At 48.5% G+C, this 72,089-nt stretch overlaps 1 long non-coding RNA gene across 1 annotated transcript; it reads left to right on the top strand.

Annotated features, from left to right (window-relative positions):
• The first annotated feature begins 22,330 nt into the window (after positions 1-22,330).
• On the top strand, positions 22,331-50,538 carry LOC144479994 (uncharacterized). Its single transcript, XR_013495598.1, has 3 exons — positions 22,331-22,455; positions 22,612-22,699; positions 50,453-50,538. It is a non-coding gene; the product is annotated as an uncharacterized LOC144479994 (long non-coding RNA).
• The last annotated feature ends 21,551 nt before the right edge of the window (positions 50,539-72,089 follow it).

Below are 72,089 nucleotides of genomic sequence, written 5' to 3'. Positions count from 1 at the left end.
TCAACTGAGCGGAGATGCTGTGGGACCATGGACAACATTGTACCCCAGTGTGTGTGTCATTCAGTAGAGATAACATGAGAAAAATGACCTGGGGAGATGGGTGGGTGGAGGGAACAGCATTTGGAGATTAACTCCAGAATCAAGCCAATTCCTGGCATTGTTTCCATTTGATGTGACTGGCTGCTGAGCCATCTAACACAATGGCTGGGGTTTTACACCCTCACTTGTCCCAAAACCGAAAAATCCCGCCTGAGGTCCATGGTCCGCCCCTCGCCTGCTCCGATCATCCGAGTACCAAAGAAAAGCCAGGCAGCATGCCTTAATGACTAACATCCGATGGCTCTGACATCCATTATCATGAAGTGCTTCGAAAGATTAGTCATAGCGCAAAACAATTCCGGCCTCCCTGACCGCCTGGATCCACTACAATTCCACAGTGCCAGGGACCTGGGTTCAAATCCAACAGGTCCACAGCAGATGCCATCTCCCTGGCCCTGCACCCAACCGTGGAACACCTAGATAACAAAGACACCTGTGTCAGACTCCTATTTATTGACTACAGCTCGGCCTTCAACACCATTATTCCCACGAGACTCATCTCCAAACTCCATGGCCTGGGCCTCGGCTCCTCCCTCTGTGACTGGATCCTAGACTTCCTAATCCACAGACTGCAGTCAGTAAGAATAGACAACAACACCTCCTCCATGATCATCCTCAGCACCGATACCCCACAGGGCTGTGTCCTCAGCCCCCTACTATACTCCTTATTTACCTTTGACTGTGTGGCCAAATTCCCCTCCAATTTGATTTTCAAGTTTGCTGATGACACCACCGTAGTGGGTCGGATCTCAAACAATGACGAGACAGAGTACAGGAATGAGATAGAGAATCTGGTGAACTGGTGCAGCGACAATAATCTCTCCCTCAATGTCAACAAAATGAAGCAGATGTTCATCAACTTCAGGAAGCACAGTGGAGGACATTCCCCTGTCTACATCAATGGGAAAAAAGTAGAAATGCCGAGAGCTTCAAGTTTTTAGGTGTCCAGATCCCCAACAACCTGTCCTGGTCCCTCCATGCCAACACTATATTTAAGAAGGCCCACCAACACCTCTACTTTCTCAGGAGACAAAGGAAATTTGGCATGTCTGCGACAACTCTCACCGACTTCTGCAGATGCACCACAGAAACATTCTTTGTGGTTACATCACAGCTTGGTATGGCTCCTGCCCTGTCCAAGACTGTAAGAAACTACAAAAGGTCGTGAATGAAGCCCAGTCAATCACTCAAACCAGCCTCCCATCCATTGACACTGTGTACACTTCCCGCTGCCTCGGCAAAGCAGCCGGCATAATCAAGGACCCCATGCGCTCCAGACATTCTCTCTTCCACCTTCTTCCATCAGGAAAAAGATACAAAAGTCTGAGATCACATAACAACCGACTCAAATTCAGCTGCTTCCCTGCTGCCATCGGACTTCTGAATGGACCTACCTCGCATTAAGTTGTCTGCACCTTTAAGACTTGATTACCTGTAAAGATTTGCATTCCAACCATTATTTTGTAAATTGAGTTTGTGTCTTTATATGCCCTGTTTGTGAACAGAACTCCCACTCACCTGACAAAAGAGCAGCGCTCCGAAAGCGAGTGGCTTTTGCTACCAAATAAACCTATTGGATTTTAACCTGGTGTTGTGAGACTTCTTACTGTGACTGTATCACACACCGCTTTCTACATGGTGTCTAACATCAGCCAGAGTCAGCAGTCTGCACTCTCAACAAAAGAAAACAAGCCTTTTCCTCAGACACACATGGTTAAAATATGCAGACGCTGCTTCCAAGGAAAACATGCAGAAGCTTTCCAATCTCACGATGTTTTTGAAAGAGTGCTGCACTCCCTGGCTTTAATTTGGACTGGATAGTAGAGCTTTATGTGCAGGAATGCTCGCTTGTGGAGCCAGTCAGATTTGCCTCCCTGTGCTGACACATATTTACTTTCATAAAACTCAAGGTCCCCAACAACTCACGCAGTGGACCAATTAAACAAACTCAAGGAATGCTTAGAAGCTGAACTTGTATCAGGGTGTGACGTCCGATATCGGACAGACATCAAAGAGAGTTAGGAGTCACTGGGTTAGTTACAGAAACTTATCGGAACCACAATCTCAAGCTGTCTCCCAGTTAGCTGGGAGTTCTCAATTACTCATTCAGCTTTGTGACTCAATCCTTTTTAAAGGGGCTATATTTAATTCACTGGTTTTCCCCGCAATGTTCCCGCAGAAAATTCAGCAGCTTCACCCTGAACACATGATGATGCAGACCCGTGTGTTAAGGTCGTACCTACCTTGAGAACTAAAGTGGTACTGTTAACAGATACAGGGGTACCCAGCTGGAACTTGTTACATTTTAATATTTATGAAAACAGAACCAGGAATTGAGACTAATTGGATTGCAATATACAGAATCAGAATTGACTCAAAGGACTGAACAATCTCCTGTGGAGAATAATTCAATACTTCAAGTGAACTTGCTTCTCTATCTGACTAAATGTCCCAAATTTCTTGCATGTAGCACAGAGGAATTGTGTGTCACACCATCAATCATACTTGTCCATATTTAAAGTAGCTATTCACGTATGTCTGACTGATTTAAATAGTGACCATCAAACAACTCTGGAAGTGGGACTATGAATACAGATGCTTGTTTTCAGAAGGGATTAAAGAAAGTTAAATATAGTGAATGGGGTTGGATCAATGAGAGCATTTCTTTTCTTTGAATTAGTGAATTCATCAATGGACACTTAAGAATTTTTATTTAATCTCAGCATGGGTCCTGAGGTCTGCCATGGTAGATACCAGGTAAGTTGAGTTGGGAGATGTAAGAGAAAAGGATGGTGGGTAGGGGCAGTGATTGGCATGTTTGCACTAAGTTGGCATAAGGACTATAAAGGGCTATCTAAGGGTGGGTGTGGTTCATGAGGTGGCATCCACAGAATCCCTACAGGAGGCTATTTGGCCCATCAAGTCTCCAAAAGTGAATCTTACCCAAGCCCACAACTCCCTCCCCACCCCTTCCCCACCCCTTCCTGAACGCAACAGTCCATGTGGTGTAGGTACATCCATTGTGCTGCTAGGGAGGGAGTTCCAGGATTTTGATGAGGATGGTGAGTGGCTTGGAGAGGAACTTCCAGGTGGTGGTGTTCCCATGTGTCTGCTGCCCTTGTCCTTCTAGATGGTAGTGGTTGTGGGTTTGGAGGGTTGCCTAAGAAACCTTGGTGAGTTCCTGCTGTGCATCTTGTAGATGGGAGACACGGCTTCCACTGTACATCAGTGGTGGAGGGAATGAATGTTCATGGAAGGAGTGCCAAGCAAGAGGTCTGCATTGTCCTGAATGGTGTTGAATTTCTTGAGTGTTGTTGGAGCTGCACTCATTCAGGCAAGTGAACACTATTCTGCCACATTCCTGACTTGTGCCTTGTAGATGGTGGGCAGGCTTTGGGGAATCAGTTATTTGTCTCAGAATTTCCAGCCTCTGACCTGCTCCTGTAGCCACAGCATTTATATGGCTGATCCAGATAAGGTTCTGGTCAATGGTAACCCCCCCACAACATTGATGGTGGGCAACTCAATGATGCTTATATCATTGAATGTCATGGAAGACAGTGAAATTCTCTTGTTGGCAATGGTCATTTTTTGGCACTGCTAATATTCCTTGCTGCATTTTACCTCAAGCTGGAATGTTGTCCAGGACTTGCTGTATATGGACACAACTGCTTCACTATCTGAGGAGTTGCGAATGAAACTAGACACTTCTGCAATCGTCCATGAACATCCCACTTCTGACTTTATGCTGACGGCACAGTCATTGATGAAGTAGCTAAAAATTATTTGATGTTGGACATCCCAGAGAAAGCTCTGCAGCAATGTCCTTGAGCTGAGATGATTGGCTTCCGGCAACCATCTTCCTTTGTGCGGGGTAAAGGTTTGCCATTTTGTTGCTGTGAGATGGGATGTTGACAGACTTGGCCTTCCCGCTGTTTAAAAGGCGTATCCAAGGCTAGATGTCAAACAAACAATCTACAACTCCCAACTAAATATTGGCATCACACATGCGACCCCATGTCTGGGGATAACGATGCAAAGAGCAATTAATTTGTTCATTTTATCTTTTTGATGGATTAGAAACATAGAACATAGAAACATAGAAAAACTACAGCACAAACAGGCCCTTCGGCCCACAAGTTGTGCCGAACACATTCCTACCTTTTAGGCCTACCTATAACCCTCCATCCTATTAAGCTCCATGTACTCATCCAGGAGTCTCTTAAAAGACCCTATTGAGTTTGCCTCCACCACCACTGACGGCAGCCGATTCTACTCGCCCACCTCCCTCTGTGTGAAAAACTTACCCCTAATATCTCCCCTGTACCTACCCCCAGCAGCCTAAACCTGTGTCCTCTCATAGCAGACATTTCCACCCTGGGAAAAAGCCTCTGAGAGTCCACCCAATCTATGCCTCTCAACATCTTATACACCTCTATTAGGTCTCCTCTCATCATTCGGCTCTCCAAGGAGAAAAGACCGAGCTCCCTCAGCCTATCCTCATAAGGCATGCCACACAATCCAGGCAACATCCTTGTAAATCTCCTCTGCACCCTTTCAATCTTTTCCACATCCTTCCTATAATGAGGCGACCAGAACTGAGCACAGTACTCCAAGTGGGGTCTGACGAGGGTCTTATATAGTTGCATCATTATCCCTGGACTCCTAAACTCAATCCCTCGATTGATAAAGGCCAGCACATCATACGCCTTCTTAACCACCTCCTCCACCTGCGGGGCCGATTTCAGAGTCCTATGGACCTGGTCCTTCTGATCCTCTACAGTACTAAGAGTCTTTCCCTTTATATTGTACTCCTCCATCCCATTTGGCCTACCAAAATGGACCACGACACATTTATCTGGGTTGAAGTCCATCTGCCACTTGTCCGCACAGTCTTGCATCCTATCTATGTCCCTCTGTAACTTCTGACATCCCTCCAGACTATCCACAAGCCCACCAACCTTCGTGTCGTCGGCAAATTTACCAACCCATCCCTCCGCTTCCTCATCCAGGTCATTTATGAAAATGACAAACAGCAAGGGTCCCAGAACAGATCCCTGGGGCACACCACTGGTGACTGACCTCCATTTAGAAAAAGACCCCTCTATACACACTCTCTGCCACCTTTGGGCAAGCCAGTTCTGGATCCACCGGGCAGCAGCCCCTTGGATCCCATGCCCTCTCACTTTTTCTAGAAGCCTTGCATGGGGGACCTTATCGAACACCTTGTTAAAATCCATATAAACCACATCTACCGCCTTCCCTTCGTCAACGTGTTTAGTCACATTTTCGAAGAAATCCACCAGGTTCGTAAGGCACGATCTGCCCTTGACAAAGCCATGCTGAGTATTCTTGAGCACACTAAACCTCTCTAAATGCTCATAAATCCTGTCCCTCAGGATCTTCTCCATCAGTTTACCAACCACTGAGGTTAGACTCACCGGTCGGTAATTACCTGGGCTATCCCTATTCCCCTTCTTGAAAATAGGAACCACATCCGCAATCCTCCAATCCTCCGGCACCTCTCCCGTCTCCATCGACAACGCAAAGATCATCGCCAGAGGCTCTGCAATCTCTTCCCTCGCCTCCCACAGTAACCTGGGGTACATCCCATCCGGACCCGGCGACTTATCTATCTTGATGCCATTCAAAGATTCCAGCACAACCTCTTTCTTGAAGTCCACATACTCAATCTTTTCAGTCCACCGCACACCCGCAGTACATCCACCCAGGTCCTTCTCCTCTGTGAAAACCGAGGCAAAATACTCATTAAGCACCTCTGCCATTTCTATTGGTTCTGTACAGACTTTCCCGCCTTCACCTTTTATAGTCCCTATTCCGTCACGTCTCATCCTTTTACTCTTCACGTATTTATAGAACGCCTTAGGGTTCTCCTTAATCCTACCTGCCAGGGCCTTCTCGTGACCCCTTCTGGCTCTCCTAATTTCCTTCTTTAGTCCCTTCCTACAAGCCGTATACTCTTCTAAATCCCTATCTTTGCCAAGCTCTCTGAGCCTTTTGTACGCTTTCCTTTTCTTCTCGACTAGGTCCCGCACAGCTTTCGTGCACCTCGGTTCCTTTAACCGACCAACACCTCCCTGTCTGCTCGGAACGTTGTCCTGTAGAACTCTAGACAGACATTCCTTGAAAAACTGCCACCTCTCTTCAGTACATTTCCCCGAGAATACCTCCTTCCAATTTACTCCTCTAATTTGCTGTCTAATGTCTTCATATTTCCCCTTACTCCGTATAAACACTTTCCTAGCTTGCCTGATCCTCTCTTTTTCCAATGCAAGCCTAAAGGAGATAGAGTTATGATCGCTATCCCCAAGATGCTCTCCCACTGAGAGATCTGACACCTGTCCAGGTTCATTGGTCAGTATCAGATCAAGTACAGCCTCTCCTCTTGTAGGCTTGTCCACATGCTGTGTCAGGAAACCCTCCTGAACGCACCTAATGAACTCTTCCCCATCCAATCCCCTTACCCTCGGGATATTCTAATCTATGTTTGGGAAATTAAAGTCTCCCATCACAACAACTCTGCTATTACTGCATCTCTCCAGGACCTGTTCCCTTATCTGCTCCTCCACCTCCCTGTCACTATTGGGCGGCCTATAGAAAACTCCCAGCAAAGTGACCGGCCCCTTCCCACTCTGAACTTCCACCCACAGAGACTCCGTAGACAATCCCTCCACAGCATACACCTTCTCTACAGCTGTGACACTATCCCTGATCAGCAGTGCCACTCCACCCCCTCTCTTGCCTCCCTCCCTGTCCTTCCTGAAACATCTGAATCCCAGATGTGTGAAAATTATTGACCAGAATTCTTTGAACTCACAGGGCGGAATTTTCCTATCCTGCCCACCATGGAACTGTGGCGGGTGAGACAGAACCATGGAAAGATCCGTTTATCTCAGGTGGGATTTTCCGGTCTTGGGGTGAGTGTCGGAAAATCCCACCCATAACATTTTTCGACAGTGTGCTTGCAGTTTTGTACATCCACCAGGCAGGTCTCGTTATAAAATTTTTACAATACTGCATAAAGCTGAAATTAAAATCCATATTCTAAATTGGGATTTGATTCCACAATCCTGACTCAGGAGCAGCAATGGTACCATTGAGCCATGGCGAACAATCGCTAGTCAGTGATATTGGTGTTACTCACTAAGATTCTGGTGTAACGCTGTGACTATGTCAACATCTGAATAGTTTGTAGCACTGTCACAGTTGCTCACAACCCAGTAATTCTGAGGAGTCACTGAATCGCGTCAGTCATTACACTCCTGAAACCATACATTAGTCTACTAATTACATGTTAGTTTAGGACTGGGAAGATATGTAAATATTGCAAAATTATACTGGAACAGAGGTGGCTGAGATCCTTGAGGGTGTCGCACTTCGCGATTTGATCTGAGCATCAGTCCTGAACTCAATCATACCCCTGTGCTGAGCTGGTTGACATTAATGCAGAGAAATGCCTCCCAAACACTCGGACCCCATTCCCATGCTTAGAAATTGCTGCAGTTGCTGTCTCAAAGCTTGTGACACCCCCCCACCCCCCCGCCTCCCCACAATGGAACATCCTGTGAACCCCATACGGGGTCATGACCCCCAGTTTGGGTATCCCTGGTATTGATGTGCTTTTATACAACAATGCATGGTTTAAGTTACATCAAGTGACGTAATTAACCATTTGACTGCCAGTAGACCCATGAAATTCTGTGGTATGACTTTAAATTGATGTTGTAACAGTTCCTTTATATTACAATAATGTATTCTGGTTAGGGAGGCTGTATTTTGGTTATTATTCAAAATTGTGGTTCAGAGAAAAGTGGAAACAGATCAACAGCTAAGAGTGATTGACATTAGTCATGGAGAGCCATTACAGCACAGACAGAGGCCATTCAGCCCATTGAGCCCGTGTCAACGCTCTGTCTGAGCAATCCCATCACTCAGATTTCCCCACTAAAACAAAATACCGTGTATCCTGGAAATCTGAAATAAAAACAGAGAATAATCGAAAGCTTATCTGGCGGCATCTGTGGAGAGAGAAATAGAGTTAATGTTTCGAGTGCAATATGACACTGAACTGGGCCAGTTCTGAAGAAGAGTCATATTGGACTTGAAATGTTAACTCTGTTTCTCTCTCCACATCAGCTCCCAGACCTGCTGGGTTTTCCCAGTATTTTCTCTTTGTATTTACCATTTCTCCACTGTGCTGGCACAGTGATATTGTCACTGGACTAGTAATCCAGAGACCCAGGATAATACTCTGGGAAGCCAGGTTTAAATCCTACCATGGCAGCTGGTGGAATGTAAACTCAATAAAATATCTGGAATTAAAAGTCTGATGACGATCATGAAGCTATTGTCAATTGTCATAAATACCCATCTAGTTCACTAATATCCTTGAGGGAAGGAAATCTTCCAACCTTTCTCGGTCTGGCCGACATGTGACTCCAGAGCCACAGCAATGTGTTTGATTCTTACCTGCCCTCTGAAATGGCCCAGCAAGCCAGTCAGTTGTATTCAACTGCTATAAAGAAAACACAAAGGAGTGCAACCAGACGGACTACCCGGTATCAACCTAGGCAAAACCCAGTCCTGTTGACCCAGCAAAATAGTCCTGAATAACATCTGGGGGCTTGTGCTAAAATTGGGAGATCTGTCGCACAGACTGGTCAAGTAGCAGTCTGACATAGTCATACTCACAGAATCAGACCTTATTGATAATGTCCCAGCCAATGCACCTAACTCACACATTCAAAGATGTGCGGGTTGGGTGCATTGAGTGCATTGGCCATGCTAAATTGTCCCTTAGTGTCCCGGGATGTGTAGGTTAGAGGGATTAGCAGGCTAAATATGTGGGGTTGCGGGGATAGGGCCTGGATCGGATTGTTGTCAGTGCAGACTCAATGGACTGAATGGCCTCCTTCTGCACTGTAGGGTTTCTATGATTCTACACCACAATCATCATCCCTGGGTATGTCCTGTCCCACCAGCAGAGGTGGCAGCAAAGGATAAACAGTCAGGGCGGAGTTGCCCTGGGAGTCCTCAACATCAACTCTGAATCCCATGAAGTCTCATGGCACCAGGTCAAACATGGGCAAGGAAGTCTCCTGCTGATTACCACATGCCATCCCCCCCTCAATTGGTGAGTTTATTTAGTTCAATATCCCATCAATTTCCCTTTGAAATCATTGCCTCCACTGCCACCACTCCCATAGTTCCAGATCATTACTACTCAATGGATAAAACAATCTTGCTCAGATCCATACCACTACAACCCCCCACCTCCCCACCATCTCTTGCCTAAAATCTTAATTCTGTGTCTCCAGCCCCTTGGAAGATCAAAACGTTTCAGACAGTCCAAAGAGCATCTTTCACTGAGTTGATGACCCTCCAGCAGTAGCTGATGTTTGTCTCAGTGTGCGTCCCTGGAAACAGCCTGTAGAGCACAGAATCCCGTGTCCCTGGGAACAGCCTGTCGAGCACAGAGTCCTTGTGTGGTGGACTACAGTTGCGCCTTTGTCCTGCCTGGACCACCGTTGTTGTGTTTGTCACGCCTTGACACATCCCCTGTCGGCTCCTCCCCTTGTCACCTAGTATAAAGGTGGCTGTTCCCTCCCCCTTGTTCAGTTCGGGTCGGTTATCTGTTGGGATGTGCTCCTAGTTCTGTAATGAATAAAAGCCTACAGTTGTATTGGCACACAAGTAGTCTTTTGCCTAATTGATAGCGCTTCAATTTTATTCATTACCTTTGACCGATATGGAGCAGCTTTTGAAGCCCGACAGATTAACCTTGGACCCTCAAGAGGTCGGAGCTCCTGATAGTTTTGACCATTGGCTTGCGGGGATAGGGCCTGGATCGGATTGTTGTCAGTGCAGACTGTTTTGAAGCTTTCATCAGCGCCTCTGCGGTCGTCGACTCCGACGGCGATAAGCTCCACGTGCTCCGCGCCCGGGTAAGTGATGCAGTCTACGGTATCTTCCGGGATGCTACTACATACGTGGACGCTATAGAACTCTTAAAAGGGCAGTTTCGAAAGAGCCCTAACGTGGTCTACGCCAGACATCTCTTGACTACTCGCAAGCAGCAGCCAGGAGAATCGTGCGCCCAATTTCTGTGCGCCCTGCGGGTCCCAGCTCGAGCTTGCGACTGTAAGGCTGTTTCAGCAGCTCAGAACACGGAGGACCTGATCCGGGACGCCTACGTCGTGGGTTTGAGTCTACTTACATTCGGCAGCGCCTGCTTGAACAGGGTGGCCTGGATCTCCAGCAAGCGGCCATGATGGCTGAATCGCTAGAAGCGGCCTCCCGCAATCTCGGGGCCTACCCTGCACCCCGTTCCATCGACGGTTCCACCGCAGCGGCTGTTCCAGCAGGGCCCAGATGCTACTTCTACGGCCTAGCCAAGCACCCTCGGCGTCGCTGCCCGGCGAAGGGTGCGATCTGCTCCGGATGCGGTAAGCAAGGCCACTTCATCAAAGTCTGCCGGGCGAAGTCAGTCGCGAAGTCTCGTGGCGCCGCGTGTGTTCCGCGGGCGACGCCATCTTTGATGCAGTCAGTGGCTGCGCGGGAATCGCCATCTTTGATGCAGTCAGTGGCTGCGCGGAAATCGCCATGTTGGGTGCCGTCATCAAGGCGCGCCGAGCGGGAAACTTCATCCGCGACGTCATCAGACGCGGACGAATATGAATACTCACCGGGTTCAACGGTTGTATCGATTCGTCTGGACCAATCTCAGCCTCACCAACTCTCCAAGTCAATGATGGGGATTAAGGTAAATGACCATGCAGAAAACTGCCTGTTTGACTGCGGGAGCACAGAGAGTTTTATACACCCTCGCACAGTGCGTCGATATGCCCTTCCCGTGCGGCCCTGGAGACGGACAATCTCCATGGCTTCGGATTCCCACTCAGTGGAGGTCCTTGGGTGCTGCTTGGTGACGCTGACGGTACAGGGCAGAGTCTATGAGCGCTTTCGGCTCCTCGAGCTGCCGCGACTCTGCGCAGCTGTACTGCTGGGGTTAGATTTCCTCACCCATCATAGGAGTGTCACTTTGCAGTATGATGGCCCTTATTCCCCGCTCTCCGTCCGCAAGGCGCCGTCACTGCAGCGTCCCCCGCGCACCACCTGCAGTCTCTCGACCCTCAAGATTATCCCCCCCCCTCCTTTATTCGATAATCTCACCCCGGATTGTAGGCCTATAGCCACCAAAAGTAGGCGCTATAGTGCGGAAGACCGGGCCTTCGTTCGGTCCGAAGTACAACGTTTGCTCAAGGAATGGATCATTCAGGCCAGCACCAGCCCCTGGAGGGCGCAGGTGGTCGTAGTTAAATCGGGGGAGAAACACCGCATGGTGATTGACGACAGCCAGACCATAAACAGGTATACGCAACGAGATGCGTACCCTCTTCCCCGCATCTCTGATATGGTCAATCGCATCGTGCACTACAGGGTTTTCTCTACGATTGATTTAAAATTGGCTTACCACCAACTCCCTATCCGCTCGGAGGACCGTCCATATACGGCCTTTGAGGCGGATGGTCGCCTCTACCAGTTCCTCCGAGTCCCTTTTGGTGTCACCAATGGGGTCTCAGTTTTCCAGCGGGCCATGGATCAAATGGTGGACCAGCACGGGCTACGGGCCACTTTCCCGTATCTGGATAATGTCACCATCTGGGGCCATGACCTGCAGGACCATGATGCCAACTTACAAAAATTCCTCCGTACGGCCACTCTCCTGAATTTGACATATAATGAGGCGAAGTGTGTCTTTCGGACACGCCGCCTCGCTATCCTTGGGTACGTGGTGGAAAATGGTGTCCTTGGTCCCGATCCAGCCCGTATGCGTCCCCTTATGCAGCTTCCCCTCCCTACTACTCACAAAGCACTGAGGAGATGCCTGGGCTTCTTCTCCTACTATGCCCAGTGCGTTCCCCATTATGCGGATAAAGCCCGTCCGCTTCTCAAATCGACCTCTTTTCCCCTGGCGGAAGAGGCCCGTCTGGCCTTCAACGACATCAAAGCGGACATCACGAAGGCCGCGATGCATGCAGTGGATGAATCCATCCCATTCCAAGTGGAAAGTGATGTGTCTGACTTTGCCCTAGCTGCCACCCTTAACCAAAGGAGCCGTCCGGTGGCCTTTTTTTCCCGGACCCTACAAGGCCCTGAGATTCGACACTCCTTGGTTGAGAAGGAGGCCCAGGCCATCGTGGAAGCCGTCCGGCATTGGCGCCATTATCTTGCGGGCCAACGGTTCACTTTACTTACGGACCAGCGGTCCGTTGCCTCTCTGTTCAACACCAGGCAGAGGGGCAAGATCAAAATGATAAGACCTTGCGGTGGAGGATTGAGCTCTCCACCTATAGATATGATATCATGTATCGGCCTGGGAAGCTCAATGAGCCCCCAGACGCCCTGTCCCGTGGACCATGTGCCAGCGCCCAACTGGTTCAGCTACAGTCCCTCCATAACGATCTCTGTCACCCGGGTGTCACCAGATTTTTCCACTTTGTCAAAGTCCGTAACCTGCCCTACTCCCTCGAGGAAGTCCGGTCGGTTACCAGGCAATGCAGGGTCTGCGCAGAGTGCAAGCCGCAGTTCTATCGGCCAGGTGGGGCGCACCTTATAAAGGCCACTCGCGCGTTTGAGTTCCTCAGCATTGATTTTAAAGGCCCCCTCCCTTCCTCTAACCGCAATATTTATTTTCTGAATGTCATTGATGAATATTCGCGTTTCCCTTTTGCCTTCCCCTGCTCGGACATGACCTCGGCCACGGTGATTCGGACCCTGAACACGCTCTTCACCCTGTTCGGTTTTCCATCCTATGTTCATAGCGACCGTGGGTCCTCATTCATGAGCGACGAGCTGAGGCAGTACCTGCTCACCAAAGGCATTGCCTCCAGCCGCACCACTAGCTATAACCCCAGGGGTAATGGTCAAGTAGAGCGGGAGAACGCAACTGTCTGGAAGGCTGTTCTATTAGCGCTACAGTCTAGGGGCCTTCCAGTCAGCCGTTGGCAAGATGTCCTCCCGGATGCACTACATTCAATTAGGTCACTCTTGTGTACAACGACCAATACGACCCCTCACGAGCGGATGTTCATTTTCCCCAGAAAGTCTTCCTCGGGTACCTCGCTCCCAGGTTGGCTGATGTACCCTGGGCCCGTTCTGCTTCGGAAGCATGTCCGGACCCATAAGGCAGACCCCTTGGTCGGGAGGGTCCAATTGCTACATGCTAATCCTCAATACGCTTATGTGGCGTACCCTGATGGGCGGGAGGATACAGTCTCTGTCCGTGACTTGGCACCCGCGGGTGCCCCTGAGGCCACCATGTCCCTCCGCCCCACTGTCCCAGTCCCTTGTGTTGTGCGCCCAGAGCCCACTATGTCCCTCAACCCCCCAGCCCCAGTTCCCTCTGTTCTCCATACACCACCAGGGCCACAGCTCACTTCTCTCACCCCTATGTACAGCTCGCTTGAGTCGCCGGTGCCGTCGCCACGCAGTACCCGACTACTGGACGGGATGACGGATGGGTGTGCCTCACACCACCTGGTGCCTCCTCTCGACGCTCAGTGCCTGGAGCCTGGGCTGACACCGCTCCCTGCTCGGACGACTCTGCAACCGGCACTACGACGATCGCGACGGCGGATCAAGCCACCAGATCGTCTGAACTTGTGATATTGTTTCCGCTTCACCCCGTTTTTTTTTTAAAGGAGGGGTGAATGTGATGGACTTCAGTTGCTCCTTTGTCTTGTCTGGACCACCGTTGTTGTGTTTGTCACGCCTGGACACATCCCCTGCCGGCTCCTCCCCTTGTCACCTCGTATAAAGGTGGCTGTTTCCTCCCCCTTGTTCAGTTCGGGTCGGTTATCTGTTGGGGTGTGCTCCTAGTTCTGTAATGAATAAAAGCCTACAGTTGTATTGGCACACAAGTAGTCTTTTGCCTAATTGATAGCACTTCACCCTGTCCCTGAGAACAGTCTGTAGAGCACAGAGTCCGGTGTCCCTGGGAACAGCCCGCAGAGCACAGAGTCCGGTGTCCCTGGGAACAGCCCGCAGAGCACAGAGTCCGGTGTCCCTGGGAACAGCCCACAGAGCACAGAGTCCGGTATCCCTGGGAACAGCCCACAGAGCACAGAGTCCGGTGTCCCTGGGAACAGCCCACAGAGCACAGAGTCCGGTGTCCCTGGGAACAGCCCACAGAGCACAGAGTCCGGTGTCCCTGGGAACAGCCCACAGAGCACAGAGTCCGGTGTCCCTGGGAACAGCCCACAGAGCACAGAGTCCGGTGTCCCTGGGAACAGCCCACAGAGCACAGAGTCCGGTATCCCTGGGAACAGCCCGCAGAGCACAGAGTCCTGCGTCATGGAGCTGCTTGGGATGAACCTGGACAAATACCACTGTATCTCTCTCCAGACCTTCTTTTCAAAGGCACATTCCACAAGGAAGTGGACTGTGGTCTCTTCCCCACCACAATCACCTCGAGAGCAATGTGCAAATGGAGTGAGACTCTGGGAGTGTCGGAAGGCTCTATCAGGGAGGGCCTTTTTCACCACCAGCCAAGCTAGGTCTTGGTGCTTGTTTGAAAGTTCCGGTGATGGGGCATTCTGCCAAATGATTTTGATAGTCTGCTCAGGGGACCACCCGACAGGATCCACTATCTCCTTTTCCCGTTGGTGGCTCTAGGACATTCCGTGCAGACCACTACCTGATGGACTTGTGGTCAAAGGGGTTTTTCTGCATAACCTGTATCACAAAGTTCAGATGGTACAGCACAGTCCGACTATCCGAGCATTCCATGGCAATGTGGCCAAACCCATCCTTCGCAACACTGTGGACAAGTAGAACCTCATCACTTAGTGACACTTGGGGCAGGATTTTCCGGCCGCGCTCGCCCCAAGGCTGGAAAATCCCTTCCAAGGTCAACAGAGCTTTGCATGGTCTGTGTCCCGCCCGCTACGATTCCTGTGGCAGGCAGGACGGGAAAATTCCACCCTTGGAGTTTGTGTACTGAGGGTCTTCACACAGCTTGATGCAGCCACACAAAGGTGGCCATCAGGATTAGGGTGACGCTCGATGTGTTCTTTCCCTTTTTTTCAAGAGCTTTATGCATTAGCCATGCTAAATTGCCCCTTAGTGTCCTAAAATGTGTCGGTTAGGGGGATTAGCGGGGTTACGGGTATCGGATGGGGGAGAGGGCCTGGGTAAGATACCGTGTGGAGTTTACACATTCTCCCCATGTCTGTGTGGGTTTCCTCTGGGTGCTCCAGTTTCTCCCACAGTCCAAAGATGTGTGGGTTAGGGGGATTGGCCGTGCCAAATTAACTCTAGTGTCAGGGGGACTAGCAGGGTATATATGTGGGGTTACGGGGATAGGGCCTGGGTGGGATTGTGGTCGGTGCAGACTCGATGGGCCGAATGGCCTCCTTCTGCACAGTGGGGATTCGATGAAGCCGCATCTATGTGGGAGAGTTACAAGTTCAGCAAATTAGTGAGCTGAGCAAAGCTCCCAGTATCGAATGAGGGACATGTGAGAGTGAGAGGGGGAGTTATTTTTATCTTCTCAATCAACAATATTCCCTTTTCCAAACCGGGTTTCTACTGAAGCCCAATGTGTACATTAAGGTTGTTGCTTGCGATGTTCAGCACTGTAGTGAGCTCTCCTACACCAACACAGCTCGATGGGGAACAAAAATATACAAAGAAATGGCATAGTAGCTGTTAAAATAGAAACGGTCCCAGTTTCAACACATTACTCTTCAGTTATTTGACTCCAGATAGACATTAACTGATTCATTCAAGCTCTGTGAGAATTCCATTTGACCAACTCATTTCCTGTTCATAAAATTCCATTGGATAAACAGCTCTCACTCTCTCCGATAGTGCAACATTGAATGGATACACACGCACTCCCATTGTAAAAGATTCCATCAGATCGAATCAAGATGACTATATTCAACAATTATTACATGGATGCCGAGCCACGTGCCCCAGCCTCCATTCCCCCTGTCGCGTGATTCACCTGTGAATTATATATTATGGTTCATAATCACATCTACAAACAGCAGGTTTCTTAACGAATAAATTGAATAGGCCATAAAGCATTTTGTATTAAAAATGAACATCACACTCACCCCCAATCTCCACCATCATTTATCCTGGTATTCTGTGTTAGAAGGTTAACAATTCAAGTCGCACTCCAGGGGTGGGATTTTCCAGGCACCCATACCCATAAACTCCCATCTGAAGTCAACAGACTTTTAAATGGTCTGCCAAATTTTCCATCCCGCCTGCAACAACACCCTCAGTGGGTGTCACTGGAAAATCTACCCCCGGGACGTCAATATGAAAATCGAGGTTGTTATTTCAGTGCAGTGCTGAGTGAATGCTGCACTGTTGAAGATGCTGTTAATTGGAGGCCCTCTCTGGTGGATATCATGACATTATTTTGACAAGAACAGGACAGATTTCCCATGAGCCCTGGCCAATAAGTATTCTTCAACCAAGATCACAAAAGCAGATTATCTGGACATTGCCACTTTGTTGCCGTGGGATCTTGCTGTGCAAAAGGTGGCTGCCATGCTGAGTACATTAAACAGCGACGACACATCAAAAGTACCTCATTGGTTATAAGGTGCTGAGCTCATGCAAGGTGCTATACAAATGCAGGCTTTTCTTTTTGCTCGACCACATGGAGTAAATTATAGAGAGGAGGAGACAACTCTCAGCCACTCGCTCCCTGGAGTGCCGAGCCCCAAGCCCACACACAGTGCCACAGCTGCATTAAAGGCTGGATTTGATGCTCTTCTGCTGATGAGGAGGGACCATGTTAAAACAAGCCTCGCCACCTGGCTCAGCCCCCACTACCAGCAAGCATGGCACTGGGCAGCCAACCCACCAGTGGGCCAGCTGTATTATGCCCACTTAACAGGCTTGTTTCACCATTGCCAGCATTTAACTTGGCAGTGGGAGAAACCATGCCAACCGTGCAACAGGTGGGGTCCCTCTATAATTGGTCCCCCGTGCCCATCGGAGGCCCCCCCATCCAAGATGTAACCTCACCCCAGGTTGTCTTCCCACCATGGCCTCTCAAGCTTTAGCCCAGACCTGCCTTGTGACACCTCGCACCCCCCTCCCCGCCCACAACTCGCCGAGCCCCCTAACACTTCTAAAGATCTGATCCATCACAGCATGTCACTCGTTGGAGTGTAGTACCGGAAATGGCCACTGTTCTCCTGGTGGGGCTACTGGTACATTGAGAGCTGCAAGAAAGGATGTCCCGAGGCATGGTACATTGGGGAAACTATGCAGACGCTGCGACAACGGATGAATGAACACATCTCGACAATCGCCAGGCAAGACTGTTCTCTTCCTGTTGGGGAGCACTTCAGCGGTCACGGGCATTCGGCCTCTGATATTCGGGTAAGCGTTCTCCAAGGCGGCCTTCGCGACACACGACAGCGCAGAGTCGCTGAGCAGAAACTGATAGCCAAGTTCCGCACACACGCGGACGGCCTCAACCGGGATATTGGGTTCATGTCACACTATTTGTAACGCCCACAGTTGCGTGGACCTGCAGAGTTTCACTGGCTGTCTTGTCTGGAGACAATACACATCTTTTTAGCCTGTCTTGATGCTCTCTCCACTCCCATTGTTTTGTTTCTTAAAGACTTGATTAGTTGTAAGTATTCGCATTCCAACCATTATTCATGTAAATTGAGTCTGTGTCTTTATAAACTCTGTTTGTGAACAGAATTCCCACTCACCTGAAGAAGGGGTTTAGAGCTTCGAAAGCTTGTGTGGCTTTTGCTACCAAATAAACCTGTTGGACTTTAACCTGGTGTTGTTAAACTTCTTACATTGAGAGCTGCCAGCCTCATGACAAACATAAGAGTGAGGAGCAGGAGTAGGCCACTCTGCCCCTCCAGCATGTTCCCCCATTCAATAAGATCATGGCTGATCCGATTGTAACCTCAACTCTACATTCTACATTCCCACCTACCGCCAAACCCTTTCATTCTCTTGCTTATCAAGAATCCATTCACCTCTGCCTTACAATTACTGCGGGATTTTCTGTGGAACCGGTGTGTTTCTCCAGCGCCAGGATCCTCTGGTCCCACCATTATCAACGGGGTTTCCCATTGAATCCCTTGTTGCTGGGAAACCTGTGGCAGGGATGTGCCGTCAGCCAGACCAGGAGATCCCGCTGGCATGAATAGCTGGAAAGTTCTGGCCTCTGTTTCCACTGCTCTTTTGAAGAAGAGGATTCCAAAGACGCACTGCCCTCTGAGAGAAAACATTTCTCCTCATCTCTGCCTTAAATTGCTGATTCCTTATGTTTAAATGGTGAACCATGGTATTAGGTTCGCCTACATCCTCTCCACATCCACCCTATCAACACACTACAAGTGGGCTTCACTGGAACATTGCAGCAAGCCAATGTTGGAAATGTGGGCATGAGAGCAAGATGGTGAGTTGAAATGGCAAGCGACTGGAAGGTCATAGAATCTCTACAGTGCAGATGTACAGCCCATCGAGTCTGCACCGACCACAATCCCACCCAGACCCTATCCCCATAACCTTATGTATTTACCCTGATAATCCGGATGCTGCCTGGTTTGGAGTGTCGGTCTTATGAGGAAAGGTTGAGGGAGCTGGGGCTGTTCTCTCTGGAGCGGAGGAGATTGAGGGGAGACTTAATAGAGGTTTATAAAATGATGAAGGGGATAGATCGAGTGAACGTTCAAAGACTATTTCCTCGGGTGGATGGAGCTATTACAAGGGGGCATAACTATAGGGTTCATGGTGGGAGATATAGGAAGGATATCAGAGGTAGGTTCTTCACGCAGAGAGTGGTTGGGGTGTGGAATGGACTGCCTGCAGTGATAGTGGAGTCAGACACTTTAGGAACATTTAAGCGGTTATTGGATAGGCACATGGAGCACACCAGGATGGTAGGGAGTGGGATAGCTTGATCTTGGTTTCAGATGAAGGTCGGCACAACATCGTGGGCCGAAGGGCCTGTTCTGTGTTGTACTGTTCTATGTTCTATGTTCTATAATCCCCCTGACTCTAGGGGGCAATTTAGCATGGCCAATCAACCTAACCCACACATCTTTGGAGTGTGGGAGGAAACCGGAGCACCCGGAGGAAACCCATGCAGGCACGGGGAGAATGTGCAGAATCCACACAGACAGTGACCCAAGCCGGGAATTGAACCCGGGACCTTGGCGCTGTGAGGCAGCAGCGCTAACCATTGTGCCACTGTGCCGCCCAGGTTAGGGTCATGCAAACAATAGTAAACTGAACATCTGTGGTGGTGAGGAAAGGTGAATCAAAGTTTTTCAGGATTTCTCTGTAACTGGGAAGAGGGCTCATTGAAAGGATAACCACAACATTGTAAGTATATTCTTGGTTGTGAGGAGACTTGTGAGCCTCGACACTGGACCACCTGTCACTCGTTAAAGCCTCAATATGGTGGCGAGGGGAGTGTGAATGAAGAAAGAAAGGCTTGTATTTATAGAGCTCCTTCTCACAACCACTGGGTAATTCAAATCTCTTCACAGTCACTGAGCTTTTGAAGCTGTAATGTGGGAAATGCAGCAGCCAAATTGCCCACAGGAAACTCCCACAAACAGCAATGTGAGAAGCACCAGAATAATCTGCTTTGTGATGTTGATTGAGGAATAAATATTAGCCAGGGCGCCGGGAGAACACTCCTACGTTTCTTCAAAATACTGCCATTTTATCTCCATCCGGACAGACAGGACCTCAGCTTAACATTTCATCTGAAAGGCAGTACCTCCAACAGTGCAGCACTCCAACAGCACCGCACTGGGGCAATGGTCTGGATTTCCGTATTTCAGTGGAAACTTGTGACTATGGGGTGAGGTTGTGACCAACCGAGACACAGCTGGCACACAAACTCAGAAGGAGAAACTTTATCTCATAGCTGCTCCCCCCCACCACCACCCCCGCCCCCCCCCCCCCCCCACTCCCCCCACCCCCACTCCCCCACACTCCCTGCAACTTTACCATTGCCATCCTGGATAAAGACAAACCTGAGGGGTATTTGTACATGCCTGAATATGAAAGTAACGGATCAAATGGGGATTTTGAGGATTCCAGACATTCACCAAACAGTGGTCCAGGAACAGAATCTCAGTGTGGATTGGATATTGAGTCCTGCACTGAGGAGTGATCAGCTTCCACTCTCAGTCAATAGCGCAGCCCAAAATAACCTTCCTCACCATTCCAACCGTTCCTTCACTGTCGCTGGATCAAAGTCCTGGAAGACCCTTCCTAACTGCACTCTGGATGTACCTACACCACATGGACTGCAGCAGTTCAGAAACAGTAAGTAGTCTCACAACACCAGGTTAATCCAACAGGTTTATTTAGTAGCACGAACTTTCGGAGCGCTGCCCCTTCACCTGATGAAGGGGCAATGCTCCGAAAGCTCGAGCTCCAAATAAACCAGTTGGACTTTAACCTGGTGTTGTGAGACTACTTACTGTGCCTACCCCAGTCCAAAGCCGGCAACTCCACATCATGGCAGTTCAGGAAGGCAGCTCACCACCACCTTCTCAAGGACAACTAGGGATGGGCAATAACTGCTGCACGAGCCAGTGACACCCACATCCCATGAACAAAGGTAAAAAAACAAATCACCAGTTTAATGGAGCTGGGTTTTCTGAGCACTGATCCCTATCAGTCAGCACAGAGCTGACAGAAATTACCAAGGGTCGATTCCAAGATGACCTCTGTGCCCTCCCCTTCTCTCCAGTGGGGCTGCAGGAATCAACTCCAAGGCTGGAACTTTACTGTCCCGCCCGCCACAAAGAACAGAGAAAAGTACAGCACAGGAACAGGCCCTTCGGCCCTCCAAGCCTGCGTCCATCATGATGCCTGTCTAAACTAAAACCGTATGCACTTACGGAGTCTGTGTTCTTCCATTCCCAACCTGTTCAGGTATTCGTCTAGTTGCCCCTCAAATGCTGCTATTGTACCTGCTCCCACTACCTCCCCGGGCAGCGCATTCCAGATATTCACCACCCTCTGTGTAAAACAACTTACCTCACACATCTCCTCTAAACTTTCCCCCACGCACCTTAAACCTATATCCCCTAGTACTTTTCTACCCTAGGAAAGAGCATCTGACTATCCGCTCTGTCCATGCCACTCACAATCTTGTAAACCTCTAATCAGGTCACCCCTCAACCTCCGTTGTTCCAGTGAGAACAAACCAAGTTTCTCCAACCTCTCCTCATAGCTAATGCCCTCCATACCAGGCAACATCCTGGTAAACCTCTTCTGCACCCTCTCCAAAGCCTCCACATCCTTCTGGTACTGTGGCGACCAGAATTGTACACAATATTCCTTAGTTAGGTCCTGTCAAGTTGCAGCATGACCTGCCAATGGAACGGTTTTGGGATGAGTGAAGCCATAAAATCCCACCCTTCAATCTCCCACCCAGACCCCGCAATCCAACACGGATGTGGCCAGTGGGATTCGTGGCTGCTTCATGAAGGTTTGATCCTGAGGAATGATCTGAGAGGGAGAATTAGGCAGGGCGGGGATTTGCGGCAATTTGTTCTTTCATTCTTTCACAGACAGATTGATAATCTTCATTTCCACTTCAAAGCCCTGACTTAGTCACTCTGGAATAAACAAGAACAATCACAGAAAATTGTATACTGACAGGGTGGGGTAGCTTCAGCAGAAGTAAGATAAAATGAGAAATTCCTTTTATCGTTCAGGATTGCGCAGTCAGTTTATGTTCAGTGGTGGCTGGAGAGGGCGGTGGGGTTGGGGGGGGGCGGGGAGGTTCATGTAATTAAAGGCTCCACAAATATTTTAAATATGTATTAAATTCTAAACATGATCGTGTGTTTATACAGAGTAATGAGAGGAGGCCAAGAAAGAGATGTTTACTTTTCTGCCTCTTTAGCGCTCCTCGCTCAGCTCAATCAGGTAATTCTTTAAAAGCCTTGTTTGTGTGCTGTTGGAAGGGCGAGAGATGGAGATTTGCTTTCAAATTGTTGGCTGAAATTAAAGAATGTCTCACTCTCCACCCATTTTTTGTTTACACTGAATTTTTTGGGCTGCAGATTTTTGTGCTGATGGACTTGTTGTGACCCCGTCTGCTCCTGCGATTGCTGCTTCCTTGACGTACAGGAAATGTGTATCTTTTTTTCGCCAGCGTGGCTGCCCCGGTGTCCCATTGTTGAGCGCTGGCAGAAAGTACCATCGCTCTCCAGATGCACAGCTTTCCCACAAACCTCCAGGACAAGGCATTCACTAAGGAGGCTGCTGCCTCCTATTTACGACTCACTGGCCCCACAGGTCAGTTAGCTGCTAGTTACGAAGGTGTCCCATCAGCAAGCGCACAGGGGAGTTGTTCTCACTGTATCGAGTCAAATCGTAAAAATGTTCGACTGCGCCAGATTTACAATGTTAATGAAAATGCTGAAGGGATTCTTTCCTCTCTCTTTCTTCCAGTATCCTTGATGAATGGAGCTACACTTATCGCTCACAGACACTCTGCCGCAACTTCGCAAAATATCGTTCTGGAACCAAACATCATGAGGTAGAGTTTCTGGTTTGGATGCAGTCGGTGATCTGGACATGGAGCACATTAAAGCTGTCACTGATTCACTATTAGTTTTTGCTACATTAAAGATTTGTAACCGTATTTTTGGATAAAGCAGCAAGGGGGTTTATCACAGAAAGGTCATGTTCACCAGTGTCCACTGGCCAAGGGTAATCTGATATTATATCATTTCGGCACATTAATTTACTTAGTTTATTGGTGGACAGCAGCCAACTTCTAGCTAACTAATAATAATGTCAGTGTTTTTAAAAGCTGCATCTTCAGGTTCTCCTTCAGGCACCTAAACATCTTCAAAGGCTGCAACTGCTCGTAGTCACGTGACCCGCGAATGATCGCCCCCCCTTAGAGGGGTTGTGTTATCACATTCCTCTCCCTTTAGTTCCCACAAAAGCACTCTAATATACAACTATGTACGACCTAGGCAGAACTTCCAGAAAAGGGGGTAAATTGGCAAAGTTCATAAAGTCTGTCCATCCCAAGGCTTTCAGTCTCTTGCAGAGAGTGGCATCTCTGTGACCAGTGCCTCCCTGATTGAGGTATCAGAGTCTGCAACAGTAAAAGGCAGGGTTTCAGATTCTGAAGATGATCCAGTGCCATCACCCTCTTCCTCTGCTTCTACTGACATCTGAGATTTCATTGGGAAACATTTGCTTCAATTATCTCTGACTTGGTTGTTGGCACACTTGAAACTACTACTGGGTCCTCATGTCTAGCGGTGGAGCTGCAGCTTCTTCTATGGTCTGTGAGCTTCCATACTTCCCGGTTCTGTAAGTCGATGACATGAAATACTGGGTCAGTCCTTGCAACAAGCCCCGAAGTTTCAGACAAAAAATAAGTCATCCATTCCAAATGACCTGTCTCCCTCAGCTGAGTAAGAAGTCTCACAGCACCAGGTTAAAATCCTATAGGTTTATTTGGAATCAGGTCAGCTGATGAAGGAGCAGCGCTCCAAAAGCTCGTGATTCCAAATAAACCTGTTGGACTTTAACCTGGTGTTGTGAGACTTCTTACTGTGCTTACCCCAGTCCCAACGCCGGCGTCTCCACATCATCCCTTAGTTGAGTCATGGCGCTTCTTGTGAGGCTCGCTCTCTGTCAAATTGGGAAAAACAAGTTCAGGGCGGGTTCTAAGACGCCGGTTCATCATCAACTCAGCTGACATAACCCCTGTCGTAGCGTGAGGGGTTATGTTGTGTGAGAGAGGACATTTGGCACTGCGGAGTGGCAGAGACCTGTCGGACTGCTTCCCCATTGAGGCTTTAAAGGTTTGTACTGCTCCCTCCAACAACCCGTTGGAAGCGGGGTGGTCAGAGACCGTTTGTATCTGCTGGATCCCATTCACCTTGACATAAAGGTTAAACTTTTTGGCTGTGAAAGTGGTGCCGTTATCAGAAACAATCACCTCAGAGATGCCGTGTATTGTAGCTTATGGCTGTTGAAGTCATGGAACACAAGACTTGGACACCATAGAATCAAAGAATCATGGAGTCCCAACAGAACAGAAGGAGGCCATTCAGCCCATCAATCCTGCACTGACAACAATCCCACCCAGACCGTATCCCTCTAAGCCCACATATTTACCCTGCTAGCCCCCTTGACACTCAGGGCAATTTAGCATGGTGAATGAACCTAACCCGCACATCTTTGGACTGTGGGAGGAAACCGGAGCACCCAAACGAAACCCACGCAGACATGAGAAAATGTGCAAACCACACAGACACTGACCCAAGCCAGGAATCGAACCCGGGTCACTGGCGCTGTGAGGCAGCAGTGCTAACCAGTCATTGAAAGCCCGCAGTGCAGAGTTAGAGGGATATGGTGTTTTCTGAGCAGCAAAACAATACACATAAGCTCAACACTGAAACAGTTCTTGTCCCTCCAACTCCTTGGCTTGCAGGGAGGGGGTTCCCTCCCTGGACTGACGCTCTACCACTCCATAGGTCAAGGTTCACGTGCTCCGTTTCGATAGGTCCTGAGCGGATCACATGACCTATGAATGATCACTTTTTAAAGGGTCATGCTAGCACACAGGCTAAATGTGTTTCTCACCAGTAATTATGCAACGTTCATTTGTGAACAATCTGTCCTGGTCCCTCCAAGCTGACGCTATAATTAAGAAAGCCCACCAACATTCTCAGAAGACTAAGGAAATTCAGCATGTTTGCTATGACTCTCACCAACTTTTACAGATGCACCACTGGTTGTATCACAGTTTGGTATGGCTCCTGCTCTGCCCAAGACCGCAAGACTACAAAGGATTGTGAACAAAGCCCAGTCCATCACACAAAACAGCCTCCCATCCATTGACTCCGTCTACACTTTCTGCTGCCTCGGAAAAGCAGCCAATATAATCAAGGATCCCACGCACCCCGGACATTCTCTCTCCCACCTTCTTCCATCATAGTGATAACGTGGTTACTTTAATTCTCAAATGGGATTTGGTTATTGAAAGTATCTCTTGTATAATAATTCACATTAATTCAAAATACGGGACTTTTGATTTGATTTGATTTGCTTTATTATTGTCACATGTATTGGGATACAGTGTAAAGTATTGTTTCTGATGCACTATACAGACAAGGCATTCCATTCATAGAGTACATAGGGGAGAAGGAAAGGAGAGGGTGCAGAATATAGTGTTACAGCCATAGCTAGGGTGTAGAGAGAGATCAGCTTAATATAAGGTAGGTTCACCCATGAATCTAATGGCAGCAGGGAAGAAGCTGTTCTTGAGTCGGTTGGTACGTAACCTCAGACATTTGTACTTTTTCCCCTGACGGAAGAAGGTGGGAGAGAGAATGTCCGGGGTGCGTGGGGTCCTTGATTATATTGGCTGCTTTTCCGAGGCAGCGGGAAGTGTAGACGGAGTCAATGGATGGGAGGCTGGTTTGCGTGATGGACTGGGCTTTGTTCACAACCCTTTGTAGTCTTGCGGTCTTGGGCAGAGCAGGAGCCATACCAAACTGTGATACAACCAGTGGTGCATCTGTAAAAGCTGGTGAGAGTCGTAGCAAACATGCTGAATTTCCTTAGTCTTCTGAGAATGTTGGTGGGCTTTCTTAATTATAACGTCAGCTTGGAGGGACCAGGACAGATTGTTGGTGGTCAGGACACCTGGAAACTTGAAACTCTCGACTATTTCCACTTCATCCCTGTTGATGTAAGCCACTCACCTGAGGAAGGAGCAGCGCTCTGAAAGCTCGTGATTCCAAATAAACCTGTTGGACTTTAACCCTGGTGTTGTGAGACTTCTTACTGTCCCTGTAGACAGGGACATGTCCTCCACAATGTCTCCTGAAGTCGATGATGATCTCTTTCATTTTGTTGACATTGAGGGAGAGATTATTGTCATCGCACCAGTTCACCAGAATCTCTATCTAATTCCTGTACTCTGTCTCATCATTGTTTGAGATCCGACCTACACCAATACAAATGATGGTGTCATTAGCAAACTTGAAAATCGAGTTGGAGGGGAATTTGGCCACACAGTGAGAGATGTATAAGGAGTATAGTAGGGGCTGAGGACGCAGCCTTGTGGGGCACTGGTGTTGAGGATAATCATAGAGGAGATGTCATTGCCTATCCTTAGTAATTGTGGTCTGTGGGTTAAGTCTAGGATCCAGTCGCAGAGGGAGGAGTCAAGCACTCGGCGATGGAGTTTGGAGATGAGTTTCGTAGGAATAATAGTGTTGAAGGCTGTGCTGTAGTCAATAAATAGGAGTCTGACGTAGGTGTCTTTGTTATCTAGGTGTTCCAGGGTTGAGTGTAGAGCCAGGGAGATAGCACCTGCTGTGGACCTGTTGCGGCGGTTGGTGAACTGTAGTGGATCCAGGCAACCCGGGAGGCTGGAATTGATTTGTGCCAGTTAGGGACCACAGATTGGAGTAAGGACAGACTAAAGATGTCTGCAAGTACCCCCCCGCAAATGGTCCGCACAGGATCTGAGTGCTCGTCCGGGTACCCCATTTGGGCCAGTCGCTTTCCGTGGCTTAACTGTCAAGAAGGCCGATCTGACATCGGCGATGGTGAAGTCGGATATGGGTTCAACTGATGCTTCTGGTACAGATGACCTCCCGCTGACCTCTTGCTCAAAACGGGCATACAAATGCATTGAGATCATCGGGGAAGGGTGCATTGTTACCAGTAATTCTACATGTCTTCATCTTGTAGCCTGTTATGTCTTGCAGATCTTGCCATAATCACTGGGTGTTTGTGTGGCTAGCCTGGGACGCGAGCTCGGTCCGGTATGGTCTCTTGGCGTCTTTGAAAGATTCTTCATAGATTCTACCTGGATTTCTTGTATAGGTCAGAGTCACCTGACTTGAACAGCTCAGACCTGGACTTCACTAAGCAGTGGACATCCCTGTTCATCCGGGACTTCCGTTTTTACAGTGGCTTTCATGACTCCAGGATGTCCCAAAGCCAGTGGAGTATTTTGGAATTCTAGGGCTGATCTCAGAGCCTAGAATCGGGCAACAGTGGGGTCAGGAAATGTCCTGGCTCAGCCCACTCTCCTCTGGAGAAAGTGTCAGCAGAGGCAGGATTTCCGTTCCGGGAGGGGTGCTACATAACAGGAGTTGAGCCCACTGCCCCCTCGCCCCACTCCCCCCCCCCCCACCCCGCCCCCACTCCCCCCCCCAGCCCCTGAGTTCAGAGGCAGCCACAGAGGCTGCTGGGTACTGAGGTGGACTGTTTCAAATGAAATTCATCCCAGATGAACAAAATAAAGAACAGCCCTCTAACCCTCACCTTCACACACTCTCAACCCTGTACACTCCACATGCCCCATCGATACCAACTGAAGCTACCTCATATCCCAACCATTCCCTATGATCCGTCTCATCATCCTTGTCAACTGATGCCTCTCCACCCAACCCCTAAGGCTCCTCATACCTTCAATGCCAACCAATGTCAGTCTCATGCTCACTCACCCATTGTATACTCTGTACAGAACTAATGAACCCGGCAATAACAATAGGAATTGTGGTAAAACACTATTCATTCATTCATACCTTCCAGCATCTGAAAAAACTCATTTTCCTACAAGCTATAAAATTGTCAATCATTCAAAAAAAATCAATATCAAAAAGTATCAACATAGAAACTGCAAGCATTTACACACCTTATCTTGTTTAAATACATTTTGTGAAATTGACAGATTAGTCAGGCAATCAAGCCTAGAATGGACAATGAGGCTTGGCTGAGATCCCATCTTCCATTAGACTGTTGAAACAACTGTACCCCAGGGAAGACATTGTTTGATTGATTGCTCTTGCTCTGTGATATATTTTGTCAATTGCCCCATTTAGTTACAGAAGCTATCAAGAGCTTGCATTTTCTGCTACTGAATGACACTTTTATCTGGCTGTAGTAAGAAGAGTTTTTTCAGAACATTGAAACTTATGATTTAATGGCTTTTGAAGGTTTTTCACACATCCAATTATTACTACAGGGTTCATTGGTTCTGTACGGAGTGTATAGTGGGTGAATGGGTATCGAAATGCCGGATTATCATGGGGAATATTGGGGCCATGGGCAGTGGCTGGAGGAGCACAGCTTGGCTGGCATGAAATGGTATGGGCAAAATCATTCCAATTCCCATTTTTAAAAGTTTCTTGCGGTCATGGGCAGATCAGGAGCCATACCAAGCTGTGCTACAATCAGAAAGAATGCTTTCTATGATGCTTCTGTAAAAGTTGGTGAGCGTCGTAGCTGGCATGCCAAATTTCCTTAATCTTCTGAGAAAATAGAGGTGTTGAACCAGCCTCCCATCCATTGACTCTGTCTACACTTCCTGCTGCCTCGGCAAAGCAGCCATCATAATTAAGGACCCCACGCACCCCGGACATTCTCTCTTCCACCGCCTTCCGTCGGGAAAAAGATACAAAAGTCTGAGGTCACGTACCAACCGACTCAAGAACAGCTTCTTGCCTGCTGCTGTCAGACTTTTGAATGGACCTACCTCACATTAAGTTGATCTTTCTCTACACCTTGGCCATGACTGTAACACTACATTCTGCACTCTCTCCTTTCTTTCTCTATGAACAGTATGCTTTGTCTGTATAGTGCGCAAGAAACAATGCTTTTCACTGTATACTAATACATGTGGCAATTATAAATCAAATCAAATCAAGTTCTCTCATCCAGACTATAGTTTATGACACCTCTGAGGGACCATAAACCATGAGACTTTTTACCACTGGCCCGACTCGATGTAAACTATGGGAGATGGGTAGATGTCAACCCCCTCAGTGAGGGAGCCAGCACCCTTATCCCCTCAATGACATAAATGGGGGGCAGTACTGGGAATAGGATCCGGAATCCTGACTGTTACTTTTGTATCTCAGTGGAATCTCCCTGACTGTGAAAATCCAGCCCATGGCCACTGTCTTGATGCAGGAAGCCAATCTGTATGCAGCAAGCTCCCAAATTCAGCAAAGGATGCACTGCAGGAACACATCATGATTTCCTTGACAACAGCTCCCTCTCTCATGATCTCCACCTCCGAGAAAGGCAAGAACATTAAGGTATGGGGATCGCTGTCTCCTGCAAGTTCACCATTTCCACACTCTGTCATTTAATGCTGAAAGATCCAAGGCACCGCATCCATTCTCAACACCTCAATATGGTGGCGAGGAAGATGGAAGCCCCTGACTGCCATATTGGTTGAGGTAATGAGTTGGTTGGTGCTCAGACCTGCACCCTCAAGCACTTTGCACACGCAAATACAGACATACATATGGACATATGAATTAGGATCTGGAGCAGGGCTAACACCAGCTTGAGGCCTCACTAGGAGATTTCCTTGCCCAGAGATAGCCGACTCACCAGCTGGACAGACCGAAACTAGGTCAACAGGGAATTCAGCAGAGGGTCCTTGCAGATCCCAACCAAGAAGACATGATTGTTAAATTTATTTATAAGAATGTGGGGCCAGGGGGAGCATGAGTCATTGTCCCATCCCCATACTGAAACCACACCACCGTCTCAGGAGAACCATGCTGCCCTAGGGCAGCAGGGAATGAATCAATTGGGTCAAAGTGTATTTCCTGCGTTATCATACATTCAAAACATTGACTTGATTTGATTTATTATTGTCACATGTATTAACATACAGTGAAAAGTATTGTTTCTTGCGCGCTATACAGACAAAGCATACCGTTCATAGAGAAGGAAAGGAGAGAGCGCAGAATGTAGTGCTACAGTCATAGCTAGGGTGTAGAGAAATATCAACTTAATGCGAGGTAAGTCCATTCAAAAGTCTGACAGCAGCAGGCAAGAAGCTGTTCTTGAGTTGGTTGGTACGTGACCTCAGACTTTTGTATCTTTTCCCCGACGGAAGAAGGTGGAAGAGAGAATGTCTGGGGTGCGTGGGATCCTTAATTATGTTGCCTGCTTTGACACAAATATACTCAATATTGTTTGCGAATTGACTGCAGGGTATCCACTCATTCAGTGTGATGTGAATGTTGGCCCCTGATCCTCAGATCAGTATTGGATTGGGATGAATTTCATTTGGGAATTCTCCCGTTCCTGGTGTAGATTCAGTGTAGAATCCACCAAAACCCTGGGAGAACGGTGTGGACCGTTAACCTGGAATTCCCACAGTGCCACTGCAAAGTGAGGATGGTCGGTCATGAGAACCCTCATAACAACAACAACTTATATTTATATATAGTGTCGTAAAATCTTTCACAAGTTGCTTCGCAGCAAAGACACGATGGACTCTTTCTGCACTGTTAACTTTCTCTGATTCTATGGTTCAAATTTGACACGGAGCCACGTAAGATGACATTCGGACGGGTAACCAAAGGAGACTGAGGAAGAATGTGAGGGAAAGAGATGCAGAGATTTAGGTGGGGAATTCCTGAACTGAGGGACACGGAAAAGCCTCTAATCATGAGTGCTTTGAATCGGGAATGAATGAGAGGCCAGAATTGGAGGTGCACAGACACCTAGGAGAGTTGGAAAAGAGATTACAGATGTGAGAAGGAGCACAGCCTCAGAGGGCTTTAGAAAGAAGCATGGCAGTTTTAGAATTTCAGTGTCCAGACCAGGAGCTACTCTGGGTCAGTGCGCACAGGGGTGATGGGTGAATAGCGATTGAGTGAGTTAGGACACAGGCAACAGAGTTTTGCATGAGCACGTGCCAATCTGTCACACTTTCTCAATGAATTATAGGGTGGCACGGTGGCACAGTGGTCAGCACTGCGCCAGGGACCTGGGTTCGATTCCGGCCTTGGGTCACTGTCTGTGTGGAGTTTGCATGTTCTCCGCGTGTCTCGTGTGGGTTTCCTCCAGGTGCTCTGGTTTTCTCCCACAGTCCAAAGATGTGCAGGTTAGGTGGATTGGTCATGCTAAATTGCCCCTTAATGTCTAAAGTTGTGTAGGTCAGGGGGATTAACCACAGCAAATAAATGGGGTGTTTGGGAATAGGACCGGGGTATGAGCCAGGGAGAGATGCTCTGTTGGAGAATCGGTGCTGGTTTGATGGGCTGAATAGCCTCCTTCTGCACTGTTGGGATTCTATGATTCCATGATTTCAGTGTCAGAGTTCATGGGCTGGCTCCAACTTGCTTCATAACTCACAACCAACCCCAAAATTCAACTGCCTCTTGATTAGCGCAAATGTAAACAGTTCCCAGCTCTGATCTGAAGATCAGTTTGACTCAATGGAATGAGGACTGAACATAAGAACATGCTGGATACAGATAGTTTAATGAAGAATTTTTGTAACATCAGTGGTATTAAGTAAAAATGTAAATAAAAGTGCAATTCTGAGTAATCTTGGCAGCAGCCAGAAGCAGTTTGTGTATTGGATGGATTCCCGTCAAAATCTCTGAAGGATTCAGCCCAACTCTGTTAGGCTGGGACTCGCTCAGATGGGAGTCATACACAAATCCTACCGGCTGGTTTTGCCCTCTCTTACATGTAGTATATTCAGAGAGCCTCAATCCCCCCGCCTCGGAATGTCCTCGCTGGGCCTCTCAGAACAGCAGTGAGGAAGGACTTGACTCAACTTGCTCCCAAGTCCTGGAAAAGGCCACATTGAAACCAGATCCTGACAGATTCCAAATGGCAGCTCTCTCTCCCCCTCCTCCTAACTCACTATTCCCAGAGGTGATTGGACCATCACACCGTTCCACTGCAGAGAGGGAGCAAGTGAATGTTCCATCAACACCTGGGCCAAGTGGCATCATCATCACAAAGCGACGGTTCTGACATGGAGGAGGACTGTAATACACAGAGAGAAATCTGTGTTTGTCTGGGTGTTTGTGTGTGAGGTAGTTTGTTCATGACAGTGTGAGTCACAGCATGATTGTTTGAGTGTGTTTGCACATGTGTGTGTGAGAGAGTATGTGTGTGTGTGTGCGTGCGTATGAGTGTGTGTATGTGTGTGTGCGTATGTGTATGTCTACAATCAGAGAGAATGGTTGGTTAAAGCATAAATAGGGAACATTTGGCTGGTCATGTCAGCAAGAACAACTCACCTCATCCCGTTCCCCCCACTTTTCCCTCCAGCCCTGCATATTTGTGCATTTATGTGTTTTTATGAGTCTGTTCTTTGTGTGCATGTTGGTGTGAGTAACTGTGACTGCAAGTATATCTGAGTGTGTGTGTGTTTGTGAATAACTGTTTGTGTGTGAGTGGATGTGTTGTGTATTTGAGGTGAATTGTCAGTGTGTTTGAGTGTGCATGTTACGTCCGTATCCAAGTGTGAGTGAATGTGATTCATAGAATCATGGAACCATAGAATCCCTACAGTACAGGAGGAGGCCATTCAGCCCATCGAATCTGCACTGACTCTCTGAAAGAGCATCTTACTCAGCTCCAATCCCACTCTATACCTGTAACCCCACGCATATGCAATGGCTAATCCACCTAAGCTGAACTTCTTGGGATACTTGAGCAGGGTGGCACAGTGGTTAGCACTGCTGCCCCACAGCACCAGGGATTCCCAGCTTGGATCACTGTCTGTGTGGAGTCTGCACGTTCTCTCTGTGTCTGTGTGGGTTTCCTCCGGGTGCTCTGTTTTCCTCCCACAGTCCAAAAGACATACTCGTTTGGTGCAGTGGCCATGCTAAATTCTCCCTCAGTGTAACCGAACAGGCGCCAGAGAGTGGTGACTAGGGGATTTTCATTGCAGTGTTAATGTAAGCCTACTTGATACACTAATAAATAAACTTTAACTTAAAACTTAAACTGAGACTTAAATTTAAATTAAGGGGCAATTTAGCATGGCCAATCCACCTAATCTGCACATCTTTGGACTGTGGGAGGAAACCGGAACACCCGAAGGAAACATACACAAATACGGGGAGAATGTGCAAACTCCACACAGACAGTGACCCGAGGTTGGAATTGAACCGGGTCCCTGACGCTGTGAAGCAGCAGTGGAATATGTCAGTAACTGAGCCCTCGGTCATTGTTGACACCTTCTCTGAAGCAAATGAGAAAGTGGGAATTCACTAAACACCTAGAAATCTAAGATCCTCTTGTAGCCAGTTCCTACAGCATAACATCTCCCGACATTGACTAAGATCAATAGCAAGATCCTAGAAACAGAGAATCATTTGCTCTACCTTGGGAGCTCCTCTTAGTGAGGGCAGACATAAAGGTCGAAATTCCTCATCGGTTCCAATGTGCCAACTCAGCCTACCATCACCTGGGAGAAAGAAAATTTGGGGACCAGGATCTCAAATCTGAGACTAAGATCATTGTTCATTGAGTAACAGTTAACCCCCCATTCCCACAGCTTCACAAGCTTGGACAACCTAACACAGGCACCTCCAAGCACTGGGGAAGTACCACCAATGGTGCCTCCAAATGTGCATGTACAGCAGTGCACTCTCCCAAGCCAACTTGCCCAGCATCAAGGTGCCAATCAATCAAACCAGCTCCAGTGGACTGAACACACTGGGCGGAATTTTCCAGCTGCGCTGGTCTAAAAGTTGGAAATTCCCACCCGACCATCAGTGGCATTTCACATTCTCTGCAACCCACCCGCTAAAATTCCAGTGGTGAGAAATGAAGAGGCAGCGCACAAACCCTCTGTTCAATCCTCAGTCTGACCCTCTACAGATCACACATTGATCTAATCAACCATGTCACAACCCATTGAACTGGAGTGGAAGCAAATCATTCTCGATTCAGAGGGACTGCTTAAGGAGAGGATTAAGTGTGTTTGAGTGTGTATGGTGAGGGGGGAGTGCAGGGCGGTGTGAGAGTTTGTGTGTGTGTATATGTATGTGTGACTGAGTAAATATGTGTGGAATAAGTGCATGTTTGTGTGTGCATGATTCTGTATGATTGTGATTGCTTCTTTAAATGGGAGTGTGTATATACATGAACATGCATGTTTTCTTTAAACAGTGTGCATGTCTTTCTGTGTTATGTGTTTGTGTGTCTTTGTATGTGGTTCTGAGTGTCGGTGTGAGTCTGTGAATGAGAACATGTGTGTGTGTGTGTTTGTGTGCGTGTGAGAGAGAGTGTGTGTATAAATGTGTGGATGTGTGTGTTTGTGAGTGTATGTGTGTGTGTATGTGTGAGTGTGTGAGTGTGTGTGTATGCATGTGTGTGCTTATTTGTTCCTGGGATCTGAGCATCACTGATAAGGGTAACATTTGTTGCCCATTCTAAATTGCCCTTAAGTGGGTGGTGGCGAGCTGCCTAGTTGAGCTGCTGCAGTCCATGTTGTGTAGATACTCCCAGTGTGCTGTTAGGCAGTAAGTTCCAGGATTCTAACCCAAGAACAGCGATACATTTCCAAGTCAGGGTGACATGGAACTTGGAGAACAACTTGTAGCTCATGGTGTTCCGATGCACCTGCTACACTTGCTCTTCTTTCTGGTAGAAGTTGCGGGTTTAGAAGGTGCTGTTTTGATGAGTTCTTGCAGTACATCTTGAAGATGGTACACACTGCTGCCACTGTTCGCTAGTGATGGTGGGAGTGAATATTTATGATGTTGGATGTGGTGCCAATCAAGCGGGGCTGCTTTGTCCTGGATGGTGTTGAACTTCTTGAGTGTTGTTGGAGCTGCAGCCATCCAGGCAAGTGGAGAGTATTCCATCACACTCCTGACTTGTGCCTTGTAGATGGTGGATAGGCTTTGGGGAGTCAGGAGGTAAGTTATTCGGTGTAGAATTCCCAGCCTCTGACCTGCTCTTGCAGCCATAGTACCTGGTCAATGGTAACCCTCAAGTCAGGATGGTGAGTGGCTTGGAGGGGAACTTGCAGCTGGTGGTGTTCCCATGTATCTGCTGGATGGGAATGTTTGCGGAGTCTCTTCTTCCTGTTAGGTGCTTGATTGCATTCCACCAATTATGACAGGATTGGGTATATATTAGAGCGGTGACCTAATGTATTTGCAATGGGATTGCTTAGCTCCGTCTATCGCATGCTGCTCCTGATTTTTCGTATGTCCTGTTACGTAGCTTCCCCATGTTGGCACCTAATTTTGAAGAATGCCTGGTGTGAGTTTGTGGTGAGTGGCAGGAACTTGGGTCGAGGCTCACATTTTGCAAATGATTTTGTCAGTGGCTATTTTGTAGAATTTTAACATAAATCCATTTGTCAGGTTTAATTTTTTAAAACATGAGTTATACAATAACCTGAGAGGATTCGGACAGTTCCAAATAATTCAATAAAATAATAGCATGATTTAAACATAATTTTTGCAAGCAGATTTCTTTGATATTGTAAATATTAATAATAGGGAAACCTCACAGAAGGTTGGAAAAGTGATGCTGGGAACATTGTCCATTCTGTTGGCCTGCTGAACTCACTGTTCGAGTTTCCCATGCTCAGTCTCTCTCTGTGTTTTTCAGAGAGTTCTAAGAAAGGGCACGTGGGTGTCCTTGGGCTTATATCGACAAGATGGGCTGAATGGCCTCCTCCTGGGCTGTAATTTTTCTATGGTTCTGTGGTGAACCATCGTTGGTTCCCACTGGATAGTGCTGAGCCAGGGGCTGGCCAGGACTACAAGGATGTACATATGTTACTGTTGGATTGTGCTATTGTTGCTGTCGGGGTTAGGGTGGGGTTGTTACACCTTTGTACTGTAGTGTTGTGGCACATCCCAGTCGGGCTCCGCCTCCTGGGAGAGGTATAAGAGTCCCTGCTCTGGCCGGGACCCCTTCAGTCTGGGATAGTGTATATAAGTTCTGGTAGCTTCGTTAACAGTAAATAAAAGCCTTTCATTTACTGAGCTTCAAGCCTCGTGTCTGAACAGCGCATCAATTTTATTTACTGTCGTTAAACTCTCGTCGAAAAAAAAAAGAGAGAGAGTATGGAGCAAACTCTGAAGCCGGAACGCCTTACGCTAGATCCACGTGCGGTGGGCGCTTCTAACACCTTCGACCACTGGCTGAAGTGTTTCGAAGACTACCTGGCAGCCTCCGCAGCGGTCACCACAGATGATGACAGACTCCGGGTCCTCCATGCGAGGGTAAGCGACACTGTCTACCTCGCGATCCGTGCGGCCACTAATTATCCTAAGGCCCTCGAGCTTCTAAAGAAGTGCTATACCAAACCACCTAACGAGATACATGCTCGTTACCTCCTAGCCACTCGACGACGGCAGTCTGGCGAAACGATGGAGGACTATGCGAATGCGCTCCTACAGCTAGCCAGGGGCTGTGACTGCAAAGCTGTGTCGGCTGAGCAGAGCATGTACGACCTCGCCCGAGATGCGTTTGTAGCCGGGGTCGGATCATCGTACATTCGACTTAAACTGTTGGAGAAGGGTAACCTTAATCTTACCCAGGCCATCGAGTTAGCAGAGATGCTCGAGTCGGCCTCCAAGAGCTTAGTTTTATATCCGGAGGACCATGTGGAGACAACGTGGCAGGAGCAATCGCATTTCCCTCCTCGTCCCTCGGGTTCGAAATGCTGTGTAATGGCGTGTTCCCATTCGGGCCAGACGACGGCTGCAGCCCCGAGCGGCCCGCGGTGCTATTTCTGTGGAGGAGCGAAGCATACTCGGCAAAAGTGTCCCGCTAAAGCTGTGTTGTGCACCGCATGCGGTAAAAAAGGGCATTATTCAAAAGTGTGCCGATCTAAACCCAGGAACGGCAGTGCGGCCTGCGATTCTTCAGAGCTCAGGTCTTCATCGTCGAAGTCGTCGCGGGGTTCGTCCACGTGCGAGACCAGGACGACGCCATTACGGTCGATGGAGTCGGAGGAGTATGACCACCAGGGGTCGCTGAGTTTGGCGCCCTCACCCACGTGCGATTCATGGGGGCAGCCATGTTGGTCGACACTGACCACGAACGACCAGCAGGGGTCCTCCTCATCGACCTCAGCTGCCTGCAGTGGCGCTCATAAACCAACGGTGGCGTCGATCATCCTGGACCAAGCCAAGTCTCATAGACTTGACAAATCTATGATGAATATACAGGTAAATAACCACGTGGTTTATTGTCTGTTTGACAGCGGGAGCACTGAGAGCTTTATCCACCCAGACACTGTGAAGCGGTGTGGACTCCAGATTCAACCTGCCAAACAGACAATCTCTATGGCATCAAGGTCCCAGTCTGTTGCCGTGCTAGGGAGTTGCGTGGTAACTTTAACGGTGCAAGGCACAGTTTACGAGCGTTTCAAGCTCCTTGTGTTGCCGTATCTTTGCGCGCCAATACTTCTCGGACTAAACTTCATGGTCCACTTGAGGAGTGTAATCCTACAGTACAGTGGGCCACTCCCTTCACTGGCAGTGGGAAAGCAGCAGCAGCCTCCAAATTGCCCAACGCGCCCCGCCTGTAGCCTCTTGACGCTGAAGATCACCACACCCTCCTTGTTCCAGAATCTTGTGCCAGGCTGCAAGCCCATCGCGACTAAAAGTAGGCGTTACAGCACTGAGGATCGGATCTTCATTAGATCTGAGGTTCAGCAGCTCCTCAAAGAAAGGATCATACAACCCAGTGCTAGTCCGTGGAGAGTGCAGGTCGTGGTGGTCAAGAGCGGGAACAAACCCCGGATGGTCATTGACTACAGTCAGACCATTAACCGATATACGCAGCTGGATGCGTATCCCCTCCCGCGCATATCTGATATGGTCAATCAGATTGCGCAGTACCGGGTGTTCTCCACCATAGACCTCAAGTCTGCCTACCACCAACTCCCCATTCGCCCAGAGGACCGACAATACACGGCTTTTGAGGCGGATGGTCGCTTGTATCACTTTCTCAGGGTTCCCTTTGGTGTCACCAATGGGGTCTCGGTCTTCCAGCGTGCTATGGACCGAATGGTGGACCAGAACGGGCTGCGGGCTACCTTCCCATACCTGGATAATGTCACCATCTGCGGCCATGACCAGCAGGACCACGACACAAACCTCCTGAACTTCTTACGCACTGCATCTCGCCTGAACTTGACCTACAACAGGGAGAAGTGTGTGTTTCGTACGCGCCGATTAGCCATCCTAGGGTACGTGGTGGAAAACGGGGTCATTGGCCCTGATCCAGACCGTATGCGCCCCCTTTCTGAACTTTCCTTACCTGCAAGTGCAAAAGCACTGAGAAGATGCTTAGGCTTCTTCTCTTATTATGCGCAGTGGGTTCCCAACTACGCGGACAAAGCCCGTCCGCTCATTAAGTCCACGACTTTTCCCTTAACACCAGAGGCCAGAGTGGCCTTTGATAAATTGAAAGCCGACATCACGAAAGCCACGATGCACGCTGTAGACGAGTCCATCTCCTTTCAGGTGGAGAGCGATGCATCTGATTTCGCCCTGGCCACCACACTTAACCAGGCGGGCAGGCCCGACGCATTTTTTTCCCGCACCCTTCAAGGCCCCGAAATTCGGCATTCAGCGGTAGAAAAGGAGGCCCAGGCCATTGTGGAGGCCGTCAGGCACTGGCGCCATTACTTGGCGGGAAAACGGTTCACCCTGATCACAGACCAGCGGTCCGTGGCGTTCATGTTTAACAACACGCAGAGGGGCAAGATCAAGAATGACAAGATCTTGCGGTGGAGAATTGAACTCTCCACCTATAACTACGACATCATGTATCGTCCAGGGAAACTCAATGAGCCCTCGGATGCCCTCTCGCGTGGAACATGCGCTAGTATACAGGAGGACCGTTTGCACGCCCTCCATAATGACCTGTGCCATCCTGGGGTCACTCGGCTCTACCACTTTATAAAAGCCCGCAACCTGCCTTACTCGGTGGAGGACGTCAGGTCAGTAACAAGGAGCTGTCGGGTTTGCGTGGAATGCAAACCGCACTTTTACCGACCTGACCGGGCACATTTAGTCAAGGCCACTCGTCCCTTCGAGAGACTGAGTGTCGATTTTAAGGGCCCCCTTCCCTCAACAGATCAGAATGTGTACTTCCTCAATATCATTGACGAGTACTCTCGGTTCCCTTTTGTTGTTCCCTGCTCTGATACATCCGCTGCCACGGTTATCAAGGCATTCCGTGATCTCTTTACCCTGTTCGGGTACCCCAGCTACATCCATAGCGACAGGGGCTCGTCGTTCATGAGCGATGACTTGAGGCAATTCCTTCTCTCATACGGGATTGCCTCTAGTAGGACCACGAGCTACAACCCTAGGGGTAATGGACAGGTGGAACGCGAGAATGCTACAGTCTGGAAGGCTGTCTTACTGGCGTTGAAGTCAAAAGGTCGTCCAGTCTCCCGTTGGCAAGAGGTGCTCCCTGATGCGCTCCATGCTATTTGCTCCCTCCTGTGTACGGCAACCAATGCTACTCCCCACGAGAGGATGTTCTCATTCCCTCGGAAGTCTTCCTCGGGGACCTCATTACCGTCTTGGTTGACGTACTCAGGACCCGTCCTCCTGCGGCGACATGTAAGCGCCCGCAAGTCCGACCCGTTGGTCGAACAGGTCCATCTCCTCCACGCCAACCCTCAGTATGCCTATGTGGCATACCCTGACGGGCGAGAGGACATGGTCTCGATCCGAGACCTGGCGCCAGCAGGGGACGTAGCAACCCCTGTCGCTCCCATACCCCCTGTAACAAACCCTTTATCTCTTGTTTCTTCCCCGGACGCGGCGCGGGCAGCATCGGGACCATTGCTTAACCATTTTACTCCCATGTACAGCTTGCCTGAGCCCAGAAGATGGTCGCCACCGCAGGGCGTGCCAGGATCACCTGGACTACCGTCACCTCAGGGTCAACCGGCCTGTGAGTCCGTGGAAGAACAGCTGGACGCCGCTTTGGGGAGAACGCCACCGCAAGTGCCTACTCCGGTGTCACCGCCGGTATTGAGGTCACAACAACGGTGCGGTCCCCCTGACCGTCTGAACTTATAGACTGCTGACACTTTATTCTGTTTTTTTGTACCCCGCCGGCCTTTGTTCTCAAAGGAGGGGTGAATGTGGTGAACCATCGTTGGTTCCCACTGGATAGTGCTGAGCCAGGGACTGGCCAGTACTACAAGGATGTACATATGTTACTGTTGGGTTGTGCTATTGTTGCTGTTGGGGTTAGGGTGGGGTTGTTACACCTTTGTATTGTAGTGTTGTGGCACATCCCAGTCGGGCTCCGCCTCCTGGGAGAGGTATAAGAGTCCCTGCTCTGGCCGGGACCCCTTCAGTCTGGGATAGTGTATATAAGTTCTGGTAGCTTCGTTAACAGTAAATACAAGCCTTTCATTTACTGCGCTTCAAGCCTCGTGTCTGAATAGCGCATCAGGTTCTAAATGGAACTTTTCATTTTTGCAGTAAATATGCAAATATGCCTGTTTATCCTCTGAGACTCCCAATTCCAAACTAAATACTCTCAGGTCTTCATTTTAGCAAAGCCCTTGTTATCCATCGTCCTCTCTTTTACAGAAAGCGGGACTAGTTCATCTCTCGTAGACAGAGACAAAAACAGAAAATGCTGGAAAATCTCAGCAGGTCTCACAGCATCTGTGGGGGAGAGAATTGAGCCAACGTTTCGAGTCTGGATGACCCTTCATCAGAGCTGAAGACAGGGAAAATTGGACATGATTTATACATCTTGTTTTCTCCCCCACGCCTCCCCCACCCCACTAGGGCTAACTACTGCATTCCTACACTCTACACCTCTGTTCTGCCATTTACACATTCTGATCTCTTAATGGATGCTCTTCGTGCCATTCTCAGCCTTTTTCATCACCATCTACATACTTTTTGTCTTTTTGTGTATGCCATTTCTATCAATTACAGCACCCTCCCCCTCCCCACGCCCGTCACAGTATAAATCTTGACCGATTTTCCTCTCCCCACAGATACTGTCAGACGTGCTGAGATTTTCTAGCATTTTCTGTTTTTGTTTCAGATTTCAGCATCCGCAGTATTTTGCTTTTGTCTCTCGTAAAGATGCGCAAAAATGATTGCTCATGAACTTGAGGGAGTGGACCAAGTGAAATTGCAGCATTTGCTGCACCCACAGGCCGGGCTGAGTGTACCACTGCAGCTGGCAAAAAGAACATTGTCACCAAATTTGACTGTCCTTGGTGATCTTGAGCCGAACACAGAGTGAGGTGAGGACCAGTCTGTGTGTGTGTTAGTTGGTGACAATGGGCATTCCTGAGCTGCCTATGATGTCACTATGACTGCGAGTTGGAAAGTGTCTGTGCAGACGGTTGTTGAGGTCAGCCGACACTGTCGCTTCAACGCCCTCCATCGTTCAACAGCGAAGACTTTCAATGCGATTCAGTGAGCAGCTGAGTAAATCCCTGGCTTCCCGGAAACTCTGAATGAGAAAAGACAAAATAATTAAAGGCGATAAGAAAGTAGGGAAAGAAAATGAGAGGAGGTGTAGAAGGGTTAGATGTGCTTGTTTGCTAATCCTGCCTAATGCTGGGTTTTGACTCCGGGTTTAATCTGAGTGACTGTCGATGTCCCTTGAGCCCTTAAAAATGTGATAATGTGTAATCAGCTCTTAGCTGGCTTTGAGTGGATTAGTGTCAGTCTCTCTGGAGCAGAGGAGAGAGAATGAGGGAGGGAGAGTGTGCCAGGAACGTGTGTGAATAATTACTCTCCACCTCAGCATGCTCTGGGAAACTGTCTCTGCAGAGACTCTGTACATTCACCATTGTGACTTGTGCAGCTTTATGACATTAAGTGAATGTTACCCCTGGATCTCTGGATCACCAATCCATTGACAATACCATTACACAACCGCCTTCCCCACAGGTGTCGCTTCCCCAATCAGGGCATATTGAGAAAGTTTTTCAAAAGACAGCTGGAATCCTGGACTTTATAAGGAGACCAAAAGAGAAAATGCTGGAAAATCTCAGCAGGTCTGGCAGCGTCTGTAAGGAGAGAAAAGAGCTGACGTTTTGAGTCCAGACGATCCTTTGTCAAAGCTAAAAGGCTTAGAAAGTGGGAGGGGGAGGGAGTGAAAGGGGGAGTGGATCAGTAAATTTGCTGATGACACCAAGATTGGTGGAGTAGTGGATGAGGTGGAGGGCTGTTGTAGGCTGCAAAGAGACATAGATAGGATGCAAAGCTGGGCTGAAAAATGGAAAATGGAGTTTAAACCCTGATAAATGTGAGGTGATTCATTTTGGTAGGACAAATTTAAATGTGGATTACAGGGTCAAAGGTAGGGTTCTGAAGACTGTGGAGGAACAGCGAGACCTTGGGGTCCATATCCACAGATCTCTAAAGGTTGCCACTCAAGTGGATAGAGTTGTGAAGAAGGCCTATAGTGTGTTAGCTTTTATTAACAGGGGGTTGGAGTTTAAGAGCCGTGGGGTTATGCTGCAACTGTACAGGACCTTGGTGAGACCACACTTGGAATATTGTGTGCAGTTCTGGTCACCTCACTATAAGAAGGATGTGGAAGCGCTGGAAAGAGTGCAGAGGAGATTTACCAGGATGCTGCCTGGTTTGGAGGGTAGGTCTTATGAGGAAAGGTTGAGGGAGCTAGGGCTGTTCTCTCTGGAGCGGAGGAGGCTGAGGGGAGACTTAATAGAGGTTTATAAAATGATGAAGGGGATAGATAGAGTGAACGTTCAAAGACTATTTCCTCGAGTGGATGGAGCTATTACAAGGGGGCATAACTATAGGGTTCGTGGTAGGAGATACAGGAAGGATATCAGAGGTAGGTTCTTTACGCAGAGAGTGGTTGGGGTGTGGAATGGACTGCCTGCAGTGATAGTGGAGTCAGACACTTTAGGAACATTTAAGCGGTTATTGGATAGGCACATGGAGCACACCAGGATGATAGGGAGTGGGATAGCTTGATCTTCAGATAAAGCTCGGCACAACATCGTGGGCCGAAGGGCCTGTTCTGTGCTGTACTGTTCTATGTTCTATGTTCTAGATGAGTCATAGCCACAGAAACCAGGGGAAAGGGTGCTAATGGCTGTCCATAGAGAGAATAAAGGGTGTGAATGGCCAAACAGCAGAGAAGTTGTAAGCTGTGACAGATGAAGATGTTGGGGGAGGCGGAAATGGGACAGAGGTAGAATGTAGAAAAGGGGGACTCTATCCTTGTTCTGGGAGGGGGTGAGGGTCGTTGCGCGGGAGATGGACCGCACGCTGTTGAGGGCCCCGTTGACAACTGTAAATGGGAATCCACGGTTGAGGAAAAAGGAGCACACATTAGAAGCACCACTTTGGAAAGTGGCATCAGCGGAACAAATGCGATGGAGGCAACGGAGCTGAGAGAAAGGGATGGAGTCCTTACAGGATGTGGGGTGTGAAGAGCTGTAGTCCAGATAGCTGTGGGAGTCAGTGGGCTTGTAATGGGTATTGGTAGATAGTCTAGTGCTGGAAATGGAGACAGAAAAATTAAGGGAGGGAAGGGAAGTGTCTGAGATGGACCAGGTGAAGGCGATGGAGAGGTGGAAACTGGAAGCGAAGGTGATGAATTTTTCAAGGTCTGGACGAGAGCATGAAACAGCACCAAAATAGTAATCGATGTACCGGTAAAGGAGTTGTGGGAGGGGACCTGGGTAGGCCTGGATCAAGGAATGTTCCACATACCCCATAAAAAGACAGGCACAGCGAGGACCCATGTGGTTATGCATTGCTACTCCTTTGATTTGGAGAAAGTGGGATGAGTTAAAGGAGAAGTTGTTGAGAGATAGAACGAGTTCAGCCAGGTGGAGGAGAGTGGTGGTGGATGGGAATTGTTCTGGCCTCTTTTCAAGAAAGAAGTGAAGAGCTCCCAGGCCATCCTGGTGTGGGATGGAGGTGTAGAGAGAGAAATTATAAGGAGAGGAATTATAAAGAGAGAATTTATAAGGAGTGTTCCCCAGTACCAAATCAAGGAAATCAGAATAAGACTTTATCAAATGTTGATTCAGCTTTAACTGGACCATTGGGTGGGATTTTCCGTCCGCGCTCACCCCAAAACCAAAAAATTCCACTCAAGGTCAATGGACCTTTCCATGGTCCGCCCCTCACCCGCTACGATTCCCGTAGCGGGCGGAACAGGAAAATTCACCCCATTCTGTTTAACATGAGAAAGGATACAAAACGTTAGAGAGGGTGCAGAGAAGATCTGGAAGAATTGTTCCAGATAGTTCTGCCATGAGGGTAGCTTGGAGAAGCTGAAGCTACTCACCTCAGAGGAGAATGGGTAGAGAGGAGACCTGAGGGAGGTGTTCAGGATGGGGAATAGTGGCAGGATGGTTCTGGACAGTGCAGTGAAAGAGAAACTGTTCCCATTGATGGAAGGATTGAGAACCAAAGGCCACCCATTTATGGTGCTTGTCAAAATAACCACGTGAAATAATTCTTTCCTCATCAAGTGGCGAGGGTGTGGAAAAGTACTGCCTGTGATTGTGGGAGGGACAGAATCAACTGTGACTTTCAAAATGTGATTAGATTAAATGGAAGAGGAGCCGCTTCGCGAGGATTATTACACTAGAGCCCAAAACCTGCCTGAGGTGACCACCCAGCACCAGCTAGACTTTCAGCCAATCTCTGCTTCCCAATTGTAAGAAGTCTCACAACACAAGGTTAAAGTCCAACAGGTTTATTTGGTAGCAAATACCATAAGCTTTCGGAGCGCTGCTCCTTCGTCAGATGGAGTGGAAATGTGCTCTCAAACAGTGCACAGAGACACAAAATCAAGTTACAGAATACTGATTAGAATGCGAATCCCTACAGCCAGCCAGGTCTTAAAGGTACAGACAATGTGAGTGGAGGGAGCATTAAACACAGGTTAAACAGATGTGTATTGTCTCCAGACAGAACAGCTAGTGAGATTCTGCAAGTCCAGGAGGCAAGCTGTGGGGGTTACTGATACACAGGGGCAGCACAATGGCACAGTGGTTAGCATTGCTGCCTCACAGCGCCAGGGACCCAGGTTCAATTTCGGCCTTGGGTCACTGTCTGTGTGGAGTTTGCACATTCTCCCTGTGTCTGTGTGGGTTTCCTCCGGGTGCTCCGGTTTCCTCCCACACTCCAAACATATGTAGGTTAGGTGGATTAGCCGTGCTAAATTGCCCCTTAGTGTCCTAATATGTGTGTATTAGGTGAATTAGCTATGGTAAATGCATGGGGTTATGCCACAGAGTGAGGTGGTGGTGGGCCTGGGTAAGATGCTCTTTCAGAGAGTCAGTGCAGACTTGATGGGCTGAATGGCCTCTTTCTGCACTGTGGGGATTCTATGGTTCCAGAGCTACAGGGAAAGGGTGGGGAGTGGGAACAGCAGGTTCAGCATGGACACAGGTGGGCTGAATGGCCTCTTTCTGTGCTGTAACCATTCTATCCTGATGTTGGTTATACTGCTCCCGATCCCTGAGATTCAATCAAAGACAGCCATAGCACCTCCCACGCTAATGTGATAGGACTAAACCAGCACAGATACAGCGAGCAAGCAGTAAGTACAGCACGTCAGTAAATAGCTGCGAGCCACTTATCGCAGTGTTACCCTGCGATTGATTCGGTTGCCAGGGTGCCACAGTGGCTGGACCAGGAAATTTGCAAGTGACTGGAAGTATTTTTGTAAATGAACAAATATATAACCCACCCCGGCGAAGAGATGGTTTGCATGCAGCTTAACGTGTTTGTGCTTTGAATTAAATGCATTGATATTTTTTACTGATTTCAATCTCTCGATCCGCACCAAAACCCTCTCACCCATTCAAATCCTCCTCTGACAATCAGACTCAATGGAAATCTGTTGGAAAGAGAGAGCAGGACACTCAGAGGAGTTATGAGGGAAAGGTCTGAGAAAGATCAAGTGGAAGCAATATTTGTTTGAGACAGCTGAATTTTACAACATAGAAACAGACCATTTACCTCCAAAGGGTCTGTACTATCCCCCTCACGACACACAAGCTTTCTCCCACTCTAACTCAATGGACCCTAGCAACAGATCCTTCTATAGCATGTTTATCTAATTTCTCCTTCAATATATAGATGCAACACCACTTTGTCTCACCTACTCCCTGTTAACAGAACGTTCTGGCTCGAGACATTTCTCCTGAATGTGTTGCTGAATTTGTTAATGATTGGAATTCTCCAGAAGTGAACATTTCTTTTATTACATCGACCTCATCAACCCGCTCATAATGTTAAAAATCAATGGACCTACTTTCCCTATTCTAGACACAGGAGCTCATTTACTGTTACCCCCTCCCCAATCCCCCATTTACTGTTACCCCCTCCCCAATCCCCCATTTACTGTTACCCCCCTCCCCAATCCCCCATTTACTGTTACCCCCTTCCCAATCCCCCCATTTACTGTTACCCCCTCCCCAATCCCCCCATTTACTGTTACCCCCTCCCAATTGCCCCCCATTTACTGTTACCCCCTCCCCAATCCCCCCATTTACTGTTACCCCCCTCCCCAATCCCCCCCATTTACTGTTACCCCCCTCCCCAATCCCCCCCATTTACTGTTACCCCCCTCCCCAATCCCCCATTTACTGTTACCCCCTTCCCATTCCCCCCATTTACTGTTACCCTCTCCCCAATCCCCCCATTTACTGTTACCCCCCTCCCCAATCCCCCCCATTTACTGTTACCCCCTTCCCATTCCCCCCATTTACTGTTACCCCCCTCCCCAATCCCCCCCATTTACTGTTACCCCCCTCCCCAATCCCCCCCATTTACTGTTACCCCCCTCCCCAATCCCCCCCATTTACTGTTACCCCCTTCCCATTCCCCCCATTTACTGTTACCCTCTCCCCAATCCCCCCATTTACTGTTACCCTCTCCCCAATCCCCCCATTTACTGTTACCCCCTCCCAATCATTCCCATTTACTGTTACTCCCTCCCCAATCTCCCCATTTACTGGCCCCCTTCCCAATCCCCCATTTATTGTTACCTCCCTCCCCAATCCCCTCATTCACTGATACCCCTCCCAATGCCCCCCATTTACTGGTACCCCTCCCAATACCACCCTCCCCTCCCCACAACCATTTACTGATGCCCTTCCCCAATTACGGTGCCCTCTCTCAATGGTGCTGTGTGAGACACTGGCTTTATGCTAAATGTGATAGTCCCTCAGGGTAGTGTCCGAGGCCCAACAATCTTCAGCTGCTTCGTCAATGACCTTCCCTCCATCATAATGTCAGAAGAGGGGATGTTCACCGATGATTGCACAATGCTCAGCACCATTCATGAATACTGAGATACCGAAGCAGTCCATGTTCAAATGCAGCAAGGCCTGGACAATATCCAGGCTTGAGGCCCACCACACAAGTGCCAGGCAATGACCATCTCCAGTGACAGAGAATCTAACCATCACCCCTTGACATTCAATGGTATTACCATTGCTGAAACCACAGTTCGCATTGACCTGAAACTGAACTGAACCAACCACATAAACACTGCGGCTACAAAAGTAAGTCAGAGGCTAGGAACCCTGTAATAAGTAACTCACCTCCTGATCCTCAAATCTTGTCTATAAGGCACAGGTCAGGAGTGTGATGGAATACTCCTCACTTGCCTGGATGAGTGCGGTTCCAACAACACTCAAAAAGCTTGTCACCATCCAGCCTGCTTAATCGGCATCCCATTCAAACATTCGCTCTCTTCACCACCAACACACAGTGGCAGCCCTGTGTATCATCTTTAAGATGCACTGCAACAACTCACCAAGCCTCCATCAACAGCACCTTCCAAATCTGCACCCATTACCACTTAGAGACAAAGGCAGCAGGTACATGGAAACACCACCACCTGCAAGTTCTGCTCCAAGTCATACACCATCCTGGCTTGGAACTATATTGCCGTTCCTTCACTGTCGCCGGGTCAATATACCGAAGCTTCTTTCCTAACTGCACTGTGGGTGTACCCACAATACAAGGGTGGTAATGGTTCAAGAAGGCAGCTCACCACCACCTTCTCAAAAACAGTTAGGGACGGGCAACAAAGGCTGCACTAGCCAGTGATGCCCACATCTCTTGACTGAATGTAAAGTATTTACTATGCCCTCCACCAGTTTCCCCATTTTCTGGTGCCCTGTCCTCAATCATGTTGTTTGACGCTAGCACTGTGCTAAATGGGGTAGATTCAGAACTGATCCAGCATCATAAAACTGATCCTGCGCGAAGCGCTATCGGCCATCGACAGCATCAGAATTGAACTCAGCCACAATGTGTAACCTCATGGCCTGGCATATCCCCCAATCTACCATTACCAGGGGATCAACCCTGGTTCAATCAACAATGCATGGCAGGAGCAACACCAGGCACAACTAAAAATGAGGTGTCAGACTGGTGAAGCTACAACACAGGACTACTTGCAAGGCCAACAACAGAAGCATTGTACAATATTCAGAGCTAAGCGACCCCACAATTAATGAATCAGCTCTGTAGTCATGAATAGTGGTGGACAATTAAACAACTCACTGGAGGAGGCGGCTCCACTAATATCCCCATTCTCAATGATGGAGGAGCCCAGCACATTAATGCCAAAGATAAGACTGAAACATTTGGAAACACATTCAGCCGAAGTGCTGAGTGGATGATCCATGATTCTAGTTTTCAGCTAATTTGATCCACTCCATGTGATGTCAAGAAATGGCTGCAGAGACTAGCTACTGCAAGGTTGTAGGCCCTGGCAATATTCTGGCAATAGTATTGAAGACTTGTGCTCCAGAACTAGGCACACCCCTCACCAAACTATCTGACAATGTGGAAAATTGCCAACGTGTCCCCTGTCCACAAAAAGCAAACAGGTTTATTTGGTAGCAAATACCATTAGCTTTCGGAGCGCTGCTCCTTCGTCAGATGGAGTGCAAATGTGCTTTCAAACAGGGCACAGACACAAAATCAAGTTACAGAATACTTGATCTGAATACATGGTGTTACAGAATACTTAATCTGTAACTTGATTTTGTGTCTGTGCCCTGTTTGAGAGCACATTTCCACTCCATCTGATGAAGGAGCAGTGCTCCGAAAGCTAATGGCATTTGCTACCAAATAAACCTGTTGGACTTTAAGCTGGTGTTGTTAAAACTCTTACTGTGTTTACCCCAGTCCAACACCGGCATCTCCACATCACAAAAAGCGAACCAAATCCAAACCAGCCAATTACTGCCCCATCTCGGTCATCAGTAAATTGATGGAAGGGAGTCATCAACAGTGCTACCAAGCAGCACCTGCTCAGCAATAACCTGCTCAGTGACGCCCAGTTTGGGTTTCGCCAGGGTCACTCAGCTCCTGACCTCATTCCAGCCAAACATGGACAAAAGAGTTCAAATCAAGTGAAGAGGTGAGAGCGACTTGCCTTTGACATCAAGGCAACATTTGATTGAGTGTGGCATCAAGGAGCCCGAGCAAAACTGGAGTCAACTCTCCACCTGTTGGAATCATGCAAAGCAAAGGGAAGGTTGTTATAGTTGTTAGAGGTCAGTAATTTCAGTTCCCACACAGTGCTAGAGGAGCTCCTCAGGGTAGTGTCCTAGACCCAACCATCTGCAACTGCTTCAATAGCTTTCCCTCAATCATGAGGATAAATGAGGATGATGGCTCATGATTTCACATTGTTTAGTACCATTCACAAACAGTAAATGCGGAGATAGCTTACTGGAAATGTACAATAAATATAGAAAGTATTCAGCAGGCCTGACAATGGCCCTCCATCTGTACTGGGAAAACATTAGAAATGCCACAGGGGTTGTGAGCAAGTGAAAAGGAGAGAACCGGAAAATATACCAAAAGGGAAAGTCTGTGATAGGCTGGAAGAAGAGTTAGTCGCTCAGCGAGAGCCAATCTTATCTCTGTTGGGATTTCACAGGTTCCTCGACTCCGAGTTCAGTCTGTCAGCTCATCACCATTTTAGTTCCCTTTTCTTTGTAGGTTTCACATTTTCCTCCTGTTTCTCCTTCGGCCTGCTTCACACCTACCGTTCCTTTATCTGCCCCATTACCTGTCCCTTGAACCTTGCACATCTAAATCTTCCATCGTTTAATCTCTCCTGTCTCCAGTCACAGAGCCTCTCTTTCCCATCCTCGCCTTGTTCACTTTTCTAACGTCTCCTGATTCTGGGGCAGCACAGTGGCACAATGGTTCACGCTGCTGCTTCACAAAACCAGGGACCTGGGTTTGATTCCCAGCTTGGGTCACTGCCTGTGCGGAGTTTGCACGTTCTCCCCATGTCTGCGTGGGTTTTCTCCGGGTGCTCCGGTTTCCTCCCACAGTCCGAAAGACGTGCTGGTTAGGCGCATTGGCCATGCTAAATTCTCCCTCAGTGTACCCGAACAGGCGCCGGAGTGTGGCGACAAGGGGATTTTCACAGTAACTTCATTGCAGTGTTAATGTAAGCCTATAAAGTGGTGAAAGGTCATTGACCTGAGATGTTGACTCTGTGTCTCTCTCTGCAGATGCTGCCTGACCTGCACTCACCTGAAGAAGGGGCTTGGAGCTCCGAAAGCTTGTGTGGCTTTTGCTACCAAATAAACCTGTTGGACTTTAACCTGGTGTTGTTAAACTTCTTACTGCTGAGTATTTCCAGCATTTTCCGTTTTCATTCGAAACACAGCAGCTCCTGTGCGGGACATTAATTTTGAATACTTCTCAGTTTTCACCAACAAGTCGACGTTGTAGTTTCAGGAGTAGGAATCCCGCTGAGTGTCTGATCCCTGTGTTAGCTCCTGGGTGACTCAACAAGGGGTTCAGCACCAGATGCTGAGGGGATAGGATCTTACTCCACGCACATCATCTCCTGCCACTGATTCTGTGGCCTCATTGACTCCGTTTAAGCAATCTCCAATTAACACAGGGTTATGTTTATCAGGGCAGGGTCTGCTTGGAATCTGAGCTCTGGGTCTCTGTGGGACTGGGGAAGGTTTGTCACAGTGACAGCTTTATATTGATGAGAGTGTGGGCTTGCTGTCCTGGGTCGCGTGGCCATACCACCACCTGCTGGAGCTCCACATACACCGCAGCTTGAGTTGGTTTTGCTCCGTCGTTAACAGGGATTTTCCAGCCGCGTTCACCTCAAAACCGGAAAGCCCCATCTGAGGTCAACAGACTTTTCCATGGCCCACCCCTTGTCCGTTATGATTCCCCTGGCAGGCGGAATGGGAAAATTCACCCCGCTTAGTCAATACTTGACCAACCTGGACTAAATATTATAAAGCAAAATTAGATTAAATTGGAAATATAGCAGAGTCGGTACGTGACGGGCTCCATTTCTACATGTCCATTCTCAATTCTCACCTTCAGAATTCTCCTTCTAGTCTGACCTCCCCATTGCTGACTCCCCCAGCCCCACGCAAGCTCCTGATACCTGGACCCATATAGATATTGATTTGATTTCATTTTTGATTTGATTTATTATTGTCACACGTATCAACATACAGTGAAAAGTATTGTTTCTTGCACGCTATACAGACAAAGCATACCGTTCATAGAGAAGGAAACGAGAGAGTGCAGAATGTAGTGTGGCAGTCATAGCTAGGGTGTAGAGAAAGATCAACTCCGTGCGAGGTAGGTCCATGCAGAAGTCTGATGGAAGAAACTGTTCTTGAGTCGGTTGGTACGTGACCTCAGACTTTTGTATCTCTTTCCCGACGGAAGAAGGTGGAAGAGAGAACGTCCGGGGTGCGTGGGATCCTTAATTATGCTGGCTGCTTTGCCGAGGCAGTGGGAAGTGTAGACAGAGTCAATGGATGGGAGGCTGGTTTGCGTGATGGACTGGGTTTCGTTCACGACCCTTTGTAGTTTATTGCGTCTTGGTCAGAGCAGGAGCCATACCAAACTGTGATACAACCAGAAAGAATGCTTATCTGTCTGTAAGGTCTGGCTCTAAGGTGACCCTGCCCCCTCTGCCACTCACACGCTGCTCCCTCACCACCAACCCCTAACGGTCCCCATGTGGTCTGTCCCTCCATCCAGCTCAGATTGCCTGCTGGAATCTGAAGGCTCTTATTCACAGAGTCACCGTGGGTTCCAATATTCCCACAGGACACTTTTCATGCTGTTTAAGTGGATATTTTTAGCTAGTTAAACACTCTGTTAACACTACAAAAGCAACTTGCATTTCTGCAGCATTTCCACCCTCTAAGACCAGAGGGCATTGGTTTAAGGTGAGGAGTAAGTGGTTTAGAGGGGATCTGAGGAGAAATGTTTTCACCCAGAGGGTGGTGGAGGCAGGTTCTCTCACAACAGTTAAGAAGCACCTGGACAAGCACGTAAATCACCAAGGCATAGGATCAAATGGGATGAGGATAAACCAGTATTTGATGGTCAGCATAGACATGGCGGGCCGAAGGGCCTATTTCTGTGCTGGACGACTCTTCAACTTGGAAAGTTTTCTGAGGCGTTTCACAATGGGGTGAGAGAAACAGGGTGAAGCAAAGGTGGAGAATTCAGGGAGGGACCAATGTTGAGTTGAAGAGGTGAATGTGAGAAGTGGAGGGATGAGAAGGAATCCGGGTTTGGGAGGGTGGATCTCGGGCTGTGCTAATGTCACTGAGCTAGTAATCCCCTGGCTCAGGCTAATGCTCTGGGGACGGGGGTTCAAATCTCACCACGGCAACTGCTGGAATTTGAATTCAGTTAATAAATTAAGGGTGTGATCCAATGGCTACGTCTGCTCTGCACCCAGATCCTGTTATTGACGCTAAATCTCACGAGCAGCCAAGAACAGGACTGGCAGTGGCGAGATCTTGGTTTGAGATCTCCCTCGCCCCCTGTCAATGAGGTGATCAGGTTTATGCCCAGTGAGGGTGTGGACCTGATCTCCATGAATTTAAATAAATTTGAATATAATCTTCACTCTCCAGTGTTCACCCACACATTACCCTCCCTCCTGGGTGGCACGGTGTCACACCAGCAACAATCACCACCGCTTTTCACAAACGGGGTATGAAGGACAGGGCTGGGCAGTGCCCCGGACCTTTGGCAGTGCTGGGGACAGTGCCGGGGGGTTACAAGAATGGGGCAGTGCCATTGGGGTATTCCTTGTCTATGGGGAGCGGGTTCCCCTTATGAATAGAGGGGGAGAGGCGAAAGCCCCGATGCTGGTGAGGGGGAGAGGAAGGAAACGTGCTGCCTGTGAGGGGGGAGGGGGAACCCTGATGTTGGCATTGTGGTGGGTGGGGTGCAGTCCGGATGCTGGGGGTGGCCCCGATCTTCGTGTGGTGGAGGGGGGTCCTTAAATGTAACTTTCAGATGGGTTTATATGGCGCCTCGATCCCTGAATCCCGGTTTTATGATGCTCGCTGGCACTCTGATATTATGATGTGGAGATGCCGGCATTGGACTGGGGTAAACACAGTAAGAGAATGGTATTTGCTACCAAATAAACCTGTTGGACTTTAACCTGGTGTTGTTAAATCCCTTACTCTGATATTACACAGAGTGATGTTTAACCTGCCAAGGAACAGCGGCTGTGAAGACAGCGGGTTTCACACTGCTTTTCTCACCTCACCCAGCATTCTGTGCAATTTGGAGGAATGTAAATCTGGTCTGATTAACGGTGAATATGAAGTTATTGTCAATTGTTTGTTAAAGAATAAAGGATTGAGGCGGCAGTGAAGGAAGGGAGAAGCTCGGAGGCTGAGTCTCAGTTTGGATAGTGGTGGAGGTGAGGGTGGGGGGTGGGGGTGAGAATGGGGTGGGGATGGGGGTGGGGTGGGGTGGGGTGTGGGGGGGTGGGGCGGTGGGAGTGGGGGTGGGGTGGGGGGTGGGGGGGGTGGGAGTGGGGTGGGAATGGGGGTGGGGGTGGGGGGGTGGGGGGGATGGGGGGTGGGAGTGGGGGTGGAATGGGGGTGGGGTGGGGGTGGGGTGGGGGGTGAGAGTGGGGGGGAGTGGGGGGGTGAGAGTGGGGGTGAGGGTGGGGGTGGGATGGGGTAGGGTGGGGGGTGGGTGGGAGTGGGGTGGGGGATGGGGGGGTGAGAGTGGGGGTGGGGGTGGGATGGGGGGGGGTGGGGGGTGGGTGGGAGTGGGGTGGGGGATGGGGGTGGGGGTGGGGGGATGGGGGGTGGGAGTGGGGGTGGAATAGTGGTGGGGTGGGGGTGGGGTGGGGGGTGAGAGTGGGGGGGAGTGGGGGGGTGAGAGTGGGGGTGGGGGTGGGATGGGGTGGGGTGGGGGGTGGGTGGGAGTGGGGTGGGGGATGGGGGTGGGGGTGGGGGGGATGGGGGGTGGGAGTGGGGGTGGAATAGTGGTGGGGTGGGGGTGGTTTGGGGGGGTGAGAGTGGGGGGGAGTGGGGGGGTGAGAGTGGGGGTGAGGGTGGAGGTGGGGGTGGGGTGGGGGTGGGGTGGGGTGGGGCGGTTGGGGTTGGGGGGTGGGGGCTGGTGTGGGGCTGTTTTCGGGGCACAGGGAGCGGGACTGAGGGGTTATAAAAAACAGCTGGGATTTTACCATTGGCCACTCAGTTCACCATCAGCTCCAAACATTCAATATTCTCTAGGAACTGCCGATTGGCCAGATCCGGGTAAAATTTGACAAGTTTCCTTTCAAGTCACAACATGAATCATATCCAAGAAAATCATTGTGTCTCCAGCCTGTGAAATCATTGAGGAGGAAAGCAGGCCAAATCCTCCGGAATAAAGACCTCCAAAAACACAAACTCCCTCCCAAAACGCAAACCCCCTTCACAAAACACAAACCCCCTTCACAAAACACAAACCCTCTCCCAAAATGCAAACACCCCTCCCAAAACACAAACCCCCTTCACAAAACACAAACCCTCTCCCAAAATGCAAACCCTACTACAAAACACAAACTCCCTCCCAAAATGCAAACCCCCTTCACAATACACAAACCCTACTACAAAACACAAACACTTTCCCAAAACGCAAACACTCCTCCCAAAACGCAAACCCCCTTCACAAAACACAAACCCTCCCCCAAAACACAAAGATTTCAGACTTTGTTAGGATGAAGAGGTATTTATTGATGAGAGAAACTTAGGTATGGGACACAGCATGAGGGCTGTTCTGGAGCAGAGTCCCAGTTCTAAATGTTTACAGTAAAATAAAAGCAAAATACTGCAGATGCTGGAATCTGAAACAAAAACAGAAAATGCTGGAAAATCTCAGCAGGTCTGGCAGCATCTGTGGGGAGAGAATAGAACCAACGTTTCGAGTCTGGATGACCCTTCGTCCGAGCTAAGAAAATCAGACGAGATTTATACTTAGGGCGGCACAGTAGCACAGTGGGTTAGCACTGCTGCTTCACAGCTCCAGGGTCCCGGGTTCGATTCCCGGCTCGGGTCACTGTCTGTGTGGAGTTTGCACATTCTCCTCGTGTCAGCGTGGGTTTCCTCCGGGTGCTCCGGTTTCCTCCCACAGTCCAAAGATGTGCGGGTTAGGTTGATTGGCCAGGTTAAAAATTGCCCCTTAGAGTCCTGGGATGTGTAGGTTAGAGGGATTAGCGGGTAAATATGTGGGGGTAGGGCCTGGGTGGGATTGTAGTCAGTGTAGACTCGATGGGCCGAATGGCCTCCTTCTGCACTGTAGGGTTTCTATGAAGGGAATGGAAATGAGGATGAAGAAGGCTGAGAAGGTGCTACAAATGTCCATCAAATGATCAGAATGTGTGAATGGCAGAACAGAGGCACAGACTGTTAAGGAACTGCCTGGGGAATGTGTCAGTTGCTCTGAAGGAGGGGTTGGGGAAGGGGGGAGTGGGTGGCGTTGGGGTTAAAATGGAGTGCGAGAATGGAAAAATGGAAGTGGGAATGAAGGGTGATGAAAAGTGGATGAATGAGATGAAAAGAAGAAATGAAATAAAATAAATGGAAATGGGGTGAAGGTGGAGAAGAGAGTTCATGTTCTGAGGTTGTTGAACTCAATGTTCAGTCCAGAAGGCTGTAAAGTGCCCAATCAGAAGATAGGGTTCTGTTCCTCCAGTTTGCATTGGGGTTCACTGGAACATTGCAAAAGGCCAAGGACGGACATGTGGACAGGAGAGCAGGGCAGTGTGACAGGAAGGCCTGGGTCCTGTTTGAGGTCTTGCGTTGCTCACTGACCCCCTTTTTAGAGTTGGCCTCTATCTGGGGTGTTCTCTGATTTTTCTGTTCCTTGTCCTGAGTCTATTCACCAAAGTGATATCCCTCTTTTCCAGCTTCAATCAGACTGAATACTCACAGCTAGGCTGTGCCATCAAATCACCGATATATATTGTGGCAGTTATGGCGAAGCCAATAGATTTCAGGCTTTGTTAGGAACAAGAGGTATTTATTGATAAGAGGTACATGGAAACTAGAAGCAGGAGGAGGCCATTCAGCCCTTCAAGCCTGCTCCGCCATTCATTTTGATCATGGCTGATCATCGAGTTCAATATCCTGATCCCCTCTTCCCCCTCATATCCCTTGATTCCTTTAGCCCCAAGAGCTATATCCAATTTCTTCATGAAATCAGACAACGTTTTGGCCTCAACTACATTCTGTGGGAGTGAATTCCACACATTCACCATCCTCTGGGTGAAAACAATTCTCCTCATCTCAGTTCTAAAAGGTTTACCCCTTATCCTCAAACTATAACCCCTAGTTCTGGACTCCCCCACCATTGGGAACATTCTTTCTGAATCTACGGCATGGTAGCACAGTGGTTAGCACTGCTGCTTCACAGCTCCAGGGACCTGAGTTTGATTCCCGGCTTGGGTCACTGTCTGTGTGCAGTTTGCACATTCTCCTCGTGTCTGCGTGGGTTTCCTCCGGGTGCTCTGGTTTCCTCCCACAGTCCAAAGATGTGCGGGTTAGGTTGATTGGCCATGCTAAAAATTGCCCTTAGTGTCCTGAGATGCGTAGGTTAGAGGGATTAGTGGGTAAATATGTAGGGATGTGGGGGTAGGGCCTGGGTGGGGTTGTGGTCGGTGCAGACTCGATGGGCCGAATGGCCTCTTTCTGTACTGTGGGGTTTCTATGATTTCTATGATGATTACTGTTCCTGTGCTGTATTGTTCTTTGTTCTCTGTCTTACCCTGTTAGAATTTTGTAAGTTTCTATGAGATTCCCTTTCACTCTTCTAAACTCCAGTGAATATAATCCTAACCGACTTAGTCTCCACTCATATGACAGACCTGCCATCCCAGGAATCAGCCTAGTAATCCTTTGCTGTACACCATCTATAGCAAGGACACCCTTCCTCAGATAAGGACACCAAAACTGCACACAATACTCCAGGTGCGGCCTCACCAATGCCCTGTACAATTGCAGTAAAACATCCCTTTCCCTATACTCAAATCCTCTCGCTATGAAGGCCAACGTACCATTTGCCTTCTTTACTTCCTGCTGTACCTGCATGCTTACTTTCAGCGACTGATGCACAAGGACTCCAAAGTCTCACTGAGTATCCGCCTCTCTCAATTTGCACCCATTAAGTAATAATCAGTCTTCCTATTATTGCTACCAAAGTGGATAACCTCCCATTTATCCACATTATACTGCATCTGCCATGCCGATGCCCACACACTCACCCTGTCCAAATCACGCTGAAGCATCTCTGCATCCTCCTCACAGCTCACCCTCCTACCCAAGTTTATATCATCTGCAAATTTGGAGATAATACATTCAGTTCCCTCTTCCAGATCATTAATATATATGTGAACAGTTGGGGTCCCAGCACAGATCCTTGCGGAATCCCACTAGTCACTGACTACCAATCAGAAAAGGACCCACTTATGCTAACTCTTTGCTTCCTATCTGCTAACCAGCTTTCTATCCACCTCAAGACATTACCTGCAATTCCATGTGCTTTAACTTTACATAGTAGTCTGTTATGTGAGACCTTGTCGAAAGCCTTCTGAAAGTCTAAATAAACCACATCTACTGGGTTTCCTTGATCAACTCTACTCGTTACATCCTCAAAGAATTCCAATAGATTCGTCAAGCATTATTTCTCTTTTGTAAATCCATGCTGACTTTGTCTGATTATACCACTGCCTTCCAAATGCTGAGTTATAAAATCCTTGATAATGGACTTTAGCAACTTCCCCAGATCTGACGTTAGGCTCACTGGTCTATAGCTTTCCCTCTATCTTCCTGTTTGAATAGCGGGCTTACATTAGCTACCCTGGCTCTGATCTTCAGGTCGTCGTTGGCCTCTGGTATAGTACCAGAAGATTGGAGGTTAGCGAATGTTGTCCCATTGTTTAAGAAGGGGAACAGAGACTTCCCCGGGAATTATAGACCGGTGAGTCTCACTTCTGTTGTCGGCAAGATGTTGGAAAAAATTATAAGGGATAGGATTTATAGTTATTTGGAGAGTAATGAATTGATAGGTGATAGTCAGCATGGTTTTGTGGCAGGTAGGTCGTGCCTTACTAACCTTATTGAGTTTTTTGAGAAAGTGACCAAGGAGGTGGATGGGGGCAAGGCAGTGGACGTGGTATATATGGATTTTAGTAAGGCGTTTGATAAGGTTCACCATGGTAGGCTTCTGCAGAAAATGCAGATGTATGGGATTGGGGGTGATCTAGGAAATTGGATCAGGAATTGGCTAGCGGATAGGAAACAGAGGGTGGTGGTTGATAGTAAATATTCATCATGGAGTGCGGTTACAAGTGGTGTACCTCAGGGATCTGTTTTGGGGCCACTGCTGTTTGTAATATTTATTAATGATCTGGATGAGGGTATAGTTGGGTGGATTAGCAAATTTGCTGATGACACCAAAGTCGGTGGTGTGGTAGACAGTGAGGAAGGGTGTCGTAGTTTGCAGGAAGACTTAGACAGGTTGCAAAGTTGGGCCGAGAGGTGGCGGATGGAGTTTAATGCGGAGAAGTGTGAGGTAATTCACTTTGGTAGGAATAACAGATGTGTTGAGTATAGGGCTAACGGGAGGACTTTGAATAGTGTGGAGGAGCAGAGGGATCTAGGTGTATGTGTGCATAGATCCCTGAAAGTTGGGAATCAAGTAGATAAGGTTGTTAAGAAGGCATATGGTGTCTTGGCGTTTATTGGTAGGGGGATTGAATTTAGGAGTCGTAGCGTTATGTTGCAACTGTACACAACTCTGGTGCGGCCGCACTTGGAGTACTGTGTGCAGTTCTGGTCCCCACATTACAGGAAGGATGTGGAGGCTTTGGAGAGGGTGCAGAGGAGGTTTACCAGGATGTTGCCTGGTATGGAGGGGAGATCCTATGAGGAGAGGCTGAGGGATTTGGGATTGTTTTCGCTGGAAAGGCGGCGGCTAAGAGGGGATCTTATTGAAACATATAAGATGATTAGAGGTTTAGATAGGGTGGATAGTGATAGCCTTTTTCCTCTGATGGAGAAATCCAGCACGAGGGGGCATGGCTTTAAATTGAGGGGGGGTAGTTATAGAACCGATGTCAGGGGTAGGTTCTTTACCCAGAGGGTGGTGAGGGATTGGAATGCCCTGCCAGCATCAGTAGTAAATGCGCCTAGTTTGGGGGCGTTTAAGAGATCCGTAGATAGGTTCATGGACGAAAAGAAATTGGTTTAGGTTGGAGGGTCACAGTTTTTTTTTTAACTGGTCGGTGCAACATCGTGGGCCGAAGGGCCTGTTCTGCGCTGTAATGTTCTATGTTCTATGTTCTATGTACCCTCCAATCGGTAGGAATCAGTCCAGAGTCCAAAGAAACTTAGGTGCAGGAGGTTTGTGCATCACAAGGGCTGCCCTGGGGCAGAGCCCCAGTTCCAAATGCTTGCAACATGGTTCCAGAAATGAAATGCCCCAGGGAGGAATCTCTCTCGCTCTGGTGTGAGCACTCACTTAAAGACACAGACGCCACATACACAAGAAAACCCCCTTCCCGAAACACAAACCCCCTTCCCAAAATACATCCTCCTTCCCAAGATCCAAACCTCACTCTAAATACACAAACTCCCAACCCAGAACACAACCCCCACCCCAAAACCGGCATGGTAGCACAGTGGTTAGCACTGTGGGATTGTGGTTGGTGCAGACTTGATGGGCCGAATGGCCTCTTTCTGCACTGTAGGGTTTCTATGATTTCTATGATTTACAGCTCCAGGGACCTGGGTTCGAATCCCGGCTCGGGTCGCTCTCTGTGTGGAGTTTGCACATTCTCCCTGAGTCTGTGTGGGTTTCCTCCGGGTGCTCTGGTTTCCTCCCACAGTTCAAAGATGTGCGGGCTAGGTTGATTGGCCATTCTAAATTGCCCCTTAGTGTCCCGAGATGCATAGGTTAGAGGGGTTAGTGGGTAAATATGTAGGGATATGTGGATGGGGCCTGGGTGGGATTGTGGTCGGTGCAGACTCGATGGGCCAAATGGCCTCTTTCTGCACTGGAGGATTCTATGAAAACACAGACCCCCTTCCCAAATTACATCCCCCTTCCCAAAACTCAAACCTTACCCTAAAAACACAAACCCCCTTTCCAATGCACAAACGTCCTTCCCAAAACACAAACATCCTCCCAAACCAAAACCTCCCCCCTCCCAAAGCACACACCCCTCCCCACAAGAAGTCTCTCCCTCAAATACAAACCCTCACTCCCTCCCTCCCCACACCCTGGTCGGGGTTTCCAGGCTGGATCTGTCACGAGTTGGATGGGAAATTTGGCAAATCAGGAAAGTAAAGTTTTAAAGTTTATTTATTAGTCACAAGTAAGACTTACATTAACACTGCAATGAAGTTACTGTGAAATTCCCCTAGTCGCCGCAGTCCAGCACATGTTCGGGTCAATGAACCTGTGGGAGGAAACCGGAGCACGCAGAGGAAACCCACGCAGACACGGGGAGAATGTACAGACTCCACGCAGACAGTGACCCAAGCTGGGGATCGAACCTGGGTCCCTGGCGCTGTGAAGTGGCAGTGCGAACCACTGTGCCATCGTGCTGCCCATTGATGGGGAAATCCCATCCTGTCTCATTCCCCTTCCCCACCTCCCTCACTTAAACTTCTCCTCACCCATTCTCTCTCTCCCATTCACTCTCTCTCTCACTCCCTGTCTCACTCTCTCTTCCCACTCTCCCTCCCTCCTTGTTCTTTACCCTGTATTTTATTCTCTAACGGTCACTGATTCTGTGGCCTCATTGACTCCGTTTAAGCAATCTCCAATTAACACAGGCTTATGTTTATCAGGGCAGGGTCTGCTTGGAGTCTGAGCTCTGGGTCTCTGTGGGACTGGGGAAGGTTTGTCACAGTGACAGCTTTATATTGATGAGAATATGGGCTTGCTGTCCTGGGTCGCGTGGCCATACCACCACCTGCTGGCGCTCCACATACACTGCAATTCAGTGTCTTTCATGGACAATTTGATTTTTGTAGACATTGGCCGGAATTTCGCCCGGCACGCCCGCCCCGATTCCAGCGGCAGGCGAGGCTCGGAGAACGGCATTCTCCGTTGACCTCAGGCGGGATCGTATGAACCTCGGGTGGATGTGCCGGTAAAATTCCGCCCATTGAGTAGTTTTCTTTCTTTAATTGAAAACTATCTCCACTCGTCCCACTCTGAGGTGTAAATCTTCAGTGTCGTTACACTGAGGACTGTGTTTGTTGCTGACTTATGACGAGTATGGTGCAATAGTGAACTCTGGTCTTGATTTGAGTTGACTTGATTTGATTTATTATTGTCACATGTATTAACGTATAGTGAAAAGTATTGTTTCTTGCGCGCTATACAGGCAAAACATACTGTTCATAGAGAGGGAAAGGAGAGAGTGCAGAATGCAGTGTTACAGTCATAGCTAGGTTTAGAGAAAGAGCAACTTAATGCGAGGTAGGTCCATTCAAAAGTCTAATGGCAGCAGAGAAGAAGCTGTTCTTTAGTCGGTTGGTATGTGATCTCAGACTTTTGTATCTTTTTCCCGATGGAAGAAGGTGGAAGAGAGAATGTCCGGGGTGTGTGGGGTCCTTAATTATGCTGGCTACTTTGACAAGGCAGCGGGAAATGTAGACGGAATCAATGGATGGGAGACTGGTCTGAGTGATGGAATGAGCTACATTCACAACCTTTTGTGGTTCCTTGCGGTCTTGGGCAGAGCAGGAGCCGTACCAAGCTGTGATATAACCAGAAAGAATGCTTTCTATGGTGCATCTGTAAACATTGGTGAGAGTCGTAACTGACATGCCAAATTTCCTTAGCCTTCGGAGAAAGTAGAGGCATTGGTGGACTTTCTTAACTATAGCGTCGGCATGGAGGGACTAGGACAGGTTGTTGGTGATCACCTAGAAACTTGAAGCTCTCGACCATTTCTACTTCATCCCCATTGATGTAGACAGGGGCATGTTCTCCTTTATGCTTCCTGTGGGGTAGCATAGTACCGGCACGGTAGCACAGTGGTTAGCACTGCTGCTTCACAGCTCCAGGGACCTGGGTTCGATTCCCGGCTTGGGTCACTGTCTGTGTGGAGTTTGCACATTCTCCTCATGTCTGCGTGGGTTTCCTCCGGGCGCTCCAGTTTCCTCCCACAGTCCAAAGATGTGCGGGTTAGGTTGATTGGCCATGCTAAAAATTGCCCTTCGTGTCCTGAGATGCGTCGGCTAGAGGGATTCGTGGGTGCATATGTGGATAGGGCCAGGGTGGGATGGTGGTCGGTGCAGACTCGATGGGCCGAATGGCCTCTTTCTGTACTGTAGGGTTTCTATGATTTCTATGAAGTCGATGACAATCTCCTTTGTTTTGTTGATATTGAGGGAGAGATTATTGTTGCCGCACCAGTTCACCAGATTCTCTATCTCATTCCTGTACTCTGTCTCATCATTGTTTGAGATCCAACCCACTACGGTGGTGTTGTCGGCAAACTTGAAAATCGAGTTGGAGGGGAATTTGGCCACACAGTGAGAGATGTATAAGGAGTATAGTAGGGGGCTGAGGACACAGCCTTGTGGGGCACCGATGTTGAGGATGATCGTGGAGGAGGTGTTGTTTCCTATCCTTACTGATTATAGGCTGTGGGTTAGGAAGTTCAGGATCCAGTCGCAGAGGGAGGAGCCGAGCCCTTGGCCATGGAGTTTAGAGATGAGTTTTGTAGGAATAATGGTGTTGAAGGCTGAGCTGTAGTCAATAAATAGGAGTCTGACATAAGTGTCTTTGTTATCTAGTGTAGGACCAGGAAGATGGCGTCTGCTGTGGATCTGTTGTGGCGATAGGCGAACTGTAGTGGATCCAGGCAATTCGGGAGGCCAGAATTGATTTGTGCCATGACTAACTTTTCGAAGTACTTCTTAATGATGGATGTCAGAGCCACCAGCTGATAGTCATTAAGGCTTTTCTTAGGTACCAGGATGATGGTTGTCTTCTTGAAGCAGATAGGGACCTCAGATTGTTGTAAAGAGAGGTTGAATATGTCTGCGAATAGCCCCGCGAGCTGATCCGCGTCTCGTCCGGGTACTCCATCCGGGCCAGTCGTTTACTGTGGGTTGACTTTCGAGAAGGCCGATCTAACATCTGCAATGGTGACCTCGGATGTAGGTTCATTCGAGGCTTCCAGGGTGGAGGGCATGCTCTCACTGACCTCTTGCTTAAAATGGGCATAAAATGTATTGAGCTCATTGGGGCCGGGTGCATTTTAGCCGGGGGCTTTACCTGCCTTTATCTTGTAGCCTCTTGTTACTGGCTGACTGAGCCCTAACGCCCTAGGCCTCTCTCATTCCTGAACTGGTGAATCCCAGTAAGGGGCAATACGGGCAAAATAATTCCACTGAGGCCCTGATTGGATAAGGGAGTTTTCTGGGCCTTCTGATCCAATTATGTAATTGGAAAGGGCATAGACAGCATGGCTCTGAGGGGCAATCCCTCCCTCAGTGATACTCAGGCCTGGTTCCAGCAACCAGGCTGAAAATTGTCCTTAGAAATCTGTTCAGACAATCTCACTTCCTCCCAACGTGTGAACAATGTTGAGCGGTTTATCTGACCACACAGTGAGTGATCGTTTGACGTTGTATTATCTAATTCCACCATTTGTATCACAGTAACCCACAACAAACGCAGCTGCCATTCTATCACCAAGGGCTGCAATGGCAGTGGAGTAGGAAGTACTCCAGATATCTAAAGGGTTGGAACGCCAGTGTAATCAATTATCAGACTGGGTGATCGACTGGATGTACTCAGGCACTTTGTGAAATAAAACCCTGTTTATTTTTTATTTCATCCTTGACTGATTGCCCAGCTGATGCATCTCCACATAATCCAAGCCACATTTAGCTTCTTATTCATTGCTGGGGAGAGGGTATCGCTGGTTAGGCCAGCATTTGTTGCCCATCCCTAATTGCCCCTTGAGAAGGTGGTGGTGAACTGCAGTCCCTGAGATGTAGGTGCACCCTCATTGCAGTTAGGGAGGGAGTTCCAGGATTTTGACCCAGTGACAGTGAAGTAACGGCGATATATTTCCAAGTCAGGATGGTGAGTGATTTGGAGGGAAACTTGGAGGTTAGGATATTCCCATGAATTTTCTGCCCTTGAGAGAAAAGAGCTGATGTTTCGAATCCAGATAACCCTTTGTCAAAAGAGCTTTGACAAAGGTTTATCTGGACTCGAAACTTCAGCTCTTTTCTCTCCTTACAGATGCTGCCAGACCTGCTGAGATTTTCCAGCATTTTCTCTTTTGGTTTCAGATCCCAGCATCCGCAGTAATTTGCTTTTAATCTGCTGCCCTTGTCCTTCTCGGTGGTAGAGGTTGCTGGTTAAAGACATCCATGAAGATTATTATTAAAGAGGTTTCCCAGTATCTTGCACCCAAACAGCCCAACACACCTCCCAAATCACTGCCTATTCAAATGAAATGGACTGGGGTGGGCACAGTAAGAAGTCTCACAACATCAGGTTCAAGTCCAACAGGTTTATAAAGTGTCACGAGCTTTCAGAGCGCTTCCCCTTTATCAAGTGAGTCAATTCACCTGATGAAGGGGCAGCGCTCCGAAAGCTCATGATACTATATAAACCTGTTGGACTTTAACATGGTGTTGTGAGACTTCTTACTAATCAAATGAAAAGGAAGTCTCTGGGACAAAGAGGTGCAGGAAGAAGTTGTTGGAATTCACAGACATTGTTGCTGCTGGAAAGGGTGGAATTCTACCCTGGCAGGACCTTACACAATGGAGTTTTGAAAGGCTCGCCACATTTTACACCCCTGCTCCTGTTAAAATCCCACCCTAGAGCTTTGGACAATAATGGAAAATGGGCAGTGTCGGATCAGGAGACTTGGAGAATTGACAGTGGATCCAATATTTCCTGTTTCACAGTGTCCCTGGGAATCAGAAACACCACGATGTGTCTCACTGACCATTCAGATTGGATCGAATGTAAAATCCTGACAGATTCACAATGTTGATGACAATAATTCAGTTTGAGTGTTGGTGCCTGGGCCTCCCACGGGAAACCTGACACCGCAATGCAAATATCAGGTTAGTGACAAGGTTCAGACACTGAGATTTGACAGGAAATCAACAGCTCAGACTTGGAAGGTTGTCAGTGTCCATCAATGTTCCATGTCGGGACTTGGGGCAGCCAGTGGGCTGTTCTGGGGCAGCTGTGGGGATTGCTGCCGGCCCTGTATCCTTGCTAATAAATATCCATTTGTGTTCCTACCAAGGTCTGTGAGCGCACATCATTGCAGTAAAATAGTGAGAAGGGCTGAGAAAGCTTTTCAAACATGTACAGGTTAACAGAATGGACGAGCACATGACACAAACTGTTTACTGTGGAGGCTTGTGACAGGCTGAATTTTGGGAAATAAACCAAGAACTACAAATATATAAAAATGAGCAGTGAAACCCAGCCCAATCTGTAGCCCATAACTTATAGTGGCTGGAGAATCATCACTAAACGCTTCTGACCATGCCAACCACACCCCCCTGACCGCCAACCCCCCCAAATCCCCACCACTCCACCCCCTCCCCGCCAACTCCCCCAAATCCCCACCACTCCACCCCCTCCCCGCCAACCCCCCCAAATCCCCACCACTCCACCCCCTCCCCGCCAACCCCCCCAAATCCCCACCACTCCACCCCCTCCCCGCCAACCCCCCCAAATCCCCACCACTCCACCCCTGCCACTTACCCCCCCCCCCCCCCACCCCCCCACCCCCCCAGCAAGTTATCGTCCTGGAAAAGGTGAAACAATAGTGAAAATCCCACAGGGGCAATAAGGGAAAATAGATTCTGGAGATTTCATCTCCAACTCTATCCGATGGTTGAGACAAGCCCGGCAATCACTTCAATCTGGAGGTTTCTATAAAGACACTTACCTTTAATGAGATATGGGTACGGGATTCTCTGCCCCTGTTTTTGGTGGGCGGGAAAGTGGGTGAAGGTGGAGAATCCAACAGGAGTCCCTAAACGGCTTTTACACTGGCAGGATTACCCCTTGATGTTGCCCTCTCCCCCCCACCAATGATGTGCTGTGATTCCCGCCGTGACAGGTCGGGAGCCCCATTATCTTAGACTTAAATATCATTAGAGGCCCTCCCCACTCTAATGTTCCCCCACCTAAGGATGTCCCCACCTGCCCCCACTGATGCAACACCATGCTAACGGGTTTACAACAGGTCTGGGCCAACAGTTGCCTGGCAAGCAGCCCCTACTGGGGGCACACAGGTAAGTACAAGCACAAGGGGGAGAGGGGCTTGACCAGGCAGTACCCAGGCTCTGCCCCCTGCCGAGCAGCAGGGGCGGGGAGGAGGGTGGGGAGGGGGTAGGCAGGTGCATGGAGCTGCCCCTGTGAATGGCCACCTGGACTGTAAGTATCTATGTTGCATAACACACACCATTAATACAACCTGCATATACCCGAGCTAAGGTGTAACAATGGAAGGCACAGGACTGACCACAGAAAACTACATTTCTGCGATATTGAAGACTGAAAGGGAGGCTAAATAATAACATCACTGCTTTAAACACATCTCCTCCCTCTGGTGTTGTATCTTGATGAGTGTGAGAAGGAGCATTGACTGAAATTTCAGTCAGAGCCCATTCTTCCTTCAATATATAAAAACCCACCTTCTGGATCAGCTGTCCACCTTCTCCAACTCTCTCACTCTGCTTTTATCCCTCTCCCTATTTTTATAGTTTTCTTCCCTGATCCGCCATGTAAAGCACCTTTAGATGTTTTCTGTTAAAGGCTCGTTGTGGTGAAGGGTTCCCCAGTTGGGTCCTTTCTGTTCAGCACAGTGTACTCTGGGAGCACTGGCTGGCTGGGGAATCTCAGGATTTCCATGCCTTATAAATCAACCTTTCAATGAGTGCTCCATCGGGGAGTTCACACCGACAGGCCAACACCAGCACTCACAGAATCACAGCATTGTCACTGCGCAGGAGGAGGCCACTTGACCCATCGTATCTGCACCGGCTCTCCGAATGAGCAAGGTGACTTAGTGCCATTTCCCTGCCTTTTCCCCCCTGTACTCCTGCATATTGTTTCTATTCAATAATCATCTAATGCCCTCTTGAATGCCTCGATTGAACCTGTCTCCACCACACTCTCGGGCAGTGCATTCCAGACCCAAACCACTTGCTGTGTGAAAAAGTATTCTCACATCACATTTGCTTCTACAAATTACTTTCAATTTGTGTCCTCTCGCTCTCAATCATTTTACCAGCAGGAACAGTTTCCCTCTATCTACTCTGTCCAGCCCCATCATGATTTTGAACATCTCTATCAAACCTCCTCTTGGCTTATTTCTCTACAAAGAGAACAGTCCCAATCTCTCCACTCTATCCTCATCACTGAAGTTTCTCATTCCTGGAACCATTCTTGTAAACCTCTTCTGCACTCTCTCCAATGTGTTCACATCCTTCCTATAGTGTGGCACCCAGAACTGTACACAGTATTCCAGCTGAGATTAAACTAGTGGCTTGTACAAGTTCAGCATAACCTCCTTGCTCTTGTACTCTATGCCCCTATTAATAAAGGCCATTTGCTTTATTAACTGCTCTCTCCACCTGTCCTGCCACCTTCAGTGATCTATGCACATATACACACAGGCCCCTCAGCTCCTGTGCCCCTTTAAGATTTGTACCCTTTATTTTATGTTGTTTCTCCATGTTCTTCCTACTAAAATGCATCACCTCACACTTCTCCACTTTGAACTTCATCTGCCACCTATCTGCCCATTCCACCAACTTGCCTATGCCCTTTTGAAATTCTACACTGTTTACATAATTTCCAGGTTTTGCGTCATCCACAAACTTTGAAATTGTCCCCTGCAAATCAAGATCTAGATCATTAATATATATCAGGAAAAGTAAGGATCCCAATACCGACCCCTGGGGAAGTTCACTACAAACCTTAAACCGTACCTTTTTTCTTTTCAGGGAATATACCTGGACTGTTTCCAGACCATTTCTGTTTTGAAGGTAGCCCATCGTTCAACTACAGTTTTTCCCACAACCTTTCCTCCCAGTCTAACCCAGCTCCGTTCTTGCCCCATTGAAGTCGGCTCTCCCCCAGTTAAGTATTTTCACTCTGGATTGCCTGTTATCCTTTTTGATCATCACCCTAAACCTTACAATGCAATGATCACTGTCTCCTAAATGTTCCCCCACTGACACTTCATCTACTTGGCCCACCTCATTTCCAAGAACCAGATCCCACAGTGCACCCTTTCTTGTGGGACTGGACACATACTGCTGTAGGACACTTTCCTGGACACATCTGAAAGATAGCTGACATGCCAAATTTCCTCAGTCTCCTGAGAAAGTAGAGGCATTGGTTGGGTTTTTTTAACTATAGTGTTGGCATGGGGGCTGCAGTGGGGCACAAGTTTCTGCCTTGAGGCTGGAGCCCAGTTCCTGTGCGGAATGTGACAAATCACACTCTGCTATTCCCCCGAATAAAGAAGCCCGGGGTACTGTTGGTTTAAAAACTCCCCTGTTGCAATCACCAGGCAGAGAGATTGCGACGCGTACTGGCTCTTTGTCTGACTTGAGGAAGCTGGGGTTGAGAATCGGACTTTAGTTTCCAAAACGACTTGCCTATTAGTCATTCCTGATGGGGAGGGTTGGGGGAGGGGAGGGGGAGACAGGACCATGTGCCATTTATCACCTACGCTGCAGAGACATAAAACAGTTAACAGGAAATTGACTAATAATAATGTGATCGAGATAAATGAAAACCAGATTGTTTTATCTGTTCAAATGTTTCGAGTGATTGGAGAAGGAGAGAGAGAGGGCAGCACATTTTATTTCAGGTAATCTGGCACACTTGGAACCAATTACCCTGAGAATAATTGCAGGTTCAAGATAGCCATGCAAATTATGAGTTGGAAATGTAGAAGGCAAGCTTCTCCCAGCCTGTGTTTGGGTGTCTGTGTGTGTGTGTGAGAGAGCTGTGGAGTTCAGTCCCTGCTGGAGGACAGTAAACAGCCTGATTTACTGCTCTGACCTCCAGTAGAACCTCACAACACAACACAGGCATCTGCACACATTCTGAGACGGGCTCGAGCTCTGCGTTAAAGGTGATCCCCAGGTCTGTGCCATATTGCTGCGATCAGTGGTTTGCATTCCCTTCGAGCTGGGGGGCACCGTCCCCTGGTAAAGATCCACACACCTGTGCTTCAGCTGCCAGCTGAGCTCCCTGTCCCAGCTCGTTTCAAGCCATGCGCAGGGGTGCCTAACCCTGCTCAGTTCAGGGAGCTGGCGACAATGGAACCGGGTATGGTGGAGACCCGTGAACCCATGATCGGGAAGTGGAATTTGGACAATTTCCTGGGGTAGCAATCCGAGATGCAAATGGGAATCACCAACTAGAATCCACAGGGAACATCACTTATTAATCATAGAATCCCTACAGCGCAGAAGGAGGCCATTCGGCCCATTGAGTCTGCACCGACTCTCTAACAGAGTATCTTACCCAGGCCCTATCCCTGTAACCCCACACATTTACCCCGTTAATCTACACACCTATGGACACTAAGGAGCAATTTAGCATGGCCAATCCACCTAACTTGCACACCATTAGACTTTGGATGGAAATAGTTGCTGATACTCTGTTGGGGAGATTCTTGTAACCATGACACCAGCAAACCCCAGTGAGGTTTTCCTTGCTGCTGTTGGTGAGCTAATACATGAAATACGCAGATCATTCATTCCTAACGAGCTGACACACAGCGGAGACACTCAGATCAATAGTCATTAGGTTCTATCCCGGTCTACGCTGGGTTGACTCTTGAGGTTGGATGGCTCAAAGGGCCTTGGCAGCCCTAAAGTAGGGAGAGTCTAATCCCAGCTCCAGGGTGGCAGGAGTGGAGGCAGGTGTCTGGGAAAATAGTGGGAAACACAGTAAGAAGTTTAACAACACCAGGTTAAAGTCCAACAGGTTTATTTGGTAGCAAAAGCCACACAAGCTTTCGGAGCTCCAAGCCCCTTCTTCACTCACCTGAAGAAGGGGCTTGGAGCTCCGAAAGCTTGTGTGGCTTTTGCTACCAAATAAACCTGTTGGACTTTAACCTGGTGTTGTTAAACTTCTTACTGTGTTTACCCCAGTCCAACGCCGGCATCTCCACATCATGACTAAAATAGTGGGAAGCCATGGGATGGCAACCTGAGGGATTCCGGCTGCTGGAAATCATTTCTGGCAGGAGCAGGGAGACAGACTGACTGCGCCACAAAGATGGACAGTCAATCTAGGTCCCATCTAGAGTGTTCTGTGGCATTTTGTTGGTGACGGAATGACCCCTCTCCTCCCCCTCACCCTGCTGTTTATTGAAGCTGTCAGCTTGCTGGAGGCGCTATCAGAGCCCAAAGGCTCCATCCCCAGACAGGAGGCCATGGGTAGAAAGGCTGCTCCCACAAAGCTCCAGTACGGGGGGGAAGGGGAGGTGCGATGGTGTTTCCTCCCTGCCTGTGGGGGCCTCCCTGGCCCCTAGGACACCTCTCCATCACCGGCCCACCTCAGCAGCAGGAACCTCACCTGGTGCTGAGGCTCCAGGCATGCTGGCCCTCAGATTGAACCAATCACATTGTCAACAGATGCAGATTTGGACACCCTCCCCCCCCCCCCCCCCCCAAACCCCACTCGGTACTGGCATCGGGTTCCCACAGCCCAAGGTAGACAGAACTATACCCTGCACGCAACTATAACTAAAGCATTTCCTCATTACAAACATTAATTGATCATTTCTCCACTTTTGTACAAACAAAAATAACCACTTACACTCACATACCGAGGGATAATGTACCCTTGGATCTCTCGAGCCAAACAAATTCTTCAGTTTTCCAATTGAATATCTCCTTCTACTACTTGTTTTCTCTTCAAAGTATTTGACATCACACTATATTAATCTATATTTATTTCCATTCTCCACAAACCGCTGCCTGTTGTGCTAACCTGTTTATCTTCCTGAAGTCCTTTCTACCTCACCATTTGGTAACCTTCTCAATTTAGTCCCATCAATAAATTGCAATATCCCACTTTCATTGGTCAAGATCACCCACGTTGGGAGGATGTTGGTTACAGGACAATGTCTCTCTTTAAAAAACCTTCTTCACCTTCAGTAGGTTAACTGCAATTCTTTATTACCAACTGAAAGAGGCTGGGAGCTATCTCCATGCTTCAGTCATTACACATTGTGCTGAACACCACTGTGCCTTCTTACATCATTGTGTGGGTGGTACTTTTCACATGTCCCACATCAATTAACTCTGTATGTGCCAGAACCTTACACTACGGTCCATATATGCTGAGAATTAAAAGTGGATGTATTCCTGACGCCTGCGATTCATTCTTTTTAGTTTCTCTCCAATCTGAGCAATACACATTTCTCTTAACTCTGTTTCATGCTGGATTATGATGTGGAGATGCCAGCGTTGGACTGGGGTAAACACAGTAAGAAGTTTAACAACACCAGGTTAAAGTCCAACAGGTTTATTTGGTCGCAAAAGCCACTAGCTTTCGGAGCCTTAAGCTCCTTCTTAAGGCTCCGAAACCTGTTGGACTTTAACCTGGTGTTGTGAAACTTCTTATCATGCTGGATTAAGCAGCTATCTATCCATCTGTGGGTGCTGTTTTTCCTTTTACATCTCTATGGTATCATGGCCCCTTTAAAGGGGTGAATGTTAGTGGGTCACATGACCCTCTTGGGGCCTATCAGGAGGAAGCGCGTGAACAATCACTTATCAGGTATTAAGGCGTTAAGGGACCTCT

The sequence above is a fragment of the Mustelus asterias genome, chromosome 27 (genome assembly GCF_964213995.1).
Source record: "Mustelus asterias chromosome 27, sMusAst1.hap1.1, whole genome shotgun sequence".
Classification (NCBI taxonomy): domain Eukaryota; kingdom Metazoa; phylum Chordata; class Chondrichthyes; order Carcharhiniformes; family Triakidae; genus Mustelus; species Mustelus asterias.
Note: the sequence above shows the minus strand (reverse complement) of the source record. Positions and strands in the feature narration are given on the sequence as shown.